This window comes from Cervus canadensis, chromosome 11 (assembly GCF_019320065.1).
Source record: "Cervus canadensis isolate Bull #8, Minnesota chromosome 11, ASM1932006v1, whole genome shotgun sequence".
Lineage (NCBI taxonomy): Eukaryota > Metazoa > Chordata > Mammalia > Artiodactyla > Cervidae > Cervus > Cervus canadensis.
Genome location: NC_057396.1, coordinates 22179352 through 22251440, shown reverse-complemented (window position 1 = coordinate 22251440; position 72089 = coordinate 22179352). Strand labels below are relative to the sequence as shown.

Here is a 72089-nt window from a genome sequence, read left to right as displayed (position 1 = left end):
AATGCTGAAATATCTATTTCAACATAAGACGAAATCTTGGGAGAACATAATGACTCATTAATTTTGCTGTCCTCTAACAGTTTCTTCTACTCAGACCATATTCCTGGATCAAGGACCAAGACTAGAACATCTGCCATTCTGGATCTAGCATCTGAAAGATGAGTCACCAGAGGGTCCACTGTCCTCAGGAAATGTCTAGACACAAGAATACGGTGCCCAGGAGGCAGGTGAAGCTCTGGGTAAGATGGGATGTCTTAAGACAAGCCTGTTAATACTGTAAAGATTACAACCTTGGGATCACTAGACCTTGAGATTCTTAAGAGCAACAATAGTGTTTTACACACTTATGGTTGCCAGGGTGAAAAGATGGAGGGATGTGACAATTAGGGAGTTTGGGATGGACATGTACACACTGATGCATTTAAAATGGATAACCAACAAAGTCTTATTGCACAGCCCAGGGAACTCTGCTCAATGTTATGTGGCAGCCTAGATGGGAAAGGAGTTTGGGGGAGAATGGATACATGTGTATATGTGGCTGAGTCCCTTTGCTGTCCACCCAAAACTATCACGACATTGTCACTCCAATATAAAACAAAAAGTTTTAAAATAAAAATACAAGAAAAAAGAATAGTGTTTTATTATTCATGCTTGAATCCCTAGCACCTAAAACATCATAGGTACTTAGTAAATGTTGGATGAATAAATGAGTGAATTGATTCATCACATAGTACAGTATAATAATTTAATTCTTGATTATCACTGTCAAATTCAATACAAAAATATTGCTGTGTTCTCTCTGTACCAAAGGCCTATGACTGGCAAAGGAATATAAGGTTATCAGAGCACCCAGATAAGCACTACCCTGGCTTCTCATGTCTGCACTTGTTCATACTTCCCATTTTTCTACTGTCGTCCCTTTCCTGAAATATATTTCTAACACCTCTTTTCTTACATAGCCTCTTCTCTACAGCAATGCTTCTCAAAGGATGTTCTACCAACACACACATACAGACCATGTGCCAGAGCATGGCCTACTTTCTACCGCTCCTCATCAAGATACATACAGAAATTGAGAGTAAGCATTTGAAACTTTCTAGACAGTTTCACACTGCTGTAACATTCATGCAGGTTTTTATTGTGTTTTTATAAGTCATGGAAGGGACTTCCCTGATGGTTCAGTGGTTAAGAGTCTGCCTTGCAATGTGAGGGATGTGAGTTTGATCCCTGCTTGGAGAACTAAGATTCTACATGCCATGAAGCAACTAAGCCTGTGGACCACAACCAGAGCCCACATGCCACAACTACTGAGCCGACACCCTCTGGAGCCCACGAGCCACAAGCAGAGAGTCCACGTGCCCCAACGGCAAGATCCCGCATGATGCAACAAAGATGTTGCCTGCTGCAACTAAGACCCAATGCAGCCTAATTAATTATAAACAAATAAATCTTTTTTTTTTAAGTCATAGTAGATGACAGTTCGGAAAGAAATAATTTGTCCTTCATCACAGGTAGTTTGAGAGGATTTACATCAAGGCTGTTTGCTAAATAAATGTCACTTGTGATCTTTGAAACCAAATCTTAAAAACTGGCTCGTGGTTTAGGCACCCAGGCATAGCAAGAGAGTTGAAGTAATAGTCACACGACAAAACTGAACATACTAAGGTGGGAGGGTCTGAAGCATGAGAGAGGGGCCTCCTCAGCAGAAAAGTGAACTACACTCCCCCTTTCACTAAGTTACAGAGCAAATAATCCTTCCCCTTTTATTCGGTCCTTCTCAAACTGGTAGAAATATCTCAGCCATCCATCAGTTTTCTGCATGGTGTCCACAGACAATATGTCCTCTTATTTGCAGTTGTCCTAAGACTCAGGTTTTCAGGGGACTTCCCTGGCAGTCTAGTGGTTAAAACCCCATACTTCCACTGCAGGGGCAGAGGTTCAATCCCTGGTTGGGGAGCTAAGCTCCTGCATGCCACGGCGCAGCCAAAGGGAAAAAAACATCCCAGATTTTCAGAGGAAAGTCTACTCACGCAGTAGAACCACTGGGAGTATTTTTACACTATGACCACAAGGACCTTAGCTGTCTTAGAACTAAGAGATTTCCATTCTCAAGGGTGTCTGGTCATATATGAGGAGAGAAACAGGAATCTCAAAGAATTTCTGGGAAAACACCCAGTTAGCAGAGGCTGTGGAATTATACTGCCATCTATGTGTGACATTGTCTGGGTGGAAAACATACGATTATGCCACAGAAATTCAGAATATGGGAGAGATCAATGTGGTCTTGGGTTATTCTGGAAAGGTTTTTGTGGAGATGGGTCCTAAGTTGGGACCGTGTGACTACAGAGTTTGGATGGGTGCAGGACAAGCCATCCCAGGTGGGAAGCTGGATACGTCATAAACCAAGTCAGAAAAGCAGGAAGTTTTTTTTTTTTATTGTCTGAATATGCATGTATCCTTACAAAGCATTTTGTGTGTATGTTTATCATTTATGTAAACAGTTTTATAATAAAGATTTGTAATATTTCTTATTTTTTTCACTTGGTACTGATTTTAAAAGACCCCATCTAATTTTGTAGAACTATACATACAGATATACAAGCAACTGAAAAAACTTCTGTGCATGATTCTTTGTAGACCTAAGAAGCCCTCTGCAATATGCCCAAACTGAATTGATTGAACTTAGGACACAGGTATACATAATTTCAAACAGAAACAAAAACTACTGTCACGTTGCCTTCAAATATGATTGTGCGCGTTTGTATTTTCATCAGCAGTATAACAGAGTTCCATATAAAAAGGCAATATATATTATGACCCAGCTGGGTGTAAGCCAGCAAGGTAGTGTGGTTTAACTTTAAATATATTTAAAGATGAAGGAGAAAAATTATATAACCTCAATAAATCATAAAAAGCCTTTGACAATTACTCAACTTCTATTAATGACAAAAAAAAAAAAAACCAGCAAACTGATTTTTAGAAGAGAGCTTCCTTAATCTAATAGAAGACATTTAAAACACAGCAAATATCAAACATCATACATTCAATCAGCACAGTGACATACTAAAATTAACAATGGGAACAAATCAAAGCCGCCCAATATGGTCACTTCTAATCGTCTTTGTTCTCAATATAGTGCTGACACAAAAACACTATAAAAGCGCTAAAGCACAGTAGGTGGCAGGGAGGGGACAGGTTGACTCAGAAGTGGTACTGGGTTCTTCTTACAACTGTGCAGGAGGCCGGGCATCCTTCATGGAAGCCCTGTCACCCTCTGCCTGTGTTCATAACGTGGGGTCGATGGGCCCTCAAATGGACCTATGGACAGAAATTAGGAAGTCTGTGAACCTGAATGGCAAAAAAGACACCTTTATGTTCACTACCTCCTACATGACGTTTACTCATCTCTTCAATTATGAATAGTGACAACAAATCACAGTAGCATTAACAGTTCCTGTGGCTCAATTAACACTACCTGCGGCTCAACAGTCAATGGAAATCATGAATTTTCATATCACAGTACAGTCATTACAGAATCTGCAAATGTCACTTAAAATTATTATAAAATATTAGACCTGGCTGCTGAGCGACTGAACAGCAACAGCAAAAGACCAACCTAAAAAAAAAAACCAAAAAACAAAAAACTATAGAATAAATTGTTGTTGCTGAGTGGCTAAGTCATATCCAAACTCTTCTTGATCCCATAGACAATAGCCTGCCAGGCTCCTCAGCCCGTGGGATTTCCCAGGCAAGTACACCAGAGTGGGTTGTCATTTCCTTCTCCAGGGGATCTTTGTGACCCAGGGATCAAACCCCCATCTCCTGCATTGGTAGGCAGATTCTTTACCACTTCACCACCTGGGAAGCCCCACAAAACAAATTATGTTATTTCAAATATTGATAACTATACTTTGACATAATTATTTTTTGTTTTAAATCTATATAAACTTAATTACATTTTCAGCTCTCCCAGAAATGAAATCTTAAACCAGTCAATCAGGAATCACCTGATTAGCACTAGTTAGGTAATATGCTTGGTAGACCCTGCCATCCCTAAAGAAAAGTAACCTTGCAATAACCAACCTAATTTTTTTGCCTAGTATAACTTCCCCTGTTCTCCCGTCTGTCTGAAAATTTCATTTGGTACAGCTCCTCAGAATTCCTATCTGCTAGATTGGGTGTTGCTCAACTCATAATTTTTGCTCAAATAAAATCTTAAAGTTTGTAATATGTCTCCTTTATCTTTCAACAGTTCTAGTTTCAGAAGAGGGAACCAAAGGAGACCCCCGATGGCCTCCAAGAGCAAGGAGCAGCTAGGGAAAGGCAGAGGTACCCACTGAGGCCCTGGGGTTCATTCCTTTCCTGCTGCCCCTGGAAGTGGAGGGTGACATACCAAAAACTAGCACCCTAGCTCCCCGGCTTCTGTATGATGAACTTCTAGGCTTCTTTGAGTGTTTCCTCTTCCAGACTGGGTTCAGAAACTGACAAGAATTAGACTAGGTCTGATTTAAAAACTGGACTAGGTATAGGGTCAGACTGGGTTCAACTTAAACTAGATCGAGCCCTGTGTGAAGCCTCAGATGAATGATATTTTGTTTTAAGGCTGATCAGGTTAACCCCACCAGGGATAATCTTGAATTACAGTGGCAACCATGGAAAACTTTTAATCTACATAAGTTTATTTATCAGGTACCCTAGATAAAAGGAGTCTCAGACAAGCAATAAGCATAAAAAGGTAGAGGTGAAATTAGTTTTCCTCCTCCACAGTTTCTGATGGCCAGGATGAGACCTGCTGGAACACCCCACTCACTCTTGAGACTGCAGACGGGATCCTAGGAAAACTAGCAGAAGCCAGCAAAGGATGAGAATTCTTCCCAAAGTTAGCTCTCCCAGATTTCTATCTGTGGTGCCTGGTCAAAAGAAACATAAATTTTCACACTGTTCCTTTCTTTCCAAATTCAGATTGGAGGCAAAAAAAAATTTGTAAGAATTAGATCTTTAGGGACTTCCCTTGTTGTCCAGTGGTTAGGACCTTGCCTTCCAACACAGGGGGTTGCAGGTTTGATCCCTGGTCAGGGAGCTAAGACCCCGCATGTCTTGCAGGCAAAAAACCAAAACATAAAAGAGAAGCAATACTGCAACAAATTCAATCAAGATTTTTTTAAAGGTCCACATAAAAAAAAGAAATCTTAAAAAAAAAAAAAGAATTAGATCTTTGGATTGTGGCTCATGAATTTAACTTCTAAAGGAAATCAGCCCTGAGTATTCACTGGAAGGACTGTTGCAAAAGCTGAAGCTCCAATACTTTGGCCACCTGATGTGAAGAACTGACTCACTTACAAAGCCAACTGGTGAAGACCCTGATAGTGGGGAAAACTGAAGGCAAAAGGAGAAGGGGGAAGCAGAAGATGAAATGGTTAGACAGCATCACAGACTCAATGGACATGAATTGGAGCAAACTCCGGGAGACAATGGAAGACAGAGGGGCCAGGCATGCCACAGTCCTTGGGGTCGCAAAGCACTGGACATGACTTAGCAACTGAACAATTTGTTCACTGTCTATCTTTCTCTCCCAGGCACAGCTTGAGCCTTCATATTTGCTTTGTGTCATAAGCACCTGTCCTGTCCCTTGTTTTGTGTCCTGAGAACCTGGCTTAGCAACTGTCTGATTGGGGCCAAAAAAATATGGCCAGACAGAATTGTGGCTCACTCTCCACTGAATAGATGTGACTGGACAGAAACATGGGTTTGCATTACAGCTAGGGTCCAACCAACTGCTGCCAGCTCTCAGGGCAGTTGTCTAAGTCTTTCTTTCTCTCAGTTATCTTTGGATATTGGGAAAGTAGTATCTTGCACCCTCTTTGGGGACATCTCTTACATTCGTGGAGTCGTTCAGTACTGTCAGGAGTATTTACTATTTGTCCTGACTGAAATCTGACAAGTTATTTGAAAGCATTTTTTAAAGTAGCTTTATGGTCAGAAGTTGGCCAAATTAAAGGCTGATATTCAGAACCTAAGAGGAACTTTCTGTTTAGGCCATGCCCCTAAGCTAAAATGAAACTACATGCCCAGAAAAAAAGAAAAACATTCTGAACCCTTGTGGGAGGAACTACTGAAATACTCCAAAGACAAACATCTCTAAATCTAGAACACAGGAATCTTTTCACTTCTCTCTTAGCACATTACTTGCCAAGGATTTTTGCAGAAACTAATCCCTGTGGCTAACAATTTGCTACATAGGCGAATATTGAAATGTCTCCGGTGAATAAGGTTCAGGTAACAAAAGGTGTGTTAACATGTCTTTGGTCAATAATGAGTTCATAAAGACCTCTGAGACATAAAGAAATAAACTGAATATAATGTACTTATATGGGTAGGTTACCACCTTGATATCACTCAGTTTTCAACCCAAATCTTTGAGGAACTTAAAACAAATCTCCAACAAATTGAGGACAACTTGTACAACTTGTCCTACAAATTGAGACTTTGCAAGAACAAAAAAGATCACCTATCCTTTTTACCAATCCCCAAACCTCCCCTACTCATCTCAAAAGGCTTGTAGGTATTGAAAAATCTCTGCCTTTAGGAAACCAAAGTCCTTCTAGGAGGAACTTGTTTTCTTTCTCTATTCCCTTGAGATATAAATATTATACTCTGTCTTCTCTAAGAACTGAGAGTCATCTCTTTAAAATGCAAACTTCAGGGGGTCATCCTTATCAGAAGGGGGAAAAAAGGGGGAAAAGGCTATTTGTAAGCTAAGTAAATGAAAAATCTTAAAAAATCTTCACTACAAATGTTAGCAAAAAGTCTAAGCCTCTTGAACAAGTAATCTGAATTATTCCATCTGCCAGATACACATTTGGGATCTGTCCTTTTATAAATTAAAGTTTATAAAAATTTTGCATTATCATATCTGTTTCATGGCTAAAATTTTAAAATGAAAGTGATATTGTGCAGGGCCCCTTGGGCCTCCTGGGCACAAAGGCTTTCTGTGTCCCCCCATTATAAGAAACAGCCTTCACTCAGCCTCCATGACCTTCCCTGATTTCCAATGGGCAGATTCAAGCAGTTGTTAACTAGCGAAGGGACGGGATACAAGACCAGGGAGAAACAGTCAAGAACAGCCTTGGGACAAGGTCCTATTTCCCCATCAATGTATACACACAATATCTTTGAGCTACTTTACAGAAACTAAAAGCCCCTCCAGGTGGGAGAAGCTAATGATTAATGATGGCATGCTGCCCAAAAGCATGTAGACCCCAGATCAGTTGACCTGAAAGCTGATGATACTGACTCCTACTTACCTCACCACCAACCCATTAGAAGAATGTCCAGGAGCTGATCATACCCTCTTTAAACAACTACTATTAACATAAACATTATAGCTCTCATAGCTCAGTTGGTAAAGAATCCATCTGAAATGCAGGAGACCCCTGTTCAATTCCTGGGTTGGGAAGATCTGCTGGAGAAGGGATAGGCTACTCACTCCAGTATTCTTGGGCTTCCCTTGTGGCTCAGCTGGTAAAGAATCTGCCTGCAATGTGGGTGACCTGGGTTTGACCCCTGGGTTGGGAAGATCCCCTCGAAAAGGGAAAGGCCCACCCCAGTATTCTGGCCTTGGACTATATAGTCCATGGGGTCACAAAGAATCGGACACAACTGAGCGACTTTCACTTTCACTTAAAACTCACTATCTTCCTTAAGTTGGGATGCATAGTTTTGAGGGCATTAGCCTGTTGTGTGCCCCTTTGCCTGGTCTCACATACCCCTTTCTCGCATACCATTTTCTACTCACCCAAAACTGTGTCTCTGAAATTTGATTCAGCACTAGTGTACAGAGAAGCTGAGCTTTTGGCATCAAAAGCTTTTGATACAGAATCTGTCTGTATGTTTATGTATGTCTATGTATAGATATGTGATATTGTTTCTACTCTGGGAGGTATTGCCAAACTTAATTTGTCAAGAGCTCTATTTAATTGACTTAAATTAAGTGTACTCTCAGGAATATAGAAACTAGAATGTTTTTCAAGTTCACATGATGTAGGATAATCTTTAGTAAATAAAAGCTAGTTTAAGTGTTGGTTCAATTAAAACAGGACTATCTTTAGAGTTCTCAGTGTTCAAATATAATGCAGACATATAACTTTTATTCTACTTAAGTTTACTGAAAGCTAAATAAGCTCACATTATCTCTGTTGCACAATTTACCAGCAAGAAAGATAACTTAAGCTGATAGTTAGCATTTAATGTCTCATAAGGCTTGTATGAGTAATCTAAACATCACTGTCAAGAATAAGTAAGTTAAAAAGATATAAGTAAGGGAAAACTTTATAAATGAACTTTTCAACAATAATTATGCTTTATGATAAGTCTACATAAGAATGGTTTCTAAATCATTTTTAAAACTTGAAATCTTAGAGTTATATTGACATAAATTAAATGATGGCTATTCACTGAATAGCTAGATCATTTTCAACTAAGATAAAACACTGAAATATTAATTACTGAACATAGTTTTATTCATTTTGGCTTCATTTTATAGAGGAACTAAAGATATTTGAGCTTATTAGCAAACAAGTTTTTGAGACATTAAAAAATTTACTATAAGGAAGAATGCACTTCTAGAAATTATTAAATGTATCTATAAATTAGGCAATCAATAGAGTGCCAGTGTAACAGACAGTCCACAGTTGCTAACTTCTTAGTTTCCAAGAGGACTTAAAGATGCTAAGGATTAAGAATTCTAATCAGGGGGAGATTAAGATGGCAGAATAGGAGGATGTGGGGTTCACCTCCCCGCCCCCCACAGACACATCAAAAAAAACACATGGAGCAGTTCTCACTGAAAACACACTGGAGACTGGCAGAAAGACTCTTGAACAGTCAAGGCTGTAAGGAAGATCCATGTGGAGTCAGGTAGGGAGGGAGGAGAAGCGATCAAGTTGGGACCAGCACCCCGGTAGAGGACACAGGTAAGGAGTGGGATTACACAAGTTGAAAGATCCTCCCTGGGGGTAAGCAGGTAGAGCCACATATTGGGCAACCCAAACCAAGGGTCTGACACCAGGAAGATGAGTCCCCTTCGCTGGTTTGAAAACCAGTGGGACAAACAGGAGGACTATAAGAAACCTAGACTCTGTTTGTAAAGAGCACACACGCATACACTTGCTTACTCCCAAAACTAGGCGGAGGAAGCAGGCTGAAACTGCCCAGGATTCCGGCCAACGTCCAACAAAGCCCAGTGTGAGCCCCAGCCTGAGATGAGCACCCGTTCTAGCCATTCTTGCCCTCTGGCAAATCTCCACAGTGGAGTGGGGCTGCCGCAGCTGAGAGTGTACAGTTGTGAAGAGCAGACCCAGCACAGACCCAGCATGCCATCTGAACGGGGTCGGGGTGGCCACTGCCGGCACTTGTGGAGGCAGCATAGATGGAGCTGGGCAGAGCTCTGGTGGGGCCAGGAGTTCCACAGCCCAGGCCCCTGCCTACACCAGCTGCCTGCAACATCCCCTCACCTCCAGGGGAAGGGTGCCGAGTGGGAAGCACACCCTTAGAGGGAATAGAGCCAGCTCACACACCCACCCCTGAAAGCTGCTGCTCCAGCATCTGCAGAGGAGACCACACACCCAGTAAGGAGGTGTTGGCATGGAGCAGAGGAGAAACCCTGACTCATGAGGGCTCTGACTCTGGACCTTCCGTCTCTGGCCCCGCCTCCTACCAAGGTGATAGCTGCCAGCAAACCCTGGGGGAAAACATGATTCATGCTTATGTCAGATCCAGCGCTCTGACCAAAGCCACTGGGAACACACAGACTGTATAAGGTTACTTCCACAAAAGGACACTGCTTCAAGATCAAAATAGCTAACTGGCTCACCTAATTTCATAGAGATAAAGAAAGATAAGGAAAATGAGAAGACAAGGAATTTGTTTCAAATGAAAGAACAAGAGAAACTACTTTTTAAAAAACTAATGAAACAGGGACTTCCCTGGTGATACAGTGGATAAGAATCCGCCTGCCAGTGTAGGAGACACAGGTTCAATCCCTGGTCCCGAAAGATTCCACCTGCTATGGGCATCTAAGCCTGGGTAAGACAACTACTGAGCCCAAATGCCACTCCTACTGAAGCCTGTGTGCCTAGAGCCTGTGCTCTGCAACACGAGAAGACGTCACATAGAGAAGCCTGTGCTCTGCAACCAGAGAGTATCTCCTCTCTCCACAATTAGAGAAAGCCCGTGTGCAGCAACAAAGATCCAGTGCAACTAAAAATGTTTTTAAAAGTAAATAAATATTTGTTTCCTTCTTAGTTTTAGCCACATCTCATCTCATACAATAATATTTAAAATTTTCATTATCTTAATCTTTGTAATAGACAGTTGAATAGGAAAGGAAATGATAGAAAGTATAGATAAGCACATTAAAGTTATAAAATTTATTAAGCAAAAAAAAAGTAAATAAACATTTTAAAAAATATTTTTTAAAAATATAGGGAATAATGAAAAAAACTAATGAAAACTAATGAAACAGAAATAAATAATTAACCAGATAAAGAAGCCAAAGAGTTAGTAATTAAAACACTAATATATAGAGAGTATATATGAGCACCAAACTGTGACAAGGAATTGGAAAATATTAAGAAAAAAGAACCAATCAAACTTGAAGAGTACAATAACTGAAATGAAAACACATGCACACACACACTACAAGCAATTAACAGCAGGTGATACAGAAGAATGCATAAGTGATCTGGAAGACAGGGTAATGGAAATTGCCCAATCAGAACAAGAAGAAAAGGACAAATTAAGAAAATGAGAACAGTTGTGCTACAACACCAAGAATGTTAGCATTGGTATTTTAAGGGGCCCAGAAAGAAGAGAGAGAAAAAAGGATCAAAACTGTATTTGGTGAAATTATAGCTGAAAACTTCCAAAATGTGAAGAAAGAAACATATCCAGGTACAGGAAGCACAGAGGGTCCCAAACAAGACAAACCCAAACAGACTCACAAAAAGGCATATAATTAAAACAGCAGGAGTTAAAAATAGAGAATTCTAAAGGCAATAAGAGAAAAGCATACAATCACATACAAACAAACTTATAGAGCTATCAGCTGATTTTTCTGTAGAAACATTGTAGGCCAAAAGGGAATGCCAGGATATATTCAAAGTACTAACAGGGGAAAACCTGCAACCTAAGATACTCTACCCAGGCATATTATTATTTAGAACTGAAAGAGATAAAGAACTTCTCAGACAAGCAAAAACTAAGAGTTCCTCAATACTAAAGCTATCCTCAGAGAAATGTTAAAGGGTCATCTCTAAGTGTGAAAGAAAAGGCTACAACTAGAAGTAAGAATGTATAGGAAAGAAAAATCCCACTAGTAAAGGCACATATATAGTAAAGGTTGTGGGTCAACCACTTAAATAAGCTAGTACAAAGATTAAAAGACAAAAATTTATAAAGTCAACTGTAACTACAAGAAAGAATTAGGGGGTAAACATGAAGATTAAAATATGACATCAAAAACACAAAACATGGTGGGAAGTAAAAATTGTAGATCTTCTACAATGTAGTCTTCTTAAATGACTACCAGTTTTAAATTAGTAGATAAAGCTATAGGTCAACATATATTAAACCCCATGGTAACCACAAATCAAAAATCTACAATAGGACATCCCTGGTGGTCCTGTGGTTAAGAATCTGCCTGCCAGTGCAGGGGACACAGGCTTGATCCCTGATTCAGGAAGATTTCACATGCCACAGAGCAACTAAGCCTGTATACCACAACTACTGAGCCCACAGTCTAGAGCCCATGCTCCACAACAAGAAGTCTGAGCACCACAACTAGAGAGAAGCCCAAGTACAGCAATGAAGACCCAGTGCAGCCAAAAATTAATTAATTATGTTTTTAAAAACCCATAATAAATACACAAATACTAGAGGGAAAGAAACACACTCATACCACTACAGAAAATCAGCAAACTACCAAGGAAGAAATTAAAAGAAGAAGAAAAGAACACAGAAGAACTACAAGAACAACCAGAAAAAAGTAACAAACCAGAAGTAAGTACATACCTATCAATAATCACTTTAAATGTCAATGGACTACAATCAAGAGAGATAAGGTGGCTGATTGGATAGAAAAAAAGAAAAACACAAGATCCAGCCATATTCTGCTTAGAAGAAACTCACTTCAGTGCTAAAGACACAGACTAAAAGCATGAGGATGGGGAAGGACATGTCATGCAAACAGAAACAACAAAGCAGGGGTAGCAATATTTGTATAGGACAAAATAGACTTTAAAAAGAAAGGCTATAAAAAAAGGCAAAGAGGGAATTATATAATGATAAAGGCATCAACATAAGAAGATACAACACTCATTAATATATATGCACCTAACATAGGATTACCTAAATATATAAAGCAAATATTAATAGACATAATGAAAAAATGACAAACAATAACAGTAGGGGACTTTAATGCCCCACTCACATCAATGGACAGATCATCCAAGAGAAAATCAATAAGGAAACAGCAGTCTTAAATGACACATTAGCCCATTGGATTCAACATGTATCTATAGGACATTCCATCCAAAAATAGCATATATGGCAAAAACAATACAATGTTGTAAAGTAAAATAAATAAATAATTTAAATTTTTTAAAAATAGCATAATACACCTTTTTAAGTGCACGTGGAACATTCTCCAGGACAGATCACATGATAGCCACAAAACAAGTCTCTATAAACTTTGGAGGACAGTAATTATATCAAGCATTTTCTTGCAACTATAGCAGTATGAAGCTAGAAATTAGTTATAGGAAGAAAAGTGGGGAAAACACAACATTGGGAGACTGAACAACATGCTACTTAAACCTAATGGATCAATGAAGAATCAAAATAGGAATCAGAAAATATCTTGAGACAAATGAAAATAAAAGCACAAGTTTTCAAATTCTGTGGGATGCAGCAAAAGCAGTTCAATGAGGGAAGTTTATAGTGATACAGGCCTACACCAAGAAACAAGAAATATCTCAAACAACCAAACCAAATCTAAAGTAATTCAAAAAAGGAAAACAAATGAAATCCAACAAAGGGAAAGAAATAATAAAGATAAGAGAGGAAATAAATAAAACAGAAACCAACACTACAAAAGAGAACATCAAAGAAACCAAGAGTTGATTTTTTGAAAACAAAAAACAGTGATAAACCTTTACTCAGGTTCATTAAGAAAAAAATAGAGAAGACCCCAAAATAACTAAAACAAGAAGAAAAAGAGAGAATAAACAACAACCAATATCACAGACATACAATCCTAAGAGAATACAAAGTTATTTGTCAATAAATTGGAAAACCTAGGAAAAATTGACAAGTTTCTACTTGTCAACATACGATAAACATACAATCTTCAAGACTGAATCAGGAAGAAATAGACAATCTGAACAGACTGATCACTAATAGTGAAATTGAATTTGTAAGTTTAAAAAAAAAAAAAAAAACACTGGGAAAACTGGTCAACCACTTGTAAAAGAATGAAACTAGAACACTTTCTAACACTATACGCAAAAATAAACTCAAAATGGATTAAGGATCTAAATGTAAAACCAACAACTATAAAATTCCTAGAGGAGAACATAGGCAAAACACTCTCCGACATAAATCACAGCAAGATCCTCTATGACCCACCTCCTAGAATATTGGAAATAAAAGCAAAACTAAACAAATGGGACCTAATTAAAATTAAAAGCTTTTGCACAACAAAGGAAACTACAAGCAAGGTGAAAAGACAGCCCTCAGATTGGGAGAAAATAATAGCAAATGAAGCAACAGACAAAGGATTCATCTCAAAAATATACAAGCAACTCCTGCAGCTCAATACCAAAAAAATAAATGACCCAATCAAAAAATAGGCCAAAAATCTAAACAGACATTTCTCCAAAGAAGACATATAGATGGCTAACAAACACATGAAAAGATGCTCAACATCACTCATTATCAGAGAAATGCAAATCAAAACCACAATGAGGTACCATTATATGCCAGTCAGGATGGCTGCTATCCAAAAGTCTACAAGCAATAAATGCTAGAGAGGGTGTGGAGAAAAGGGAACCCTCTTACACTATTGGTGGGAATGCAAACTAGTACAGCCGCTATGGAGAACAGTGTGGAGATTCCTTTAAAAACTGGAAATAGAACTGCCATATGACCCAGCAATCCCACTTCTGGGCATACACACTGAGGAAACCAGATCTGAAAGAGACACATGCACCCCAATGTTCCTCGCAGCACTGTTTATAATAGCCAGGACATGGAAGCAACCTAGATACCCATAGCAGACGAATGGATAGGAAAGCTGTGGTACATATACACAATGGAATATTACTCAGCCATTAAAAAGAATATATTTGAATCCATTCTAATGAGATAGATGAAACTGGAGCCCATTATACAGAGTGAAGTAAGCCAGAAAAATAAACACCAATACAGTATACTAACGCATATATATGGAATTTAGAAAGATGGTAACGATAACCCTATATGCAAAACAGAAAAAGAGACACAGATGTATAGAACAGACTTTTGGACTCTGTGGGAGAAGGCGAGGGTGAGATGATCGAGAGAATAGCATCGAAACATGTATATTATCAAGTGTGAAACAGATCACCAGTCCAGGTTGGATGCATGAGACAAATGCTCAGGGCTAGTGCACTGGGATGACCCAGAGGGATGGGATGAGGAGGGAGGTGGGAGGGGGGTTCAGGATGGGGAACACATGTAAATCCATGGCTGATTCATGTCAATGTATGGCCAAAACCACTACAATATTGTAAAGTAATTAGCCTCAAACTAATAAAAAATAAAGGAAAAAAATAAACAAAAATAAAAAACACCTTCCAGAAAACAAAAGTTCAGGACCAGACAGCTTCACAGGGGAATTTTACCAAACATATAAACGAAAGATCATACCCACACTTCTCAAACAATTACATAAACTTGAAGGGGAAGGAAACACTCCCAATACATTCAATGAAGCCACCATTACCCTGATGCCAAAACCAGGAAAAGACCTTACAAAAAAGAAAATTACAGGCCAACATCTTTGATGCCTAATGGATGCAAAAATCCTCATCAAAATATTAACAAACCAAATTCAACAATATATAAAAAGATAATATACCATGATCAAATGGGATATATTCCAAGGATTCAAGGAATAATAAATCAGTGTAAAATACCATATTAACAAATGGAAGCATAAAAATTCTATGATCATCTCAAAAGATGCAGAAAAAGCATTAGACAAAATTCAACATCCATTCATGATAAAAACTCTCACCATAGTTGGCATAGAAGGAACATATCTCACCATAATAAAGGTCATTTATGACAAACCCACAACTAACATTATATTCAGTGGTGAAAAGCTTCAACATGTCCTGTAAATGAGGAATAAGATAAAAATGCTTCCCACCTATATTTAACAGAATATTGAAAGTCCTAACCAGAATAATCAGACAAGAAAAGGAAATAAAAGACATTGGGAAGGGAAGAAGTAAAACTACCACTTGCAGATGACATAATACAACATACAGAAAACATAAAGTCTCTATCAAGAAACTATTAGAACTGATAAATGAATTCAGTAAAATTGTAGGATACAAGGTTAGTTAATATACAGAAATCTGTATGCAGGAATACTGAACTACAGAAAGAAAAATCAATAAAACAATCCAATTTACAATTGCACTGAAAAAACTAAAATCCTTAGGAATAAACTTAACCAAGGAGGTGAAAGACCTACATTCTGAAAAACTATGACATGGATGAGCGAAATTGAAGACAATACAAATAAATGGAAATATATCCCATGGATTAGAAACGGAAATATATCTTCATGGATTAGAAGAATTAACATCATTAAAATGGCCATACTACCCAAAACAATCTACAGATTTAACGCAACCCCTATCGAAATACAGGCTTCCCTTGTGGCACAGCTGGTAAAAATCTGCCTGCAATGAGGGAGACCTGTGTTCAATCTCTGGGTTGGGAAGATCTCCTGGAGAAGAGACAGGCTACCCACTCCAGAATTCTGACCTGGAGAATTCCATTAACTGTATAGTCCATGGGGGTCACAAAGAGTCAGACACAACTGAGTGACTTTCACTATCAAAACACCCAGATATTTTTCACAGAACTAGAACAAATAGTCCTAAAATTTATATGTAACCCCAAAAGACCCAGAATTGCCAAAGCAATCTTGAGAAAAAAGAACAAAACTGGAGTTATCACACTGGCTTCAGATTATACTACAAAGCTACAGTCATCGAAACAGTATGGTACTGGCACAAAAGCAGACATATAGATCAATGGAACAAAATAGAGAGCCCATAAATAAACCCACACAGCAATGACCAGATAGTCTAAAATAAAGCAGGAAAGAATATATAATGGAGAAAAGACAGTCTCTTCAATAAGTAGTGCTGGAAAAACTGGACAGCCATGTGAAAAAGAATAAAATTAGAACATTTCTCACACCATATACAAAAATAAACTCAAAATGGATTAAAGATCTAAATACAAGACAAGAAACCAAAAAATTCCTAGAAGAAAACATGGGCAGAACACTCTTTGACATAAGAACAGTACTTTTTGGATCTGTCCCCTATGGCAAAGGAAACAAAAGCAAACATAAACAAACAGAACTAATCAAACTTAAAAGCAAAGTAAACCATCGACAAAGCCAAAAAACAATCTACTGCATGGGAGAAAATATTTACAAAGATATGAGTGATAAGGGGTTAATATCCAAAATATATTAAGAGCTAATACAACTCAATATTTTAAAAAAAAAAAAACAAAAACTTTTTTTAAATGGACACAAGACATGAATAGATATTATTCCAAAGAAGACTCAGATGGCCAACAGACACATGAAAAGATGTTCAGTACCACTAATCAATCAAAGAAGTGGAGATCAAAACCATGATGAAATATCTCCTCACACATATCAGAATGGCTATCGTAAAAATGTCTACAAATAACAAATGTTGGTGAGGATTTAAGAAATGAGAACTTTAGTACACTGTTAGTGGGAATGTAAATTGGTGCATCCAGTATGAAAAACAGTATGGAGGTTCCTTAAAAAACTAATATAGAGTTACCATACAATCCAGCAACTCCACTCTTGGGCATATATCTTGAGAACATTCTAATTAGAAAATGTTCATAGCAACACTATTTACAATAGCCAAAACACAAGCACCCATCAACAAATGAATGGGTTAAGAAGAGGTGGAATGTAAGTACACAATAGAGTATCACTCAGCCATAAAAAAAAGAAGGTAATATTGCCACTTGCAGCAACATGGATGGACCTAGAGATTATTATACTTAGTGAGCTAAGTCAGATAAAGACAAATTTATATGATCTCACTTATCTGTGGTATCTAAAAAATAATACAAGCAAATCTATACACAAAACAGAAACAGACTTACAGACATATTATAGAATGCAAACTTTGGTTACCAAAAGGGAAAGAGGGATGGGGGAGGGATAAACTAGAAATATGGTGTTAACAGATATAGATCAAGTAGATAAGCCACAAAGGTTTATTGCACGTGCCATGTGCTCAGTTGTGTCTGACTCTTTGCGGCTCCATGGATTATTTATAGCCTTCCAGGCTCCTCTGGCCATGGGATTTCTTGTGCAAGAAAAACCCATTTTCTCCTCCAAGGGTCTTCCCAGTCCAGGGATTGAACCCATCTCTCCTGTGTCTCCTGCATTGCTGGTGGATTCTTTACCCACTAAGGCACTGGGGAAGCCCCATTGTATAGCATAGGGAACGTTATTCAGTGTAATGTAATAACCTATAGTGAAAAATAACCAGAAATATATGTATATGGATATAACCTAATCATTTAACTGTATACCTGAAACTAATACGATATTGTAAGTCAATTATAATTCAATTAAAAAGAAATACATAGAATTTTAAATTATTTGTGGGAAAATTAACAAATTTTTAACATTAAGCTCTAATATTTTTTAAAATGTTAAAGTTTTTCACTCAAGGTCTTTAAAAGTGTTCTTCAAAAGAGTTTTCAAAATGCCTTCATCACAGTCAGAGATTATCTTCTATTGTAGTTTCTGATGATTATCACTGTTACAGATAAATGCTATTTTTACAAGTTTATTTTGTATCCAGCTCCTTGTTGACTCTTTTAATACTAATAATTTGCTAACTCTGGTGGGGATATTTTTGGTGGACAATAACATCTGCAAAAAAATAAAATGAAAAAGAGAAGAAAAATGAAAAATAAGATAGTTTGCTTCTTTCCATACAATTCTCATACACTTAATTATTTGTCTGTTTCATTTTGTTTTATTGTTCAGGACTTCTAATGTAACAAACATGTTTGTCTTATTCCTGACCTTGAAAGGAACTTGGGCTCTATTAATCTTTATTTTTAATCATATCTCATTTTCTTGTTTCTTGTCCCTTTTGCTTTACTCTATTGCTTTGTACAAACCACAGGGGCTTTATTGATTGATGCTGGGGTGCAGTGGACCTATTTTTTTTGTTTGTTTGTTTAAGCTTTATGTGTGTTCCAAAGTACAAGAGGGTTGACAACCACCAGTCTATAACCATTGTTCTCATACTTATCGGACTTGACTGCAAGTGAGACTTTTGAAAAAAAAAAAAAATAAACTCCTGGACAAGGCATTTAGTAACTATGATTCAGTTTATCTGGGCTGCAGCTTGAGAATCCATATTTTTGGAAAAGTTTGCAGGCATCTCTGACCATCAGCAGGATTTAGATATCACTGAATTTGAGTACCTATAAAAAGATGGTCTAGTGTGAAAAGGATAAAAAGGAACCTCTAAGGTTCTAATGATTTCTCAGTAAGAAGTTGACAGATGTTTAGGTGGCTTGGGGGAAAATCTGTAGATGGTAAGTCATCTCAGAAGAGGAAATCACATTAGTAGAAGCCAAGAGCTGAAGGAAAGGAAGGTCACTTCCTGAAAAATACAAACAGTTACTCATGAAAATGTAAAATGAAGAAAAGGAGTGGCAGGAACAAGAGAGTTAAAACAGAGGCCATAGAATAAAGCCATATTAAGACTGAACTTTACCCCCAAGAGTAATGAGAAGCCATTGAAAGGGTTTCAGCAGGGAAGGACATGAGTAGAGTCTTACTTGAGGACTGATTAGTAACAATGGAGAAAACTAATTGGAGAGAAAGCAGGATGGAAGCCCTGACCCTTGGGATGAGCACTACAATCAGGCAATCAACGATGGTAACTTGAACTGTACTATAGTTACAGATAGGCAAAAGATGTATATAAGTAGAACTAACATAGAGTAATGATGACTGGTGATAAGATGTCTAAGAAGAGTAAGAGCAAATGCACTGGAATCAATTTATTATTCATAAGAATTCTCTGAGCTCTGTGTTTTGGATTTAATATGTTTATCTAAAACTGTTGAGGCATTCTCTAAAACAATGCCGCTGCTGTTGCTGCTAAGTCGCTTCAGTCATGTCCGACTCTGTGATCCCATAAACGGCAGCTCACCAGGCTCCCTCTTCCCCGGGATTCTCCAGGCAAGAACACTGGAGTGGGTCACCATTTCCTTCTCCAATGCATGAGTGAAAAGTGAAAGTGAAGTCGCTCAGTCGTGTCCAACTCTTCATGACCCCATGGACTGCAGCCCACCAGGCTCCTCCGTCCATGGGATTTTCCAGGCAAGAGTACTGGAGTGGGTTGCCATTGCCTTCTCTGCTAAAACAATGAGGTTAAAGATAAATATTTACATCTTATTCAAAATTGCCAGAGTTTAAATAAAATTGATGATAATATGTACATAAATATTCAAATGCATAATAAGTAAAAATGATTTGGACAGGTTCATTTCAGAGTATGTCACATTCCTTGCCATTCCAGTTTTGGTCCACTCTAACTTAGCCATTTCCCTCCACCACTGGAGTCAAAGTGTGAAAGTGTGAGTTGCTCCGTCATGTCCGACTTTTTGAGACTCCATGGACTTCGCCCATCATGCTCCTTTGACCAGGGAATTCTCCAGGCAAGAATATTGGAGTGGATTTCCATGCCCTTCTTCAGGGGATCTTCCCAACCCAGGGATCGAACCCATTGGAGACAGATTCTTTACCATCTGAACCACCAGGGAAGTCCTGGAACAGCTCCACAAAGTCCCCAGGCCCTAAAATACCACCAAGCCTGTTAAAGTCACCAGTCAGCTCAGAGACTGAGCCGAGGATAAAGAGGATCGTGGAGAAACTAGACCAGCTGATCCCACCCAGACCCTTCACCAACGTGAGCTCCACCACCAGCGCCACACACAGCAGAGCCACCCTCCTCAGCCCTCGAGACACACACTGCAGGGGGGACCGGCTGGACGTCCTGCTGGAGGTGAGGGACCACTTGGGACGCAGGAAGGAATATGGTGGGGATTTCCTCAGGGCCAGGATGTCCTCCCCAGCTCTGAAGGCGGGTGCTTCTGGAAAGGTGACAGACTTCAACAACGGCACCTACCTCGTGAGCTTCACCCTGTTCTGGGAGGGCCGGGTGTCCCTGTCTGTCCTGCTCATCCACCCCAGTGAGGGGTGTCGGCTCTCTGGAGGGCCAGGAACCAAGACTGTGACAGGGTGATTTTCAAAGGCAGGACTGTTAATAGCTGCACCCATAACTTCCTTGAATGTGACCTAACTCTAAGCCCAAGTGCTGAATTATGACACTTGAGAGAAGCTTTCTACTGTCTGAGGTCTTAACATGTATGCTGTGAGGTGCTGACTGGTATGACCACCAGTAATTGAGAAATTTCTTACCTTACTGTCAACGAAGAAAGCCCTTTTTTCACAGGTAAGTATACCTTTGGATACCTGAGAGGTGACAACAGACACTGCTACATACAGTTCAGTTCAGTCGCTCAGTCATGTCCGACTCTTTGCGACCCCATGGACTGCAGCACGCCAGGCTTTCCTGTCCTTCACCAACTGCTGGAGCTTGCTCAAACTCATGTCCATAGAGTCAGTGATGCCATCTGACCATCTCATCCTCTGTCATCCCCTTCTCCACCTGCCTTCAATCTTTCCCAGCATCAGGGTCTTTTCCAATGAGTCAGTTCTTCGCATCAGGTGGCCAAAGTATTGGAGTTTCAGCTTCAGCATCAGTCCTTCCGATGAATATTCAGGACTGATTTCCTTTAGGATTGACTGGTTTGATCTCCTTGCAGTCCAAGTTACTCTCAAGAGTCTTCTCCAACACCACAGCTCGAAAGCATCATTTCTTTGGTGCTCAGATTTCATTGTAGTCCAACTCTCACATCCATACATGACTACTAGAAAAACTATAGCTTTGACTAGATGACCTTTGTCAATATAGTAATGTCTCTGCTTTTTAACATGCTGTCTAGGTTGGTCATAGCTTTTCTTCCAAGAAGAAAACTACATTGCCCACCTCAATTAATAATGGGCATGACCCACTCAGATACCTCTGCTACTCAAGGTCTGACTAGGTATGTGGTGTCTTCCTGAGCCCCCCTACTCTTGACTCCCACCACCAAGATTGCCATTCTCACTCAGATGTTCAATAAAAAAGGACTCCCCGAGGTGGAATTGTGTATTATATATGTCCTTTTCCATCATGCCCGATGATAATCTCAGATCTAGTCATGTCTTTTACTGTAGACCTAGGTTTTACAAAATATGTTCAGTGGAGAAGCATTCTGCTATGTGTTAATAGATTTTATACTGGAAAAGTTCTCCTTGATAAGTACATGACAACATCTATGCTTCTTCATCTCTCATATCATTTTCTGTAGACTGCCTCTTAAGTATCTCTTGCATTTACCCATTTCTCTCCATGTCTAGTGTTCTTACCCCTGTTCAGGTCATCATTATCTCATCTAGATTACTTGTCACAGCTTCCTTTCTGCCTCTCTTATCCTCTCTAATCCACTGTTTACATTACAGCTTGAGTCATGTTTCCAAAAATTCAACTTCTTCCTACTATGTGTGTACTCACTCAGTAGAAGTCAACTCTTTTTTGACCCCATGGGCTGTAGCCCACCAGGCTCTGCTGTCTATGGGATTCTCTAGGCAAGAATAATGGTGTGGGTTGCCAGTTCTTTCTCTAGGGGATCTTCCTAACCCAGGGATCAAATCTGCATCTCCTGAATCTCCTGCATTGGCAGGTAGATTCTTAACCACTGGGCCCACCTGGGAAGCCCATCTCAAACTGATCTCAAGATCAAGTATTCTCAACTATTCTCAGGTCTCTGGTTGGAGGAGTCCTTCATACTCCCTGGGTTGTGATCTAGCAATTCTCGGAAACCACAAGTTGAGCAGGCCTCCACAGACTGGGGTGTACGCGGGTTTCTCGTATCAATCGTTGAAGCCAAGGCTCTCTCCCCTTGTTCACAAACAGATGTTCACTTCCTGGTCTGCCAGCTTTACACTCAGCTGCAAAACACGTCCTGAGCCACTTTGGAATTTGCAAAGGGTAACTTAAATGCCACCACAAACCCCAGAACCTGGGGGCCAATCCCTGAGACCACCTATCAGTTTCAAACTCTTTTGCTCCTTTGCTAATTTACTGTTAAGTCTTGGGGACTCAATCCATTTCCTTTTCCCTTTCCACTCCTTTTTTCCCCTAGGGATCCATTTTTTTCCCATGGATTCGCTTTCTCTAAGCTTGGCCACAGAGTGGAATGCTAGATTCCCTTTCTAAGCAGTTTTCTTTTTTTAATTTTTTAAATTTTGTTGGAGTACAGTTGATCTACAATGTTGTGTTAATTTCAAATGTACAGCAAAGTGAATCATATATATATATGTATATATTCTTATATACATATATATACTCTTTTTTTAGATTCTTGTCACATATAGATCATTACAGAGTATTGAGTAGAATCATAGCAGTTTTCAAAGTCAAGCTTAGAGTTCTTTTCCCTTAAGTTTCCAAAAAATATGCCAAGAGGAAGTAAAGTGTGGATAGCAAACATGGAAAAAAAACATGCATTCCAGATCCTACATAGTTATCCAAATGTTGGTTCCTGATCCATAGTCCTTGATTCTCTTCTGAAACAAGTAAAAGCACAGTTGGGTTTCTGCTCTTTCCCTTTGATCTGTGATGGTACACCTCACCAGATCTCCTCCTGTCCACTAATTACCCTTATGCCTGAGTCCCAGTAAGGATGAAAATGTGCTGATCCCTTCATTTCTCTGCAATGAACCTGAAGAGACACCCATAGCACAGAATCAAGTACCACTTATATCTGCTGGACTCCTGGGTCCCCATTCACCCATGTTCCCTTTCTGCCTGCTACCACTTACCTACACAGGATTGGAACAAAGAGTGAATCAAAGGGAAGATAAGAGCTTTGAAGCAGGAAGTCAGGAAGCTTTTCATCAACTGGAGGAAAGAAATGCAATATATATTTATTCATGCATCAGACTGAGCAGGGTTTCCCAGGTGGCATTAGTGGTAAAGAACCTGCTTGTCAATGAAGGAGACATAAGAGACGTGGGGTTGGGAAGATGCCCTGGAGAAGGGAGTGACAACACACTCCAGTATTCTTGCCTGGAGAATCCCATGGACAGAGGAGCCTGGTGGGCTACAGACCACAGGGTTGCAATGAGTCGGACAAGACTGAAGTGACTTAGCAGGCACACACAGACTAAGCAGGACTTTCTGCCAGCTCTTTGAGAGGTATTAGGGACACAGCAGTGGATCAAGCAAATGTATTACTTTCCTTGAGGAAGCTCACAATCCTCAGAAAGCAAGTTTCTAGAAAAAATGAAAGGTAAACATAAAAAATAACATATATAAAGAGGGAACCCTGTGATAAGAGGTCTTCATGCCCTGTTGGGGAGCCTGAACTCCATCCTGAGGGGAATTTTAAATAAAGGACTTTAAAATAAAGGATGTTAAGCAGTAATGAAGTTGCGTTTGCAATTCAAAAGAATACTCTGGCGGTTGTGTTGAAGAATTTAGATGGAATAAAACAGAGGCAATCTGGCTAGTGGCTTATAGTGATCTAAGAAAAATATTATATGAACTTGAATAAATGATGCAAAGGTAGCAAAAGAGAAGAGAACTTGCAGGTTAGATAAATACTTTGAATCTAAAATTCCAGACACGGTGAATGCACATGACAGAAGAACAGAGCTGCCCTGAACTCAAGGCTCTCTTAGAAAGGTATTTTTCCTAAAGCATATACAGTGGATACACACACATAAATACAAAATCCCAATTCATACACACACACACAAACGCCCAATAGATACAAAATTTATAATGGCAATACTTCGCAGTTATAGGAAATTTTAAATTATCCTTCACTCACAAGCAAGTAGCTTCCATTACCTATATTGTGTGAACAATCATTTTTGTCTTGTGAAGGCCCAGTATGGAGCAGAAATGATGATGCATCTTAACCACATTGATCTCTCCTGATGTGACAGTAAGTTTGCTTTGTTCTGTGGTAGGTGGTATGTAGCATACATCTTCTAAGAGACATTCTGATGCAGAGGAAACTTCATCAGCATCAACCCTAGCAATCAGGATTTTCCAAGGGCACAATTCCTAGCAGGGGTCTCTGAGGTCGATCACCTTGAATTTTAAAGAGAAAAATCAATTCAAGGAAATTATTTCAAGCTCCTTTGATAACAGATTTCATCTCAATTTTTTCCAGAGGGGAGAGGATTCAAATCCTGTCTCCAGATTTAAACCCAGGAGTGTATCTCCTAGAGTCAATGATTCTATATGGGGAACATTCTGGGCAAATCTTTGATGGATACCCACAGCTTTAGAGTAGGAACATTTTGATTTAGTTAGCCTAATTCTCTGTAGGCATAACTTCCTAACCTTTAGTGGATGCACTTAAAAGTTTTATATTGTGTTTTCCATTTCATTAAATGTGTTTTAGCGGCAAACACAAAGCCACGCTACTTAGGAAAGAACAATGTTTATACTTAGCTTTAATAGAACTTTCTTTAAAGCCTATGAGTTTACCAATAACAATCATTTTGAGATTTACTTCAACTGATTTATTGCCTAATATTTATTCATTTATTCAGCAAATGTTTATTGAGATTCTAACAGATATGAGGCATTAAGGGCAAATGGAGAAAAATAAATGTTCAGCACGGTTGCAATCTGAAAGACATTTAACCTACCAATTCTATGAAGGAAGTAAAAACGCAGAAGGGCTTATGATAAGGTGGTATTTGACTTAGCCCCTAAGGATATCTGTAGACAGGGAATGGAGTGAAAGAGAAAACTCATAAAGATCATGAATAAGTTTGCCAGGTTTAGCAAACAATAGTACAATGTATCAGTTCAATTTCGATAATTTCTAATTGCCTATGCATATTACATGAGATAAAGGGAAAATATTGCATGGGAACTACTGACACTAAAAAATTATTGCTCATTAGAAATAATTCAAGTTTAATTTATTCTGTATTTTTATCTAATAACTCTAATCAGGAACAAAATTATCATGAACTTTGTTCAACAGTCCAAAGGATTGAGAGCAATTGGTGGAATGTAGGGAAGAATGAGGCTAAAAAGAGGAAGAAACTAAATTATGGAGGCTCTCAAGTATGAAACTGAGGATTTTAGTGTTTATTCAATAAGTTTTTGAAAGCTACAAAAGCCAATTAAAGGAAGAGAGTGATGCAATCCACTTTATGCTCCAAAGAGCAAATTCACAATTTAACAAGATGTGCATGACCTATAGAAAGACAATTTAAAATGTTACTATGTGATATAAAATAAAATTTATATAAACAGAAGAAAAAAAATACTATTGTTTCTAGGTGGGATGATTTAATATTGAAAAAATGCCAACCATCTCTTTAATATTTTCTTATTGTTGCTGTAACAAAGTGGTTTGAACAATAAGTGGATCATCTTGCAGTTCTGTGGTTCAGTAACTCAACCTCTGTCTCAATAAGCTAAAACCAACATGTGGCAGGGGCCAAATTCCTTTCTGAAGGCTCTGGAGTATCATCTGTTTCTTTGTCTTTTCAGGCTTCTAGAACTGTCCACATTCCTCAAAGCCCCCTTCCTCCTGTTTTCAAAGCTGCAATGGTGGGTCAAGTCCTCACACCACATCTTTCTGAACCATTCTTCTGCCTCCCTCTTCCACTTTTGAGAACTAAGGAGATTTAGATTGGTCCCACCCAGATAATCCAGGATATCTCCCATCTCAATATCTGGAAAGCCCCTTTGTCATGGAAGGTAACAGATTCACAGGCCCCAGGGATTATAAAGAAGAAATCTTTGGGGAATCATTGCCTGCAGCAATCTCTAAACTAATCAATAAATACAGTGGAATCTTAGTAACATTATTAACATACTGTTTAAAATACTCAAGCCTAGGACTTCCCTGGCAGTCCGTCCGTCCAGTGGTTAGGGCTCTGAGCTTCTGGTGCAGAAAGCATTGGTTCAATCTCTGCTGGGGAAGCTAAGATCCCACAATCTGTGTAGTGCAACCAAAATTGTTTAATTTTTAAATAAAAATTAAAATTATGACTTCCCTGGTGACTCAGATGGTAAAGAATCTGCCTGCAATGCAAGAGACCCGGGTTCAATCCCTAGGTTGGGACGATCCCCTGGAGAAGGGAATGGCAACCCACTCCAGTATTCTTGCCTGGAGAATCTCATGGACAGAGAGGCCTGGCGGGCTACAGCCCATGGGGTCACAAAACATCAGACATGATTGAGCAACTAACACTTTCACTATTCTAAAATGATCAAGTAAAATAAACATGTAAGACCGATCATAAGAGATTTTTTATATATTCGAAATGTTCCTGCAGAGCACTTCCTCTGACACTTAGCAAAATGAATATCCTGACACATTACTATTATACAAGATATTGTTTATAATAATAATAAATTGAAAGACTGTATCCTCACCAAAGGATAGCAGTGCATTATTAGGATGGGGGTAGGAATGTTAAGTTTCCAGGGTCAGAATATTCAACCATCCAGAATGTGATGCTGTCAAACATCATAGAAGGCCAACCCTGTCACATGGAAATTCCAACATAATTATAGGATTATGAAAACTCTCTTTAGCAGACCAAAATGACCAGGACTTAACAACTCTTCCAGGTCATCATGGAAGAGCTATTCCAGAATTTTTTTCAATTCTGCTATCAGTGCCATTTTGCACTGTTTTTATTGGTTACACGCAGAGAACAACCATGCTGATGAACTCTTCTGTGGACACAGACAACCAGAGGCTAAGCGTGGAGAGTGAAGCAGAGACTGTGGGTGGCCTCCTAAAATCCATTCCCCTCTCCCTCTTTAGTAATTGAACCCCATAATTTTAGCTGGGTCCAGTGTCACCAAGCTAAAGGCCACAGCCTTCCTGCAGCTGGTTATGGCCATGACGCAATTTCTGCCAGGATTGTGGGTGGAAGTCATATGGGAAACTTGTGGGCATGCCTTTAAAAGTGAAACAACTTGCTCCCCCCTTCCTATTGGCTGAACTGAAATACAATGATGAGAGATGAAAAAGCCATGTTAGGCTGTGGGATTGAAGTCATATATTAAGAATGCACCTTAATTGTGGTGAAGACATCAGGGGTTTATGCTCAGTCATTCAGTCATGTCCAACTCTTTGCAACCCCATAGACTGTAGCCCACCAGGTTCCTCTGTGCATGGGATTTCCCAGGCAAGAATACTGGAGTGGGCTGCCATTTCTTATTCCAGGGATCTTTCCGACCCAGGGTTTGAACCTGCATCTTTTGCATTGGCAGGTGGATTCTTTACCACTGTGCCACCTGGGAAGCCCAGGGGTTTATGCATAATGCTCAAACTCATCAAACTGTACACATTAAGTATATGGGGTTTTATACACCAATTAAATCCCAGCAAAGCTGTAAAAGAAACAACAAAATTAAGAGCATCACGCTAGCCTCTCTTTAAAAAAAAAGAACAGCTGAACAAGCACATAGAAGGAACTGGAGTCCCTGACACCATGTAACATCATATTAGCCCTGGCTTGCTCACCCTATGACTGTTATGGGAGGGATAAATACATTTGCATTTTTTGGTCATTATTATTTTCTTCCCACCTAATACAGAATGTGATATTAGTACAGAAGTGCTAATGTAACCAAATCAAAATACAATGCATTGGTCTAATGGTAGGTGAGTGACACAGTGAGTGACAAGGAGGCTTGACAGGTGAGGAATTTGATGATTAAAGTTACCTCAAAGCAAAGATCATGGTGCCTGCTACCTGAGATACCTTGGAAGGAAGACCTTGTGCCAAGAGAGCTTGTAATTCTAGTGGAACTCACTGAAAAAACATCTCAGAATATTGGCATGTCACTTTTAGCAAAATCTCATTTAAAAACATGAATTCAAGTTAGATTTTAAACTTTTTCAAGTTTTTAAAATGTAGATGTGCTATTTTTAAGCTATTTTTTAAATTTAAAAAAATTCCTATAAAAAGGCTCATAGAAAAAATAAAATTACTGCTTAATTAATAAAACAAGGGTAAGTGATTTGATACAAGGACACCAACTGTCAGACCAGTGATACTCAGGTTAGAAACCAAGGCCTATGTCAGCACAGCATCAGCAGAGATGCCAAAGAAATGACAGAACCTCAGGACTCAGCTAATAACCCGATTTGGGAGAAAATGACCAGGAAGGAGTCAAGATGACTCAGAATCTCTTAAAAGAAAAACAGAGGAGAAGGGTCTAAAACAAATCAAATGATCAAAGAATAGTACTTGGAAGGGAGGAATTAGGAAGTAGGAGTCAGCAGAAGAAAGAAGCTGTATATTTAACTTATATTTAACTTATCCCAATGGATAAACCTACCACCAGTTTATCTGTTACCAGAGAGTGAAAGGTGAAAGAGAAATGCCAAAAAAAATAAAAAAGAAAGAAAGAGAAATGCCAAGTTGGAATGAAGACTCCTGTCCCTGGTGGTTATACTTTAGAAGGAAGTAGATTACATTTCACAACCAGAATTCAGTTAATACAATTAAGATAAATGACTGTTTGAAAGGAAAACTCATTTATCTCCTGGGAGACTCTATACTGGGGCAATAACTGCACTACTTAACTCCAAGTTGTAAAAAAGCATGCAATTATTTTATATTCTTATAGAAATTTAGGCTGCTTTTAAAATATCTTTAATGAGGCCTCTATTCTCACCTTTTGACTGTTTTCTTTTCAACTTCACTTATCTTTCTAGATTTGAGCCTTTTAATTTAAAATATATCGTATTCCCTCTTTCACGAGAAATGCTGTTCTTATTTATAAATCCCAATGAAAACTTTACATTTTGATTGATACTTCACACATACAAACAGGTACTCTACCCTAGACCCTAGGGAAGATCCAGTCAGAAATAATCTTGATGGTTGAGCCTTTTAAATGATAGGATATACTTTTTAGAATACGAAATGCAAGAAGGCAAAATGGTTGTCTGAGGAGCTTACAAATAGCTGAGAAGAGAAGAGAAGTGAAAGGCAAAGGAAAAAAGGAAAGATAAACCCATCTGAATGCAGAGTTCCAAAGAATAGCAAGGAGAGATAAGAAAGCCTTCCTCAATGATCAATGCAAAGAAATAGAGGAAAACAATAGAATGGGAAAGACTAGAGATCTCTTCAAGAAAATTAGAGATACCAAGGGCATTTCATGCAAAGATGAGCACAATAAAGGACAGAAATGATATGGACCTAACAGAAGCAGAATATATTAAGAGGAGGTGGCAAGAATACACAGAAGAACTATACAAAAAAGATCTTCATGACCCAGATAATCACGATGGTATGATCACTCATCTAGAGCCAGACATCCTGGAATGTGAAGTCAAGTGGGCCTTAGAAAGCATCACTACAAACAAAGCTAGTGGAGGTGATGGAATGCCAGTTGAGCTATTTCAAATCCTAAAAGATGATGCTGTGAAAGTGCTGCAGTCAATATGCCAGCAAATCTGCAAAACTCAGCAGTGGTCACAGGACTGGAAAAGATCAGTTTTCATTCCAATCCCAAAGAAAGGCAATGCCAAAGAATGTTCAAAGTACCACATGATTGCACTCATCTCACACACTAGCAAAGTAATGCTCAAAATTCTCCAAGCCAGATTTCAACAGTACATGAACCGTGAACTTCCAGATGTTCAAGCTGGATTTAGAAAAGGCAGAGGAACCAGAGATCATATTGCCAACATCTGCTGGACCATTGAAAAAACAAGATAATTAAAAAAATAACATCTATTTCTGCTTCATTGACTATGGTAAATGCTTCAACTGTGGGGATCAAAACAAACTGGAAAATTCTTAAAGAGATGGGAATACCAGCCCATCTAACCTGCCTCCTGAGAAATCTCTATGCAGAACAAGAAGCAACAGTTTGAACCAGACATGGAAAAATGGACTGGTTCAAAATTGGTAAAGGAGTACGTCAAGGCTGTATATTGTCACCCTGCTTATTTAGCTTCTATGCAGAGTGCATCATGCTAAATGCCAGACTGGATGAAGCTCAAGCTGGAATCAAGATAGCTGGGAGAAATATCAATAATCTCTGATATGCAAATAACACCACCCTGGGCAGAAAATGAAGAGGAACTAAAGAGCCTCTTGATGAAGGTGAAAGAGAAGAGTGAAAAAGCTGGCTTAAAACTCAACATTCAGAAAACTAAGATCATGGCATCCAGTCCCATCACTTCATGGCAATTAGATGGGCAAACAATGGAAACAGTGACAGATTTTAGTTTGGGGGCTCCAAAATCACTGCAGATGGTGACTGCAGCCATGAAAGTAAAAGACACTTGCTCCTTGGAAAAAAAAACTATGACCAACCTAGACAGCATATTAAAAAGTAGAGATACTACTTTGCCGACAAAGGTCCATCTACCCCAAGCTATGGTTTTTCCAGTAGTCATGTATGGATGTGAGAGTTAGACCATAACAAAAGTTGAGCAATGAAGAATTGATGCTTTCGAGCTGTGGTGTTGGAGAAGATTCTTGAGATTTCCTTGGACTGCAAGGAGATCAAACCAGTCAATCCTAAATGTAATCAGTCCTCAATATTCACTGATGCTGAAGCTGAAGCTCCAATACTTTGGCCACCTGATGCAAAGAACTGACTCATTGGAAAAGACCCTGATGCTGGGCAAGACTGAAGGTAGGAGAAGGGGATGACAGAGATGGTTGGATGGCATCACTGACTCGATTGACATGAGTTTGAGCAAGCTCTGGGAGTGGTGATAGACAGGGAAGCCTGGCGTGCTGCAGTATATGGAGTCAAAGAGTCGGACACGACTGAGTGACTGAACTGAACTGCTTCTTTTTAGAAATATTCATCATTTCCTTCTAGTTAAAAGGTTTATTTATTTTTTAATTTTTATTTATTTAACTGCACCAGGTCTTAGTTTCCACATGTGGGATCCAGTTCTCTGACCAGAGATCAAACCCGGGCACCCTGCATTGGGAACATGTAGTCTCAGCCACCAGACCACCAGGGAAGTCTCAAGGTTTATATATTTTTTATCAGCACTAAAATTTTTTATCTTCATGGAACTAAAATTGTTAAGAAACAATTCCTTCTGGATGCAGGAAGACTAGGCATTAGTGGGGAAACTTCAGGTCTTCTTTTATGACTTTCCTACTCTGTCATAGATGTAGATTATATCCCCCAGGCAATTGACCAAACGTCAGCCATCACCATCATACTTGGCTAGCATTTCAGACCCTTCCCCTCTGACATTTTCATTCTCAGGTCATCAGGATCAGAAAGGCTACAGAATGACAACTCCTAAGAGGCCCAGTCACTAAAATGACTCTTTAAGATAGAAAACATCAGGGAGATACACGTTGACACAGAGAGGTTTGGAGACTTCCACAGTTACATTCAGCATCTTACCATGAAGGACATTTTTAAGTCTCAGTGTAGGTATCATTGATACCTGAGCCATGATCTTTGCATATGGCACCCATAGTAACCACACACATGACCATGTGATTGAAAAGCAGATTAACATATGTTCAAATTATATTTGCTAAAGCAGTTTACAAAATCCCTACAGACGAGTCTCTACAAATCATCCTAGTTGTACTGTCAGCGAAGTTTTACTTATTTTAGGGACTAAGAAAATCAAATTTAAAAGATTTCATCTGGGCAGGCAGGACACTTAAGAACAAAGACAACCAATATAAGATACAAGAGAATCAGATGTGAAGAATGATTATACTGTGTCTAGAGCTTGTCTACGTGTGAACACTTTGACTCTTTAGTTAAGTTTGGTTTGGGACTTCCATGGTGGTCCAGTGGCTAAAACTACCTGTTTCCAATGGAGGGGGGTGGGTTTGATCCCTATTCAGGGAACTAGATCCCACATGCTACAACAAAAGAGTTCGCATGCTGTAACGAAAATGGAAGATTCCACAATGCTACAACTAAGATCTGGGGCAGCCAAATAAATTAACAAATAAGTTTTTTTTTTTTTTTTAAATAAGCCCTTTGAGTCACGATTTCTATTGCTTGTGGCTGAAAGCATCCTTTTTGATATTTCGAGAGGGCAAAAGAGAATAAACGTGATCATAATGATGGGCTAAAACAGGAGTCATCAAAACTTTTTGAAAGTGCGATGGGCTAGATGACAAATGCTTTAGGCTTTGCTGGCCATTTTCCTCTGTCACAGCTGCTCAGTTCTCCCATGGTAGCCTGAAAACGGTCAAGACAACACATGAATGAAAGATATGGCTGTGTTCCAATAAAACTTCATTTATGGACATGAAATTTTGAATTTCATATAGTTTCACTCTTCTTTTGACTTTTTTGGCCAATGATTAAAAAGTGCAAAGTCCACTTTTAGCTGATGGGCCCCAAAAAGGGTGGTGGGGTGGGGTGGTGAACTACATTTGACCTCTAGACCACAGTTTGCCAACACCTCGTTTAAAACAAAAATCTTGATAGATATGAACACAACTTCTTTGGAGAAGAAAAGAAACAAAATTGGAAGGGAAGAAAGCTCTCATAACTTTAGAAAGCTTATCTATCAGAAGACTATAACAAATATCACTTAATGAGTGAAATATAATAAACATTTCTTACTAATATCAGGAAGAAAACCTGAATGCCTATCCCTACCTCTGTTCAACAGTGTAGAGGGAGTTTGTGTCAGAAAGAACAGAAGTAATTGTTCTGGTTATTTTGTCTTTCACTTTAAGAAACATGAAAGCTGCAGTACAACCACCAGCGCTGCAGCTGGGGCCTCGGGCAGGGCGAGGCATCCAGAGGCCCCTGAGTGCTGCATGCTGCCCTGGCACCAACTTCTCTTCTGCCCAAGATGCCTTCTCCCCCATTTCCCTCTCCCCAACCCCTGGGTTATGTGTTCCCCACCCTCCACAGAGATGCCAGCCACGACCCCAGTGCCTCCTTGGAACTCATCCCTAGTTTATCAAACAGGACCAGGCGCATAGTAGCATCCAAACCGTATTTGCCAAATGAAGGGTGCTACATCCCTAAATACACACACGTGACACAGAACAGGACCTAACTAGTCATGTACACAGAAAAGGGACATAGCACATTTTAAAAACTAATCAACACTTGCGGCAACATGGATGGCCTAGGAACGTTATGCCTAGTGAAATAAGTCATACAGAGAAAGACAAGTATTGTATGATATCACTTATATGTGGAATCTAAAAAATAATACAAATGAATATATATGTAAAGCAGAAACAGACTCACAGATATAGAAAACAAACTTGCAGTTACTAAAAGGGAGAAGGAAGGTGGGGAGGGACAAATTAAGAGTATAGGACTAACAGATACAAACTACTATATATAAAGCTGATAAGAAATAAGGAATTATACCCACTGTCTTATCTTGTAATAACCTATAGTGGAATATAATATGCAAAAATACTGAATCAATACACTGTACACTGGAAACTAACATAATATTGTAAATCAACTATACTTCAATTAAAACTAAAGCTACAGATCAATCCCACATTAAAAAATATAAAATAAAATTATAGGAAGAATATAAAAAAATTAAAAAGACAATCAATAAGAAATCTTCTACGAGCCTAGAAGAGGAAGAAACAAGATAAAACAAAGCGCCATGATCATCTATGAAGAAGAGTGTCTGTGTGTGTATGTGTATGTGCTCAGTCATGTCCAACTCTTTGCAACCCCATGGACTGTAGCTTGGCTCCTCTGTCCAGAGAATTTTCCAGGCAAGAATACTGGAGTGGGTTGCCGTTTCCTACTCCAGGGGATCTTCCCAACCCAGGGATTGAAACTGCCTCTGTTGCATCTCTTGCATTGGCAGGCAGATTCTTTACCATTAGCACCACCTGGAAAGCCTGAAGAAGGGGGTGAGGGTCAAAATTCTGTGTTTACAATGAGAATAATTGCTGACACTTCTTTACACCTGTTTTCTGGGTGAGGGAGGAGGGACATGGAGCTGACATTATAATGTAGAGTGTATAAAGAAGAAACAATAGAAGAAGGAGGAAGCCTGGGTCTCCAAAAAATTGCATGCAGTCACTAACCACCTTATTTTTTCTTTCCTTCCTTTTTGTTTATGCTAATGACACATACTGAGAACCTCAAAGATCCCCACGGAGAAGATATTAAAGCAATTATAAAGAAGAAGACTCTGTTCTGAGAATCATTCATTAAACAACACTTGTTCACTCAACAACTATTATATGGTGACCTCAGGATGGGAACACAACATTAAACAAGAGAGAATACCAATCAGTATCAAACTACTGCAATACTCTGTGATACCTGCCACGAAAGGATGCTGGGGGAAACCCCCCAGCATCGCATCCAGAGAAAACTTCTGAAGGAAGTGATATCTGAAACAAGACAGAGAAAAATGAGTAGGATTCAAGGACACAACAGAGGAAGTACAAAGGGAGCAACCTAGAGGTAAAGCCTTCTGGAAGGCACAGCATATACAAAAGGGCCAATTTTCCGTGTGACGAAATGGTAACCCACTCCAGTACTCTTGCCTGGAAAATCCCATGGATGGAGGAGCCTGTTAGGCTACAGTCCATGGGGTCGAGAAGAGTCGGACACGACTGAGCAACTTCACTTCACTTCACTTTAGCAAGCAGACCCTCCCGAGTCTGCTCTCTTGTTTTCAAATAAGTTCATAACTGCAAGTGTTCCACAATTTTTTTTTAAATTTCAGTTCTCCACTTATTCAATAAAACCTCTCTCAGAATTCAGTCTATCCCAGGTCAGACTAAGAACATAGCATTAAATTACCTGGTGATGTACTGAGGGTGGGAATTTTTAATTGGGAAATTTTTTCCCAATTTTTAATTGGGAAAGATTTAATATTTCCTCAGTATAGCCATAACTTTATAACCCAAGAAACACAAGCAAATGCGATGGATAGAGTTAAACTCGCTTTGTCTTGTGTCCCCAACTACATTTTATATTACTCTCGAGTAGAGATCTTGATTTGAATGCCCCTTACTCTGCCTAGAGGGGTCCCAGGCGGCTCAGTAGTAAAGAATCCGCTTGCCAATTCAGGAGGCACAGGAAGACCCAGGTTCAATCCCTCGGTCGGGAAGGTCCCCTGGAAAAGGAAATGACAACCTGCTCCAGTATTCTCACCTGGAAAATCCCATGGACAATAAAGCCAGATGGGCTACAGTCCATGTGGTCTCAAAGAGTCAGACACAAACACATACTCTGCCTAGTACAAGACAGATACTAAAGTGTGTGTTGAACAAATGCATAAATTGCTCAGTGTATTTTAAAGAAATATCATAGTTTCTGAAGTGCTTAAAAGGTTTGCTCTTTTTTTTCTTTTAATTAAGTCTCTTCTCCTTGGGAACTACCTCAGTCTTGGAGAATGAGGGTAACCATGGAATAAGAATGGAAAATTCCCCTTCCACTCCACAATGCATTCCATTCCATTCTCTTATAGATGGAAAATAGACTCCAGAGCTCCCTGAGCTGCCCCATAGGACAGGTTCTGAGTCCTGCTCAGCCTCTGTACCATCCCCAAGGGTTGTAGTCACATAAACTAACAACCCAGCCCCACCACACACACATATGTGTATATGTACACACATAAACCCTCCCCACCCAGACACCTGGAGGTGGGGCTACAGAACGATCAGATGACAAGCTTGAGAGTCAGACTGGCTGGACTTGAATCTTGACTCTGGCAGTTACTCATTCTATGGCGATAGGAAAATTATTTAATATCGATTAAGTAAAATTAGTAATATTGATATTACTTAATACACTTCATTTCCTAATCTATGGAATAAATATAAGATAGGACCTCCTTATAAAGTTGTTTCCCCATATTCACAAAATAATTATGTAGCTGGTTAAGTCTTCATCTTCTCCCCAAAATCCTTCCATTGCCCAGAAACCACTTAGATCTCACATTCAAACCAATTCAAATTTCAAGCCTTCTGGCAATTTTTTCTAAGTACCAGGAAATTTCATGTCTAATATATTTTGACAACCCACTTTAAAAGTCACACCTTGAACCTTGTTACCACCCGACATCTCACACTTTTTAACCACAGCCACACTTCTTCCACATTTCTTCCACATTCCACAAATCTTCCACATTTCTTACACAGGCATATCTTGTTTTATTGAACTTTGCTTTATCGTACTTTTTTAGACATTGCAAATATTGCATCTTGTAACAAACTGAAGGTTTGTGGCAACCCTGAGTTGAGCAAATCTATTGCTCAAATCTATTGCCATTTCTCCAAAAGCATTTGCTCACTTTGTATCTCTGTGTCATATCCTGGTAATTCTTGCAATATTTCAAACGTTTACATATTATTTTAGTGGTTATGGTAATCTGTGACCAGTGATCTTTATATTACTCTTATAATTGTTTGGGGGCACCACAAGCTGCACTCATATAAGACAATGAACTTAACTGATAAATGTGTGTGTTCTGACTGCTACACCGACCAGCTGTTTCCCTCTCTTCCTCCCCTTAGACTGCTCTGTTCTGAGACACAACAATATTGAAATTAGGACAATTAATAAGTCCACCTTGGGGATTCTCTGGTGGCTCAGTGGTGATCCTCCTGCCAATGAAGGAGACACAGTTTCAATCCCTGATCCAGGAGGATCCCACATACCTCAGGGCAACTCAGCCCGAGTGCCGCAACTATTGAGCCTGTGCTCCAGAGCCCAGAAGCCACAACTACTGAGCCTGTGTGTCACAACTACTGAAGCCCAAGTGCCCTAGATCCTGTGCTCTGCAACAAGAAGCCACCGCAATCAGAAGCCCTCACACCAAAACTAGAGGGTAGCTCCCGCTCTCTGCAACTAGGGGAAAGTCCATGCTGCAATGAAGACCCAGTACAGCCAAAAAAAAATAAGCCCACCCTCGTTAGTCCACAGATATCAATATCGAGGCAAAACCCTCCACCAGCAAAAAGATAACTCTCTGAAGGCTCAGATGATGGTTAGCAATTTCCAGCAATAAAGTATCTTTTAATTAAGGTATGGTCATTGGTGTTTTTAGACATAATGCTATTGCACAATTAATAGACTACACTAAAGTGTAAAGATAACTTTATATGCACTGGGAAAACAAAAAATTTCGTGTGGCTCACTTTAACTTGAAATTTGCTTATTGTGGTGATCTGGAATCAAACCCACAGTATCTCCAAAGTATGCAACATGCTTGTACTCAGGGCTTCCCTGGCGGCTCAGACGGTAAAGAGTCTGCCTGCAACACCGGAGACGCTGGTTCGATCCCTGGGTCAGGAAGATCACCCACAGAAGGACCTAGTAACCCACTCCAATATTCTTGCCTAGGAAATCCCAAGGAGAGAGGAGCCTGGCAGGCTATAGTCCATGGGTCACAAAGAGCCAGACATGACTTAGCAGCTAAACAACAACAACGTTTGTTCTCACTCTCATTCCACCTCCCCAAAACCTTGAAATCACACAAATGCAGCAAACAGAAGTGTTTTGAATGCCTTTTATGTCCCAGGCACTGCTTCCTTGATTTTTTCATTTTCTTTCAACTCATAAGACCCTATCTGGCCCCAATTTCCTTTTCTTCCCAACACAGGTTCTGTAGCTAATTACTTGAACTGTTTTCTTCCCTAAATCCTCAAAATCATTGAACACATGTTTTGCTGTTTGAAGTCTCAGTTTCCTAGAAGGAAAGCATATTTAAATTTTTCATTTGTCCCTTGGACAGTTTCATCTTTCTGAAGGTTACAGAAGTAATAAGCAAAATGATTCACTAGATATCATCCTGGAGGTTACAAGTTAATTTGTATTCTCACCTTATATCACATATCAAATGAATCTCCAGTTATTTATAGATTCAAACTTTTTTTCAATCCAACCATTACAACAAACACAGGGGATTTATTCTCTATAAACCCTTCTCTTTAAAATGTAGAAGACCAACTTAAAAAAGAGACACACAATAAAATCACTCACAAAAAGGACAATTACTGATTCCACTAAACTATAGTACCTGCCAAAAAAAGAAAAAAAAAAAAAACAACTATAGAAATAATGGTTGGGAAACCATAAATGTTGTGTGTGTTCTGACATACAAATATTATAAATAAATTGCAATAACACAGAAATGTTATAAAAAGCAAAAGATGGAAGAGGAGAGATTTCCTTATCGTTTTTTAGCCTGTTATTTAAAGATACTTTTTATTTATTTATTTTTGTTGTTGTTGTTGTTTAATTTTTTTCATTTTTTTATTAGTTGGAGGCTAATTACTTTACAATATTGTAGTGGTTTTTGTCATACATTCACATGAATCAGCCATGGATTTACATGTATTCCCCATCCCGATCCCCTCTTCCACCTCCCTCTCTACCCGATCCCTCTGGGTCTTCCCAGTGCACCAGGCCCGAGCACTTGTCTCATGCATCCAGCCTGGGCTGGTGAAGCAACCTAGATGCCCATCAGCAGACGAATGGATAAGGAAGCTGTGGTACATATACACGATGGAATATTACTCAGCCATTAAAAAGAATTCATTTAAAGATACTTTTTAAAGCTAATAAGTACATACACACACACATACACATACATTAAAAATGTTTTAATAAACAAGTTATACATAATACATCTGTATTTATTTATTACATATACTACTTATATATATTATACTACATATTATATATGACAATACATAGTATATACTACATTATACTACAGTATAGACTTGGATTACCATGATATTGAATGGTTTTCCTTGGAAATGAACAGAGATCATTCTGTCGTTAAGATTGCACCCAAGTACTGAATTTAGAAATCTTTTGTTGACTATGATAGCTACTCCATTTCTTCTAAAGGATTCTTGCCCACAATAGTAGATATAATGGTCTTCTGAGTTAAATTCACCCATTCCAGTCCATTTTAGTTCACTGATTCTGAAAATGTTGATGCTCACTCTTAACCATCTCCTGTTTGACCACTTACAATTTGCCTTGATTCATGGACCTAACATTCCAGGTTCCTATTCAATATTGCTCTTTACAGTATCAGACTTTACTTCCATCACCTATCACATCCTCAACAGGGTGTTGTTTTGCTTTGGCTCCATCTCTTCATTCTTTCTGGAGTTATTTCTCCACTCTTCTCCAGTAGCATATTGGGCACATACCGACCTCGGGAATTCATCTTTCAGTGTCACACCTTTTTGCCTTTTCATACTGTTCATGGGTTCTCAAGGCAAGAATACTGAAGTGGTTTGCCAGTCCCTTCTCCAGTGGCCATGTTTTGCCACCGTCCGTCTTGGGTGGCCCTACACAGCATGACTCATAGCTTCATTGAGCTAAGGCTGTGGTTCATGTGATCAGTTTGGTTAGTTTTCTGTGATTGTGGTTTTCATTCTGTCTGCCCTCGATGGATAAGGATAAGATGTCCTATTCATTATAGGGGACTGGAATGCAAAAGTAGAAAGTCAAGAGATACATAGAGTAACAGGCAAATTTGCCCTCAGAATACAAAATGAAGAAGGGCAAAGGCTAACAGAGTTTTGCCAAAAGAACCCACTGGTCATAGCAAACACCCTCTTCCAACAACACAAGAGAAGACTCTACACATGGACATCACCAGATGGTCGATAACAAAATCAGATTGATTATATTCTTCGCAGTCAAAGATGGAGAAGCTCTATACAGTCAGCAAAAATAAGACCGGGAGCTGATTGTGGCTCAGATCATAATTCCTTATTGCCAAATTCAGCCTTATATTGAAGAAAGCAGGGAAAACCACTAGACTACTCAGGTACGACCTAAATCAAATCCCTTACAATTATACAGTGGAAGTGACAAATAGATTCAAGGGATTAGATCTGATAGACAGAGTGCCTGACAAACTATGGATGGAGGTTCATGACACTGTACAGGAGGCAGGAATCAAGACCATCCCCAAGAAAAAGTAATGCAAAAAGGCAAAATGGTTGTCTAACACGGCCTTACAAATAGCTGAGAAAAGAAGAAAAGCTAAAGGCAAAGGAGAAAAGGAAAGATATACCCATTTGAATGCAGAGTTCCAAAGAATGGCAAGGAGAGATAAGAAAGCCTTCCTCAGTGATCAATGCAAAGAAATATAGGAAAACAATGGAATGGGAAAGACTAGAGATCTCTTCAAGAAAATTAGAGATACCAAGGGAATATTTCATGCAAAGACGGGCACAATAAAGGACAGAAATGGCATGGACCTAACAAAAGCAGAAGATATTAAGAAGAGGTGGCAAGAATACACAGAAGAACTGTACAAAAAAGATCTTCATGACCCAGATAACCATGATGGTGTGATCACTCACCTAGAGCCAGACATTCTGGAATGTGAACTCAAGTGGGCCTTAGGAAGTATCACCACAAACAACGCTGTGAAGGTGATGGAATTCCAGTTGAGCCATTTCAAATCCTAAAAGGTGATTCAGTTAAAGTGCTGCACTCAATATGCCAGCAAATTTTTAAAACTCAGCAGTGGCCACGGGACTGGAAAAGGTCAGTTTTCATTACAATCCCAAAGAAAGGCAATGCCAAAAATGTTCAAACTACTGCACAATTGCACTCATCTCACACGCTAGCAAAGTAATGCTCAAAATTCTCCAAGCCAGGCTTCAACAGCATGTGAACCATGAACATCAGATGTTCAAGATGAATTTAGAAAAGGCAGAGGAACCAGAGATCATATTGCAAACATCCATGGGATCATCGAAAAAGCAAGACAGTTCCAGAAAAACATTTATATCTGCTTTTTTTTACTATGCCAAAACCTTTGTGTGGATCACAACAAACTGTGGAAAATTCTTCAAGAGATGGGAATACCAGACTATCTGACTTGCCTCCTAAGAAATCTGCATGCAGGTCAAGAAGCAACAGTTAGAACCAGACATGGAACAACAGTTCCAAGTTGGGAAAGGAGTACATCAAGGTTGTACATTGTCACCCTGCTCATTTGACTTGTATACGAAGTACACCATGTGAAATGCTGGGCTGGATGAAGCACAAGCTGGAATCAAGATTGCTAGGAGAAATATCAATAACCTCAGATAAGCAGATGCACCATTATGGCAGAAAGAGAAGAAAAACTAAAGAGCCTCTTGATGAAAGTGAAAGAGGAGAGTGAAAAAGTTGGCTTAAAACTCAACATTCAGAAAACTAATATCATGGCATCTGGTCCAATCACATCATGGCAAATAGATGGGAAAACAATGGAAACAGTGACAGACTTTATTTTGTGGGGCTCCAAAATCACTGCAGATGGTGACTGCAACCATGAAATTAGAAAATACTTGCTCCTTGGAAGAAAAGCTATGACCAACCTAGACAGCATATTAAAAAACAGAGACATTACTTTACTGACAAAGGTCCATCTAGTCAAAGCTATGATTTTTCCAGTAGTTATGTATGGATGTGAGAGTTAGACTATAAAGAAAGCTGAGTGCTGAAGAATTGATGCTTCTGAACTGTGGTGTTTGAGATGGCCCTCGAGAGTAACTTGGACTGCCAGAAGATCCAACCTGTCAATCCTCAAGTAAATCAGTCCTGAGTATTCATTGGAGGGACAGATGCTGAAGCTGAAACTCCAATACTTTGGCCACCTGATTAAAAAAACATTCACTGGAAAAGACCCTGATGCTGGGAAGGATTGAAGGAGGGAGGAGAAGGGGACGACAGAGGATGAGATGGTTGGACGGCATCACCGACGCAATGGACATGAGTTTGAGTAGGCTCCAGGAGGTGGTGATGGACAGGGAAGCCTGGAGTGCTACAGTCCACGGGGTCTCAAAGAGTCAGACACGACTGAGTGACTGAACTGAACTAAACTATAGTATGATATGCTACCCATTAGAGATAATATATAGACTTCCCAGGTGGCACAGTGGTAAAGAATCCGCTTGCCAATGCAGGAGATACAAGAGACTTGAGTTCAATCCCTGGGTCAGGCAGATTCCCTGGAGTAGGAAATGGTAACTCACTCCAGTATTCCTGCCTAGAAAATTCCATGGACAGAGGAGCCTGGGAGGCTACAATTTTGGGGGTCACAAATCAAGAGATACTGTTGAAGAAGATTAAATGCCTTACATAAATCTCCTGCACATATTTGTTAAAGACAATACTAGAACAAAAGCATAAATGTTTCCATTTTTTAGTACATATAAAAATGCCCTACACTGTTGGTGGGAATGCAAACTAGTAGAGCCACTATGGAAAACAGTGTGGAGATTTCTTAAAAAACTGGAAATAGAACTGCCATATGACCCAGCAATACCACTTCTGGGCATACACACTGAGGAAACCAGATCTGAAAGAGACACGTGCACCCCAATGTTCCTTGCAGCACTGTTTATAATAGCCAGGACATGGAAGCAACCTAGATGCCCATCAGCAGATGAATGGATAAGGAAGCTGTGGTACATATACACCATGGAATATTACTCAGCCATTAAAAAGAATTCATTTGAATCAGTCCTAATGAGATGGATGAAACTGGAGCCCATTATACAGAGTGAAGTAAGCCAGAAAGATAAAGAACATTACAGCATACTAACACATATATATGGAATTTAGAAAGATGGTAACGATAACCCTATATGCAAAACAGAAAAAGAGACACAGATGTACAGAACAGACTTTTGAACTCTGTGGGAGAAGGTGAGGGTGGGATGTTTCAAAAGAACAGCATGTATACTATCTATGGTGAAACAGATCACCAGCCCAGGTGGGATGCATGAGACAAGTGCTCGGGCCTGGTGCACTGGGAAGACCCAGAGGAATCGGGTGGAGAGGGAGGTGGGAGGGGGAATCGGGATGGGGAATACGTGTAAATCTATGGCTGATTCATATCAATGTATGACAAGACCCACTGAAATGTTGTGAAGTAATTAGCCTCCAACTAATAAAAAAAATAAATAAATAAATAGAAAAAAAAATGCCCTTAAATTTCAACCCAGTAACTCCATTTCCAGAATATATGTGCAAGATTATTAATTTCAACACTATATTAGCAGAATTTGGGGAAATCTATATGTCCACCAACAGGCAACTGGTTAAAGAATGATACATCCATTCAATGAAATATTTTGTGTCCATCATCCATTCAATGAAAGATATTGTGGCCATCTTAATGAATGAATGAAATATTTTGCATCCATCTTAATGAACATAGCTCAATATGTTCTGAAATGAAGATTCAAAATACATCCTGACATTAAAGCAAGGCACAGAACAATGTATATAATACTATCATTTATTTAAAAAGAGAATATATGTAGTGTGCTTGCATGTGCACACATGTGTATATATACATAGGCTCTGGAAAGATATTTATAAGAGTGACTAATGCTGGGTGTGAAACTGTGTGACAGGAGACAGGAATGAAAGAGGAAGGCTTCTTTCATACCTCTTTCCACTTTGTATCTTTTCAATTTTGTACCATGTTTGGTGATGGGTTAGTCACTAAGTTGTGTCCAACTCTTGCGACCCCATGGACTGTAGCCTGCCAGGTTCCTTGGTCCATAGGATTTTCCAGGCAAGAACACTGGAGTGGGTTGCCATTTCCTTCACCAGCGGATCTTCCTGACCCAGGGATTGAACCCAGGTCTCTTGCACTGCAGGCAGATTCTTTACCAACTCTGCTACCATGGTTACATGGTACCTAGTTAAAAATTAGTAAATTTTTACAAAAGCTTGATATTTCACTGTTAAAAATATTTATTGTAAGAAAAAAAATTTTTTTAATTTATTGCTTATTATGATTTTTCCTTTCATTTTATTAGGACTTGGACATAGTGAAATATTCCTTAATATTTACTTCTTTCAATATACAGTTGTAACCACTTCTTAATCAAAATGTCTTAGTCATACATATTTTAGGATCATTATTTTTTAAATTTATTTATTTTTAATTAAAGGATAACAGCTTTACAATACTGTGTTGGTTTCTGCCACACAGCAGCATGAATCAGCCATAGGCATACCTATGTCCCCTCCCTCTTGACCCTGCTTCCTATCTCCCACCCCATCCCACCCTTCTAGGTTGTTAGAGAGTCCTGGTTTGAGTTCCCTGAGTCATATAGCAAATTCCCAAATGGCTATCTATTTTATATATGGTAGCGTGTATGTTTCCATGTTACTTTCTCCATTCGTCCCACCCTCTCCTTCCCCCTTGCCCTGCCCCATGTCCATAAGTCTGTTCTCTATATCTGCAGCTCCACGGCTGCTCTGCAAATAGGTTCGTCAGTGCCGTCTTTCTAGATTCCATATATATGTGTTAATATATTTGTTTTTCTCTTTCTGACTTACTTCACTCTGTATAATAGGCTCTAGGTTCATCCACCTCTTTAGAACTGACTCGAGTGTGTTCCTTTTTATGGTTGAGTAATATTCCATTGTGTATATGTACCTAGGATCATTAATTTTTAATGCGCATTAATATCCTATGGGTAGAAGTGACAGAAGTTAAAAATGGAATAATTGACACATATGTTTTACCAAAAGCTTTCTGCACTTTGATTATGGAAGTTCCTGGATTTGACTCTTTGGTGACACTATATTAATAAAGATATAAATCCATCCTTAAGGTTAACAGAGACAAGTTCAGTTGTGTACTGCCGTTGTCATTTCAATTTTGGTGTGAATAAGAGCTGCCTACCTTTGTGCAGCACAGAAATACATTCAAAATGGTCTGACACCATGAAGCACCACTGAATCCAATAGTTTCACCAGCAGAGACTGAGCTGAGGATAAAGAGGATCGTGGAGAAACTAGACCAGCTGATCCCACCCAGGCCCTTCACCAACGTGAGCTCCACCACCAGCGCCACACACAGCAGAGCCACCCTCCTCAGCCCTCGAGACACACACTGCAGGGGGGCCCGGCTGGACGTCCTGCTGGAGATGAGGGACCACTTGGGACGCAGGAAGGAATACGGTGGGGATTTCCTCAGGGCCAGGATGTCCTCCCCAGCCCTGAAGGCGGGTGCTTCAGGAAAGGTGACAGACTTCAACAACGGCACCTACCTCGTGAGCTTCACCCTGTTCTGGGAGGGCCGGGTGTCTGTCCTGCTCATCCACCCCAGTGAAGGAGTGTCGGCTCTCTGGAGGGCCAGGAACCAAGGCTACGACAGGGTGAACTTCACAGGCCACTTTAACAGAGGCCCCTCCCCAGTCAGTACTGACTGTGCATGAATGCTCAGTTGCTTCAGTCGCGTCTGACTCTTTGTGACGCTATAGGCTTTAGCCCACCAGGCTCCTCTGTCCATGGGATTCTCCAGGCAAAATTACTGAAGTAGGTTGCCATTTCCTCCTCCAGGGGATCTTTCTGACCCAGGGATCAAACCTGCGTCTCCTGCACTGCACGCGAATTCTTTACCCACTAAATCACCTGTGTCTTGGTTTTAAATACAAAATTTAATCGTGTGACTACCTGGATACCCGAGACCAAGAAGCTTTCTACTAAAGTCTACAAATAAGAAATGTTGGAGAGACTGTGGAGTTAGGGAGCCCTCTTATACTATTGGTGGGAATGTAAGTTGGTGTGGCCACTATGGAAAACAATCAAGGAGTTGGCTCAAAAAACTAAAAATAGAGTTGCCATACGATTTGGCAATCCCACTCCTGGGCACATACCCAGATAAAGTCATAATTTTAAAAGATACATGCACCTCAATGTTCATAGCAGCACTATTTACAATAGCCAAGACACATGTGTAAATGTATACACACACACACACACATACATACACAGCACAATGGGATATTACTCAGTCATAAAAAAGAACAAAATAATGTCATTTGCAGCAATATGGATGGACATAGAAATTATCATACTGAGCAAAGTAAGTCAGAAAGAGAAAGACAAATACCATATGATATCATTTATATGAGAGATATAAAATATGACACAAATGAACTTATCTACAAAGCAGAAACAGACTCACAGACATAGAAAACAGAGCTGTGGTTGATTGGGTGGGGGATGAGGGGCATAGAGGAAAGGATTGGGAGTTGGAATTAGCAGATGCAAACTATTAAAATTAGGATGGAAAAACAACAAAGTCCTACTATATAGCACAGGGAGCTATATTCAATACCCTGTGATAAACCATAACGAAAAAGAATATATAACTGAATCATCTTGCTAGACAGCACAAATTAACACAACACTGTAAATCAACTATACTTCAATAACATTTTTTTTTTAAAAAAGAAATCTTTTACTATATGAGGCCTCATCACATGCTCTGTGAGGTCCTGACCACAAGATCAACAGTGACTCTGAAGAGGGGTAGATTTTTACATAAGGCAAGCAAGCCTTCAGGCTAATGTGCAATGACACATTTCCCTATACTAACCACTCCAGTCATCCTAACGAATAGGGAGCACTGCACTCTCAGTGTCCACATACCTACTACCATCTTTGACCTCCAAAGGCCACGGTTCTATCAGTAACTGTCTCCACACAGGTCCTGTGGGCCCAGAAATGGGTGGCTCCCTGCAGCATGCCTGGTTGGCTCCCTTAAATCTCACCCTTTATTAAACTATCATGGATCACCAAGTTTGCACCTGCCATGTTTTCTCCTGGGCTCTTGATGGAACCAGAGGATACTCCATGGGCAAATTTACCAAAAGGGTGTCCACAAAATGGAAAGAAGATAATGTGGTTAGGGGTTAGACAAGGAGGAAGGGGATGAAAGCTGAAGAGAGAAGGTGGCCAGTGCCAGCCATATCACAAAGAATCTGCTAAAAGAGGTTTTTATGTATTTATTATTTTTGGCTACACAGCGTCTTCACTGCTGCATGCAGGCTTTCTCTAGTTGCAGCGAGCAGGGGCTACTCTTCACTGCAGTGTGAGGCTTCTCACTGTGGTGGCTTCTCTTTTTGCGGGGTACAGGCCTGAGGCACACAGGCTTCAGTAATTGTGGCTTGTGGGTTCTACAACACAGGCTCAGTACTCATGATGCTTGGGCTTAGTTGCTCCATGGCATGTGGAATCTTCCTGGACCAGGGATCAAACCCCTGTCCCCTTCCATGGACAGGCAGATTCTTAACCACTGGACCACAGGGAAGCCCTAAGATGGATTTTATCTTAAGTAAAATGGGAAGCTATCAAGGTGTTCCATGCAAGAAGACACTTGTCTTTTTTATCAATCTGTATTTTATCATTGACTATGCTAAAGCCTTTGAGTGTGTGGATCACAACAAACTGTGGAAAATTCTTAAAGAGATGGGAATACCAGACCACCTGACATGCCTTCTGAGAAACCTGTATGCAGGTCAACAAGCAACAGTTAGAACCAGACGTGGAACAATGGACTGGTTCAAAATTGGGAAAGGAGTTCATAAAGGTTGTATGTTGTCACCCTGTTTATTTAACTTATGTGCAAAGTACATCATATGAAATGCTGGACTGGATGAAGCACAAGTTGGAATCAAGATTGCCAGAAGAAATATCAATAACCTTAGATATGCAGATGATACCACCCTAATGACAGAAAGTGAAGAGGAAATAAAGCCTCTTGATGAAGGTGAAAGAAGAGAGTAAAAATGCTAGCTTAAAACTCACCATTAAAAAAGTAAGATAAAAAAAAAAACAAAACTAAGATCATAGCATCCAGTCCCATCACTTCATGGCAAATAGATGGGGAAACAATGGAAACAGTGGCAGACCTTATCTTCTTGGGTTCCAAAATCACTGTGGACAGTGAGTGCAGCCATGAAATTAAAAGACACTTGTTCCTTGGAAGAAAGCTATGACCAACCTAGACAGCATATTAAAAAGCAGAGACATCATTTTGCCAACAAAGGTTCACATAGTTCAAAGCTATGGTTTTTCCAGAGGTCATGTATGCATGTGAGAGCTGGACCATAAGGAAGGCTGAGGGCCAGAGAATTTATGCTTTCAAACTGTGTTGCTGGAAAAGACCCGTGAGTCCCTTGAACAGAAAGGAGATCAAACCAGTCAATCCTAAAGGAAATGAACTCTGAATATTCATGGGAAAGACTGATGCTGAAGCTGAAGTTCCAATATTTTGGCCACCTGATGCAAACAGCCAACTTATTGGAAAAGACCCTGATGCTAGAAAAGACCCTGATGCTGAGAAAGATTGAGGGCAGGAGGAGAAGGAAATGACAGAGGATGAGATAGTTGGGTGGCATCACCGACTCAATGGACATGAGTTTGAGCAAACTCTGGGACATAGTGAAGGACAGGGAAGCCTGGCGTGCTGTAGTCCATGGGTTCGCAAAGAGTTGGACACAACTGAGCAACTGAACAATGAAAAAGCTTATTAAACTATGCATATGCACTGTCCAAAACATCAGATTGAGCTCACTACAGTATCAAGCATACCAAAATCCAGAAATTTCTATGACATTCCCCACCACCCCCAGAAACAATCACTCCAAATTTTTTAACTGTTTTAAACTCTACTTACCACCATATTTTAAAAATACTATGCTTGTGCATTTTCAGAACAAACAAGGGATCTATTTTTCTCAGGTAGAAGAAGCCCAGAGGCAAAGCCAGGCTATCACATGACCCAGTATGCCAGCAAAGACCCATCTGAGATCTTTCTGCTCTGCCTTCCCTCATTAGCATGTGACTATCTCTCTCATCCTTGTCACCTCAGTGTCTCAAGATGGATGCTGCATCTCCAGCAACTCAACTGTATTCCAGACAAGAAAAAAAGGGCAAAGAACACATTTCGGCTGCATCTGCCACCCTATGACTTCTAATCGTGTATCACTGGCCAGAATGGTATAAAATGGCCACTCTTACTGACAAGAAAGGTAAGGTAATAAAATTTTTTTGCTAAGCATGTTGCTATCCTATGTTTTGTTAGGAAGGAAAGGAGAAGAAAGGGCCCCAGTAGGTCTCTAGCAGTGTTTGCAGCACTGCTATGCCTCGCTTTTTCCATTTTGGCATTTTATACTAATTCCTTGAGTTGGCTGTAAAAGATTTTGTTCTCTTACATCACAGCTCATTCTTTACTATCTTGTCTAACTACACACAAGGGCATTTTAAGTTAACTTGGTAGTGCTTGGTATGGCTAATTAAATTCTGCTATCTGCTCAGCCAAGTAGTACACCTTCCCTTCCTCCTTAAAAAAAAGAAAGAAAGAAAGAAAGAAAACAATTCTTTTTGGTTTAGCTGAAATTTCATTTGTTTAGTTTTCTAGGTATTTATCTTTAATTCGTCCACATCCTCCATAATAACTGTCAAAGTTCTTCCATTCTTATTTTCAAAACACTGACAGAAGCAAATAAGGTTTCAAGTCCATCTTTATCCCTGCAGAATTCTTGCACAGAGCCCATTGTCCATGTACTCTGGTCAGAAATGACTTTTCCACCTGCTGTACGGGGAAGAAAATGACCTAGGAAGCTCCTCACCACTTCCTGTACTGCATCTTCTGTCTCCTGAATTTACTGCTCATTTGGCTCTAGCCTATCTTTCAAAAACTTTCTTGGAAAAGAAAAAGAAAATTTAAGTTTTACTTCCTGCATATCTAAAATAGCTTTCTTCTACCTTGGCATTAGTTGGATAGTTTGGCTGGATTTAGAATTCTGAGCTAACACTGATTCTCCTTTAGAATTTTAAAGTCCATTATTTTCCCATTTTCTCTAACTACAGAGTTTGGTGCCATTGTGATTCATAACATTTGCTGTGTCATCTGTTTCTCTCTTCTCATCCCTTTTCTTCAAATCATCTCTATACCCTGGTGTTATGATTATTCGATTTTAGGTGGGTAGGAGTAGGGAATTTTTTTCATTTATTGTGTCAGACACACCCTGGATCTTTTCAAATTGGAGACAAGTGCTCTTTAATTTCAGAAATATTGTATTTCCCTGCTATTTTCTTTATATTCCTTCTAAAATTCCTAGTAGCCTAATATTACATCTCAAGGATTTATGTTCTAAACTTCTTAAATTTTCTATTTTATGCCACTATATCTGTTGCCATATTTTTTGCAAGATTTTCCTGATTTTATCTTTTGGCACACCTATTGTTGATTTTTCCTTCAGTCATATTTTCTTTTTCCTTTTAGAGTTCCTAATTGTTCTCTCTGGAGATGAGTTTTCACAGCATCCCATTGTTTCCTGGGTGCCATGTTTTCTCTTATATGATGGAAACATTCAGATTATTATTATGTGATAATTTTTTTTCAAGTTTAATTCATTCTTTACACTGTCTCTGTTTATTCTGCGTTTCTCTTACCTGTGCAATTATTCAGTCTCTCTTTCAAGTAGGGAGTATTCATCACATGCCTGACATTCTTAGATGTCTGATCATATCTTTTCTTCGTGCACTTTAAAAACCGACATGGATGCTCGAGATGCATGGACGGGGCTGGTCAACAAGGCAATCTCACTGTGCAGCGATAAGGTAGCAAACAGGCCGATTCAATGAAATACACACACAGACAAATACCAGTATCTGAAAGTTTTTCTCTTGGCCTGTTCAGTTTCTCAAGAGAAAAACATTCTCTAATCTCTGAGGGATCCAGCTCCTGTCCAAAATCCTACGTGTGATCTTTCAGGCCCAACCATAGGTAATTACAAAGACTTTATCTAACAGGTCTCACGGGGAAAGCTACCCTCCTTCCCACACCAGACTTGATGCACAGCCCGTGTTTTGCAGTTTCTGGAAGTAGTTACAGTCAAGGACTCGGACTTCCAGCCATGCTCTTTTGCATGTCTTTACTTAGAAGGATGCCTGACAAATAGTGGGCACCCAATAATACCAGCTGAATAAATGAAATGTCTGAAAAATGGCATCATGCGAGGCAATGCAGATACAGTAGTGAGCCAGCACCTGGCCTCATGGAGCCTATATTCCAAAGGAGGAATCCAAGGCAAACAGAGGGACCCTAAGCTCATCGGGGTATGTGGGGGTAGGGGGAGGGGAAGGATTCATGGGAGCCTTTATTTGAGCTGAGATAGAAAAGTTTGGTAGATGATAGAGACGGGACTGGAGCAGAGAAAAAGCAAAGCATGTAAAAACTCATGAAAATGGAAGAGCATGGTTGTGGTTATAACATAGTGCCATATTACAGGAGTGATATGAAATGAAGATACAGAGATCTGGGGCGGAGGGGTGTGGAATCAAAGCCACATCAAAGATTTTGGTAAAGCGTCTACCTACAATGCAGGAGACCCGGGTTCGATCCCTGGGTCAGGAAGATCCCCTGGAGAAGGAAATGGTAACCCACTCCAGTACTCTTGCCCGGAAAACCCCATGGACTGAGAAGCCGGGTAGGCTACAGTCCATGGGGTCGCAAAGAGTCTGACATGACTGAGCGACTTCACTTTCACTTTTCAAGGAGATAGTAGACCACTGACGCTTTTATGTTGGACAATGGGGAAAGGGAACATAATCAGATAAGATTTTTTTTAAAAAAAGATCAATCTAGCTATAAATTGGATAACAGGATAGAAGGGGTCAAGAGTATTCGTGATTTGGGGCAGAAGAAAAATGTTCTACAGTTAGATTGTAGTGGTGGTTGCACATATTAAAAACCATTCAATTGTACACGTTTCTGTTTTGTTTGGTGTTTTTTTTTTTTTTTTTTTTTTTTTTGGCCACAACTCTCAGTTCCGCAACCAGGGACTGAACTGAACCTGGGCCCTGCCAGTGAAAGCCCAGAATCTTAACCAGCAGGCCCCCAGGGAACTCCTGAATTGTACACCTTAAATGGGTAAGTTAATGGTATGTGAATTATACCACAATATAACTGCTTGCTTTTTTTCTTAAGTACATGTGAGGAAACAAGTTTTTAGGCTATTCTTACAACCTGAATGGCAATATAAGCCAGGGTGACAGTGACAGAAATAAAAAGAAGCAGACAGATTCATAAGGTATTTAGGAGACAAAATAGAGCAAATGTAGTTAATGGAGAGTCAGTGAGATGGAGGGATCAAGAATATACTTCTAATCCTCACATATATAGTCAAATAATTTTTGACAGGGGTGCCAAGACAATTTAATGGATAAAGGGCAGTCTTTTCAACAAAAAATGTTGAAAAAACTGGATATTCATATGCAAAAAGAATGAAGTTATCTTACACCATGAAAAAAATTAACTCAAAATCAATCTAAGCCCTAAATATAAGATCTAAAATTATAAAACTCTTAGGAGAAAACAAGGAAAGTTTTATGCCATTGGATTCGGCAATGACATCTTGGATATAACACCCAAAGCTCAGGCAACAAAAACAATAATAGGTGAATCTGACTATTTCAAAATTTAAAACTTCTATGCATCAAAAGATACAATCAACAGAATAAAAAGGCAACCTTATGGAACTGGAGAAAATAATTGCAAATCAAATATCTGTTAATATCTAGAATATATAAAGAATTCCTATAGCTCAGTAACAACATAAATCCAAAGAACCTAATTTTTAAAATGAACAAAGGACTTGAAAAGACATTCCTCTGAAAAAGATATACAAACAGCCAGCAAGCATATAAAAGATGCTCAATATCACTAAACATTAGAGAAATGCAAATCAAAACCACAATGATATCACCCATTAGGAATGGCTGCTATAGAAAAAAAAATTTTTTAAGAAAATAACACGTGTTCACAAGGCTGTGGAAAAATTTGAATCCTTGTACACAACAGACAGGAATGTAAAATAACGTAGCCATGATAGAAAACAGTATAGTGGTTCCTCAAAAAATTAAAACTAAAATCACCAAATGACCTAGCAATACCTCTTTTACATTTATATATCCAAAAGAACTGACAACACCTTCAAACCATACCCAGAATTTTACCATTTCTGACCATAATCACCCAAGTGCACACCATCATCACCTCTCACCCACAATACCACAGTTGTCTTCAACTTTGTCTCCCTACTTTCATCCTTGGACCCCATAGTTTATTTTCCAACTGCCACCAGACAAACCCATTTAAATTATGAATCACATTCATATGAGTCACATTCTTGAATGTCATACCTTTGCTCAAAACCCTCCAAAGATTTTTCATCTCACTGAGAGTATAAGCCAAATATCGTGCCATGATTCACGAAGTTTTACAAGTTCCTGCCTCTCATTACCTCTCCGGTATCATGTTCTACCATCACTGCCCCTCATTCATTACCCTCCAGCCTCACTAGTTTCTTATTTTCCTTCAAACAGGAGACAAGGGGCCTGAAATTCCTGCATAAGCCTAGCCTTCAAAGGGCTACTTCCAGAGAAATGGAGAACTATATATATATATAGTTCTGATGACAAAAGATGACAGGAAGCTTGTCTGTTTTGTCCTAGACTAATAAAGAAGGTGAAATCTCCCCTTAAGAGTTAGTAAGCACAGACCTGCCTTGATAAAGATCTTAAATCCTAATCCATAATGCCTGCTCAATTCAGGAAATTTTCATCCAATAATTAAGTAAATAAATAAACAAGCAAGCTGGAGCTAATTCCCTGGGGGAACTTGACAGAAACAAATGCAAGCTCTTTCTGAGTTCACAAACTCAAACTAAACCACACAGAATTCCCACTGTAAAGTCCCCATTCATAATGATTCACCATTCAGAATTACACAACAACACAAGAAAACCATGTAACATTAGGAAGAAATCATAGGATTAGACCTTCAAGAACTTCAGATGAGAGTTACCTTTAAAGGCTATAAGCAGTTAAAATTATTAAAGGTGCACAAAATAGAATCAAATACATGAAAAAGGAAGAAGTCACCAACAAAAACATCACACTGATTTGTAAAAGAGGTAAACAATACCTCTAGATGTGAAAAATATAAATACAGTCATTAAAATTGAAATTCTGTGGATAAGTTAAACAGGAAATTAGAGATAAAGACTGTAGCTGTGAAATAGGATATAGATCTGAAGATATTACCCAGGACACAGTAGAGAGAAGGGTAGAAATATGAGACAGAAAGTTAAGAGACATGAAATACATAATGAAAAAATAGTATGAGGGTTGTTTGTTTTTTTTCCTTTGGGGGGTAGAATTTGAAAAGATAATGGTTAAGAACTTCCTAGAAGAAGTGAAAGGTAACACTCCTCAGATTAAGATCCCCAGTATATCCCATGCAGCATATATAAAACTAGGTCTTCCCTGGTGGCTCAGTGGTGAAGAATCTGCCTGCCAATGCAGAAGATGCGAGTTGGATCCCTGATATGTCAAGGAGCAACTAGGCCCACATGCCTCAACTGTTGAGCCTGTGCCCTGGAAACCATGCTCTGCATCAAGGGAGGTCACCTCTATGCATACTGCAGTTAGAGAGTGGTCCCCACCCCTCACAACTAAAGAAAAGGCTGGGGGAGGCACTCCTAAGGTAGTGGAGGAATAGGATGGGGAGACCACTTTCTCCCCCACAAATTCATCGAAGGAACATTGAACGCTGAGCAAATTCCACAGAACAACTTCTGAATGCTGGCAGAGAACATCAGGCACCCAGAAAGGCAGCCCATTGTCTTCAAAAGGAGGTAGGACAAAATATGAAAGATAAAAAAGAGAGACAAAAGAGGTAGGGACAGAGATCCGTCCCAGGAAGGGAGTGTTAACAAAGAGAGAAGTTTCCAGGCACCAGGAAACACTCTCTCCAGCGGGTCTGTGGCAAGCCTTGGACTCTCAAAGGGCAACATAACCAGGACGAAGAATAAATAAATAATTAAAACCCACAGATTACGTGACTAACAGCAACTCCCAGCAGAGCAGCAGCCCAGACGCTCACATCCCCCACTAGCAAGCGGGGGAGGGACAGAGAGGCGCAGGCTGCATTGCTTAGGGTAAGGACCAGGCCTGAATGCCCTGAGGGCAATCTGAGGGAACTAGCTTGAGATAGCAATCCAGACTGTGGGACAGCTATCCTGCGGGGGCAAACCCAGTGCAGCTGAATCACTGTGAGCAAATGCCAGTGATATCTGTTCGCAGTGTTCCTCCCTCCCCAAAGCACGACTGAACAAGTGAGCCTATAAAAAAGTGACCACCACCACGCCCCTTGTGTCAGGGCAGAAATTAGACACTGAAGAGACCAGCAAACAGAAGCTAAAATAAACAGAGGGAACTGCTTTGGAAGTGACAGGTGCAATAGATTAAAACCCTAGAGTTAGCACCAACTACATAGGAAGGGAGCTATAGACCTTAAGAAGTACAAGCCAGACCAAGGAACTATTTGCAAATGAACTGACCCCACACTGTCCACAACAGCTCCAGAGAAAGTCTTAGATATATTTTTACTATTATCATTTTTTAAATTAAAAAATTTTTAAATTTTATTTTATTTTTTAAATTTTTAAGTCCCCATTACTCCTTTGATTTTCATTTTTATAACCTATTACCTTGCAAAAGAAAGAAAGAAAGACCCTATTTTTAAAGCAAACTTCATATATATAATTTTTATAATTTCTGTGACTGCTCTTTTTTTGTTTCTTTCTTTCTTTCTTTTCTTTTTTTCTATTTTTCAATATTGCATTTTTGAGAACCTAACCTCTACTCGAGATTTTTAATCTTTGCTTTTTGGTATTTGTTATCAACTTTGTACCTTTAGGAACCCAATCTTCAGTACCCATTTTTACTTGGGAGCAAGAGCACTGGCCCGATTGCTCTCTCCCCCTTTTGACTCTCCTTTTTCTCCACCAGGTCGCCTCTATCTACCCCCTCCCCCTTTTCTTCTCTACCCAACTCTGTGAATCTCTTTGTGTGTTCCAGGCTGTGGAGAACACTTAGGGAACTGATTACTGGCTGGGTCTGTCTCTCTCCTTTTGATTCCCCCTTTTCTCCTCCTGGCCACCTCTGTCTCCTTCCTCCCTCTTCTCTTCTCTGTGTAACTCCATGAACATCTCTGAGGGATCCAGACTGTGGAGAGCACATAGGGAAGTGATTACTGGCTAGCTTGCTCTCTCCCCTTTTGATTCCCCCTTTGCTGCTCCTGGTCACCTCTATCTCCCTCCTCTCTCTTCTCTTCTCCATGTAACTCTGTGTACCTCTCCGGGTGTCCCTCACTGTAGAGAAACTTTTCATCATTAACCGAGATGTTTTATCATTGGTGCTGTATAGATGGAGAAATCTTGAAGCTACTGTAAGAATAAGACTGAAAACCAGAGGCAGGAGGCTTAAGTCCAAATCCTGAGAACACCAGAGAACTCCTGAATCCCAGGAACATTAATTGATAGGAGCTTATCAAACGCCTCCATACCTGCACTGAAACCTAGAACCACCCAAGGGCCAACAAGCTCCAGAGCAAGACATACCACGCAAATTCTCCAGCAAAACAGGAACATAACCCTGAGCCTCAATATACAGGCTGACCAAAGTCACACCAAACCCAATGACATCTCAAAACTTATTACTGGACACGTCATTGCACTCCAGAGAGAAGAAATCCAGCTCCACCCACCAGAACACTGACACACGCTTCCCTAACCAGAAAACCTTGACAAGGCACCCGTCCAACCCCACCCACAGCAAGGAACCTCCACAATAAAGTGGAACCACCAACTGCCAGAATACAGAAATATACACAATATAAACAAGATGAAAAGGCAGAGAAATACCCAGCAGGTAAAGGAACAGGATAAATGCCCACCAAACCAAACCAAAGAGGGAGAGATCGGGAATCTACCTGATAAAGAATTCCAAATAATGACAGTGAAAATGATCCAAAATTTTGAAAACAAAGTGGAGTTACAGATAAATAGCCTGTAGACAAGGATCAAGGAAATGCAAGAAAGTTTTAACAAGGACCTAGAAGGAATAAAAAAGAGTCAATATATAATGAATAATGCAATAAATGAGATCAAAAACACTCTGGAGGGAACCAACAGTAGAATAACGGAGGCAGAAGATAGGATAAGTGAGTAGAAGACAGAATGGTAGAAATAAATGAAGCAGAGAGGAAAAAAGAAAAAAGAATTAAAAGAAATGAGGACAATCTCAGAGACCTATGGGGCAATGTTAAACGATCCAACATTCGAATCATAGGAGTCCCAGCAGAAGAGGACAAAAAGAAAGACCATGAGAAAATACTTGAGGAGATAATAGTTGAAAACTTCCCTAAAGTGGGGAAGGAAATAATCACCCAAGTCCAAGAAATCCAGAGAGTCCCAAACAGAATTAACCCAAGACGAAACACTCCAAGACACATATTAATCAAATTAACAAAGATCAAACATCAAGAACAAATATTAAAAGCAGCAAGGGAGAAACAACAAATAACACACAAGGGGATTCCCATAAGGATAACAGCTGACCTTTCAATAGAAACTCTTCAGGCCAGAAGGGAATGGCAGGACATACTTAAAGTGATGAAAGAAAATAACCTACAGCCCAGATTACTGAAACCAGCAAGGATCTCATTCAAATATGAAGGAGAAATCAAAAGCTTTACAGACAAGCAAAAGCTGAGAGAATTCAGCACCACCAAACCAGCTCTCCAACAAATGCTAGAGGATCTTCTCTAGACAGGAAACACAGAAGGATGTATAAACCAAAACAATTAAGTAAATGGCAATGGGATCATACTTATCAATAATTACCTTCAATGTAAATGGGTTGAATACCCCAACCAAAAGACAAAGACTGGCTGAATGGATATAAAACCAAGACCCCTATATATATTGTCTACAAGAGACCCACCTCGAAACAAGGGACACATACGGACTGAAAGTGAAGGGCTGGAAAAAGATATTCCATGCAAATAGAGACCAAAAGAAAGCAGAAGTAGCAATACTCATATCAGATAAAACAGACTTTAAAACAAAGGCTGTGAAAAGAGACAAAGATGGACACTACATAATGATTAAAGGATCAATCCAAGAAGAAGATATAACAATCATAAATATATATGCACCCAACATAGGAGCACCACAATATGTAAGACAAATGCTAACAAGTATGAAAGGGGAAATTAACAATAACACAATAATAATGGGAGACTTTAATACCCCACTCACACCTATGGATAGATCAACTAAACAGAAAATTAACAAGGAAACACAAACTTTAAATGATACAATAGACCAACTAGACCTAATTGATATCTATAGGACATTTTACCCCCAAACAATGAATTTCACCTTTTTCTCAAACGTACATGGAACCTTCTCCAGGATAGATCACATCCTGGGCCATAAATCTAGCCTTCGTAAATTCAAAAAAATTGAAGTCATTCCAAGCATCTTTTCTGACCACAACACAATAAGATTAGATATTAATTACAGGAGAAAAACTATTAAAAATTCCAACATATGGAGGCTGAACAACACTCTGCTGAATAACCAACAAGTCACAGAAGAAATCAAAAAAGAAATCAAAATATGCATAGAAACGAATGAAAATGAAAACACAACAACCCAAAACCTATGGGACACTGTAAAAGCAGTGCTAAGCAGAAGGTTCATAGCAATACAAGCTTAACTCAAGAAACAAGAAAAAAGTCAAATAAATAACCTAACTCTACACCTAAAGCAACTTGAAAAGGAAGAAATTATGAACCCCAGGGTTAGTAGAAGGAAAGAAATCTCAAAAATTAGGGCAGAAATAAATGCAAAAGAAACAAAAGAGACCATAGCAAAAATCAACAAAACCAAAAGCTGGTTCTTTGAGAAGATAAATAAAATTGACAAACCATTAGCCAGATTCATCAAGAAACAAAGGGAGAAAAATCAAATCAACAAAATTAGAAATGAAAATGGAGAGATCACAACAGACAACACTGAAATACAAAGAATCATAAGAGACTATTATCAGCAACTATATGCCAATAAAATGGACAACTTGGAAGAAATGGACAAATTCTTAGAAAAGTACAACTTTCCAAAACTGAACCAGGAAGAAATAGAAAATCCTAACAGACCCATCACAAGCACAGAAATTGAAACTGTAATCAGAAATCTTCCAACAAACAAAAGCCCAGGATCAGATGGCTTCACAGCTGAATTCTACCAACAATTTAGAGAAGAACTAACACCTATCCTACTCAAACTCTTCCAGAAAATTGCAGAGGAAGGTAAACTTCCAAACTCATTCTATGAGGCCACCATCACCCTAATACCAAAACCTGACAAAGATGCCACAAAAAAAGAAAACTACAGGCCACTATCACTGATGAACATAGATGCAAAAATCCTTAACAAAATTCTAGCAAACAGAATCCAACAGCATATTAAAAAGATCATACATCATGACCAAGTGGGCTTTATCCCAGGGATGCAAGGATTCTTCAATATCCACAAATCAATCAATGTAATACACCACATTAACAAATTGAAAAATAAAAACCATATGATTATCCCAATAGATGCAGAAAAAGTCTTTGACAAAATTCAACATCCATTTATGATTTAAAAAAAAAAAAAAAACCCTCCAGAAAGCAAGAATAGAAGGAACATACCTCAACATAATAAAAGCTATATATGACAAACCCTCAGCAAACATTATCCTCAATGGTGAAAAATTGAAAGCATTTCCCCTAAAGTCAGGAACAAGACAAGGGTACCCATTCTCACCACTACTATTCAATACAGTTTTGGAAGTTTTGGCTACAGCAATCAGAGCAGAAAAAGATTGGAAAAGAAGAAGCAAAACTCTCACTGTTTGCAGATGACATGATCCTCTACATAGAAAACCCTAAAGACTCCATCAGAAAATTACTAGAGCTAATCAATGAATATAGTAAAGTTGCAGGATGTAAAATTAACACACAGAAATCCCTTGCATTCCTATACACTAACAATGAGAAAACAGAAAGAGAAATTAAGGGAACAATTCCATTCACCATTGCAATGAAAAGAATAAAATACTTATGAATATATCTACCTAAAGAAACAAAAGATCTATATATAGAAAACTATAAAACACTGGTGAAAGAAATCAAAGAGGACACATAGATGGAGAAATACACCGTGTTCATGAATCAGAAGAATCAATATTGTGAAAATGAGTACACTACCCAAAGCAATCTATAGATTCAATGCAATCCCTATCAAGCTGCCAACAGTATTTTTCACAGAATTAGAACAAATAATTTCACAATTTGTATGGAAATACAAAAAAACTCAAATAGCCAAAGCAATCTTGAGGAAGAAAAATGGAACTGGAGGAATCAACCTGCCTGACTTCAGGCTCTACTACAAAGCCACAGTCATCAAGACAGTATGGTACTGGCACAAAGACAGAAATATAGATCAATGGAACAAAATAGAAAGCCCAGAGACAAATCCACGCACCTATGGACACCTTATCTTTGACAAAAGAGGTAAGAATATACAATGGAGAAAAAACTATCTCTTTAACAAATGGTGCTGAGAAAACTGGTCAACCACTTATAAAAGAATGAAACTAGAACACTTTCTAACACCATACACAAAAATAAACTCAAAATGGATTAAGGATCTAAACGTAAACCAGAAACTATTAAACTCCTAGAGGAAAACATAGGCAAAACACTCTCCGATATAAATCACAGCAGGATCCTCTATGACCCACCTCCCAGAATATTGGAAATAAAAGCAAAAATAAACAAATGGGACCTAATTAAAATTAAAAGCTTCTGCACAACAAAGGAAACTAAGCAAGGTGAAAAGACAGCCTTCAGATTGGGAGAAAATAATAGCAAACGAAGCAATGGACAAAGGATTAATCTCAAAAATATACAAGCAACTCCTGCAGCTCAATTCCAGAAAAATAAATGACCCAATCAAAAACTGGGCCAAAGAACTAAACAGACATTTCTCCAAAGAAGACATACAGATGGCTAACAAACACATGAAAAGATGCTCAACATCACTCATTATTAGAGAAATGCAAATCAAAACCACAATGAGGTACCATTACACACCAGTCAGGATGGCTGCTATCCAAAAGTCTACAAGCAATAAATGCTGGAGAGGGTGTGGAGAAAAGGGAACCCTCTTACACTGTTGGTGGGAATGCAAACTAGTACAGCCGCTATGGAGAACAGTGTGGAGATTCCTTAAAAACTGAAAATAGAACTGCCATATGACCCAGCAATCCCACTGCTGGGCATACACATCAAGGAAACAAGAATTGAAAGAGACACATGTACCCCAATGTTCATCACAGTACTGTTTATAATAGCCAGGACATGGAAGTAACCTAGATGTCCATTGGCAGACTAATGGATAGGAAAGCTGTGGTACATATACACAATGGAATATTACTCAGCCATTAAAAAGAATACATATGAATCAGTTCTAATGAGGTGGATGAAATTGGAGCCTACTATACAGAGTGAAGTAAGCCAGAAAGAAAAACACCAATACAGTATACTAATGCATATATGTGGAATTTAGAAAGATGGTAATGATAACCCTGTATGCAAGACAGCAAAAGAGACACAGATGTATTGAACAGTCTTTTGGAAACTCTGTGGGAGAGAGCGAGGACGGGATGATATGGGAGAATGGCACTGAAACATGTAAATTATATGTGAAACGAATCACCAGTCCAGGGTCGATGCATGATACAGGGTGCTCGGGGCTGGTGCACTGGGATGACCCAGAGGGATGGAATGCAGATGGAGGTGGGAGGGGGGTTCAGGATGGGGAACACATGTACACCCATGGCAGATTCAAGTAAATGTATGGCAAAACCAATACAATGTTATAAAGTAAAATAAATTAATTAATTAATTTTAAAAAATATTTTAAAATTTAAAGTTTAAAAAATAAATTTAAAAAATTTAAAAAAAAAGGCTGCACAGCAACAAAGATCCAACAGAGCCAAAGTTGGATAAATAAATAAATAAAACTTTAAAACATATATATAAATAATGCAAATCTTGACTTAAATAAATAAAAGTAAATCCACATCTCCATAGCTATGACAGAACACCAAAGAGGTATAAAGTGTTAGACCTAGATTTTTGGTTTGCACAATAGAATGAATTCTGGTAACATTTCCTGAGATAAAGAACACTGAAAGAAGCCCAAAATTTGGTGGAAAAAGACATGAATTGGATTTTGGACATGTTGGGTTGAGAAATCTTCGGACCATCAACATTAGCAGCCAAGTAGTCACTTGTAGAAAAACCTTCTTTCTCATTGTCTAAGACAGGGTTTCTCAATTATAGCACTACTGACATTTTGGACTGCATAATTCTTTGCTGTGGAATGCTGTCCTGTGCACTATAGAGTGTTTAGAAGCATCCCTGGGGGACTTCCCTGGAGGTCCTGTAGTTAAGAGTCCTCCTGCCAATGCAGGGGACACAGGTTCAATACCTAGTCTGGGAAGTAAGATCCTACATGCCACGGAGCAACTAAGCCCATGAACCACAACTACTGAAGCCTAATTGTCCTAGAGCCTGCACATCACAACAAGAGAGTAGCCCCCATTTTCTACAACCAGAGAAAGCCCACACACAGCACTGAAGAGCCCATGCACCACAATGAAAACTGCCAAAAATAAAATAAGTAAATAAACAAACAAATAAAAGAAGCATCCCTGGCCTTTACTCATTAAATGCCAATAGCACCCATTCCAGTTTTGACAACAAAAAATGTCACTAGATACTACCAGAAGTCCCCTAGAACAAAATACCATGCCCAGTTGAGAAGCACCTATCTAAAGTAAGACTGTCATTTTTAAAATATATCATCTACTGAGAAACTTTTTTTTTAATATTCTCAACAATATATTGAGATTGTAAGTCTCTCCAAAAGTGCTCCCTCTGGTCCTGAACGTAGTGCACTTCATCTGACAGTTCTCTCAGCTTTCTTGGAGCTTTCTTGATCCACTCGCTCTTGAGTAAATAAGACACTTGTCTCCATGCACCGGAGATTCCTCCCTAAAATTTTAAGTTCCCATACTTGAACAGCAAAACAGTCATCCAGAATCCAATAGTTTTTAACATAAAAAATATTTTAAGTATACAGCAATGATAATAGATATTGCATACTTACAAATTTAAAAAAAGGTCATTGAAAGATGATCTGAAGTTCATGCTCATTTCAACGTCTGAAGAAATAACAGGCTAGTTTTCTATTTCCCTTTTTTTGGAAGGTTGAGTCTATGCACTGAAATAATGGAACACTTTGAACCCTCTGAGGTCTCAGTGTGTTACCATAAATCTGCTCTTTGCTGTTAAGAGGCAATGCTTAGGGCAATGGTTCTCAAATTGACTGAATGTCTTAGAACCACCTGGAGGGCTTTTTAAAGACAGAAATTTCCCAGTTTTTACACTGAAAATTAGGCCCGAGATAGAGTCCCAAAAACTGTTCTTGTTTGTGAACTCCCTGTGTAATGCTACTAAATTTGAAAACCGTGGTGTTATAGGATAAACAAACAATCTTAGGATTATAACCATTTGAGCCTCAGTCCTGACCTGGCCCCAGTGAAATGGTCTTCCAGGTCACAATTAGAGTTGTTGCTAAAGATGGCAGCATATTCCTAAGCAACTCATGGGTCAAAGAGGATATCAAAATTGCAATTACAGAAACAGACTAGAAAGACTAAAAGTAGACCTACAAAATGCATTCAACTGATTTTCAGCAAAGGCACCAAGATAATTCAATAGGAAGTGCAGAGTTTTTCTACAAATGGTATGGAAACAATCTAATATTGAATAGCTAATGAGAAAAAAATAATGAATCCTGACCTCTACGCTTCATCCAAATGATAACTTGGGATGAATAATAAGATCAAAAAAAGTTAAAACTGTAAAGCTTGTAGATGAAAATATAGAATATATTTGCAATATTTCAGTATGTAAAGATTGCTTAAATGAAATAAGAAAGCAATAACCATAAAAGAAGAAATTACAAAAATGGACTTCATTAAAACTAAAGCCTCCTACTCTTCAGAAGACACTGCAAAAAAGAAAAAAAAAGATAAACCACAGACTAGAAGAAAATATTTATAATACATAAATCTGGCAAAGACCTTATATCCAGAATAGATAAATAATTCCTATAACTCAATAATAAAAAGACAACTCAGTTTAAAAACAGACAAAAGGCTTGAACAAACCTTAACAAAAAGTTATATAAATGGCCAAGAAGAAGTACACCTAATAGTCATTGGCCATCAGATAAATAAAGATTAAAATCACATGAGATTCTATTTTATAATCCCCCAAAAATGACAAAAATTAAAGACTGACAATGCCAATCATTAGCAAGGATGTAAAACAATGAAGTCTGGTGCATTTTCAGATGGAGTCTGTAATTGTACAACCACCAGAAAAACTGTTTAGAACTTTCTTTAAAATTATTCACACATCTACCCTTGAGCGGCTTCCCCAGAGGCTCAGTGGTAAAGAATCCACCCACAACGTGGGAGATGCAGGAGAGGTGGGTTTGATTCCTGGGCTGGGAAGATGACCTGGAGGAAGAAATGGCAAACTGCTCTAGTGTTTTCACCTGGGAAATCCCATGGACAGAGGAGCCTGGTGGGCTGTAGCCCATGGGGTTGCAAGGAGTTAGGGGACATGACTGAGATTCTGAGCATGCACGAACACTAGCCCTTGATCCTCTGACTCTATTAAGTAGTTACCCAGAGGAAACAAAAACAGCTTTATTCATAATAGCTCAACATTGGAAACACCCCAAAAACCCCTCCAGAGCAGATAGGATAACCAAATTGTGGTACAATCATGGGGTCGCACAGAGTCGGACACGACTGAAGCGACTTAGCAGCAGCAGCAGCATATGATACAAGTTCTGAAATTCAGCAATTTTAAAACTCAGCAGTTTAAAAAGAAAAGTGTACGTTGATACCAGCAACAATATGAATTAATCTAAAAATCATCATACTGAGGCCAGACACAGTATGCACAACAGAGAGCACTACTGTATGATTTCATTCATATGAAATTCAAGCATCAACAAAATGACTCTGGTGACAGGACTCTGAACAGTGGTTGCCTGGTGGGGGACTGACTGGAAGGGGACAGAAGGAACATTCAGGGGACAGGGAAGTTCTGCGTCTTACTTGCTGTATTGGTTACACAGACTTATGAAAATTCATCAACTAAGAAATGCATTTCACTGTACGTAAAATTTGGGCTTCCCTAGTAGCTCAACTAGAAAAGAATCCACCTGTAATTCAGGAGACCCTAGTTTGATTCCTGGGTCGGGAAGATCCCCTGGAGAAGGCATAGGCTACCCACTCCAGTATTCATGGGCTTCTCTGGTGGCTCAGATGGTGAAGGATCCGCCAGCAATGCGGGAGACCTGAGTTCAATCCCAGGGTTGGGAAAATCCCCTGACGGAGGGCAAGGCTACCTACTGCAGTATTCTGGCCTGGAGAATCCCCATGGACAGAGGAGCCTCGAGGGCTACAGTCCATGGGGTCACAAAGAGTTGGAAAGAACTGAATGACTAGGCACAGCAGAGCATGTGAAAAATATACTTCAATAAAAAAATTACCAAATTGTACTCTTCAAATATGTGCATTTCTCTCTCTCTTTTTTTTTTTTTTGCGCCCCCCCCCCCGCTGCCCCCCCCCCATGCCCTATGAGTACTTCTCCAACCAGGGATAGATCCCATGCCACCTGCAATGGAAGCATGGAGTCTTAACCACTGGACCACCAGGGAAGTCTCAAATATGTGCATTTTAATGTTTGTAAATTATACTCAAAGTTTACAAAAGCTAAAAAAAAAGAAAGAAAGAAAAGAAAAAACAAAAAACAGTGCATCCATAGAACATTAAACATATAAAAGTAACAAAATCTACAAATCAAAATTGATATGACGGGGAGAATGGATACACGGTACATGGATGGATGAGTCCCTATGCTCTGCACCTGAAACTATCACAGCATTGTTAACCAGCCACACTGCAATACAAAATAAAAAGATTTTTAAAATTGATACGATGAGGACAACTTCAGAAGAAACCTCACAGCCTTAAATATTTATTCTTAAAATCAGAAAATGAAAATAAACTTGAAAAAATGTCAAAAAAAAAAAAAAAAAGAAGAGAGACCTAAGAGGTAAGTAGAAATGAATTGATAATAATATAAAAGTAAAAATTATTAGAAAACAAAAACAGATTTGATAAATAACTCCTAGAAATAATTTCTTTAAATATACCAACAAAATAGGCAAAGCTCTTACAGATTTAGACAACAGAAAATATATTCTAATCATTAAAACTGAGAATCAGGCTTTATTTACAGATATTACAAGTACTTTGTAATGCCATGAGAAATTTAAATGCATCACTCTAAGCTAAACATTCTGAAAACAAAGATGAAACATGTGATTTTCTAAAAAACACATTAACTTCCAGAGATTATTTGAGAAAATAGTTCATCTGGGCACTAATAAGCATGGAAGAAATGGAAATATTGGCCTAGAAATAACTCCAAATGCTGTACTATGTCTGGACAATTTTACTACTGAGTTCTAGCAGAGCTTCAAGGAAAAATAATTCACATATAATTTAAATGGTTCCAGAGCACAGAAAAAGATGGCATACTTCCCAATTCATTTTCCCAAGCCAGCAGAACTCTAATCCCCAAATCCAACAAATAGAGCACAAAAAAGGAAATCACAAACTAACCTCCCTATTAATATAAATAACATGCTAACCCAGTAGCATCTTAAATATACCAATCAATTAGTCACTTCAATACCTCAGAAGATTAAAAAGTAATTCTTTTAATAAATGCAAAGACCAAAAGTAATTAAAATAAGTGAAATATTAAAATAAATACAAAAGCTTCCTGATAATAGAAGAAAACCTTAATCTATTAGAGAATAGTTATTGCACAAGGATAGCCAGTATTAGCGATAATGATGAAATACTAGAGCCCATTCCCATTAAATTTATCAACAAGAACAGTGTGCTGCTTATTATTTAGCACTTTTCTGGAAGTTCTAGTCAATGTAATAAAGAACAGAAGAATTTTTTTAGTTGGTAAATTTTAGAAACATGGGTCCAAATTAATCTCTATTTTCAGATCATGCTTCTCTAAATGGAAAACCAAAGTAAATCAAAGGAAAACTGATTAGTAGAACTCAGTAAGATAATTAATTTTAAAATATACAAAAAGTCCACAATATTTTTTTATATACCACCAGTAAACAGTTAAGAAATTTAATAGGAAAAAAGTCCCATTTTCAGCAACAATCAGAAACATAAAAGGCCTAGGAAATGTCTTAATAAGAAATGTGAAACAACTTATATGATGAAAACTACCAAATTTTATTTACCGAGGTCCAGAAAAGAAAACCTGCTTATATGAATGATTAATATCATAAATATAAAGGGAATCTCAATGAAAATACATGTTTGATGCAATAGACATGAACTTGGGCAAACTTTGGGAGATGATGAGGGACAGACAGACCTGGCCTGCTGCAGTCCATGGGGTTGCAAAGAGTCAGACACGACTGGGCAACTGAACAACAACAACAAATGAAAATACTAAAAGGTGCTTAAGAAGCTAACACAATAATTCCAATGTTCATTTTGAAAGAAGGAACAAGTTTTAATTGCAAAAACTATTTTAAAAGATATGTAATAGGACAGTAGTAAAAGATGTATAATACTTGTTTCACCAACTATTAAAATATACTATGAAAGTGAAAGTGAAGTCACTCGGTTGTGTCCGGCTCTTTGCAACCCCGTGGACTGTAGTCTACCAGGCTCCTCCATCCATGGGATTCTCCAGGCAAGAATACTGGAGTGGGTTGCCATTTCCTTCTCCAAGGGATCTTCCCAACCCAGGGATTGAACCCAGGTCTCCCACATTGCGGGCATACACTTTAACCTCTGAGCCACCAGGGAAGCCCAAAATATACTATAAAGACACAGAAATTAGAATAATAGAGCATTACAACAGGAAAAGACAGAAAGAATCAGAACCAATTATATATAATCATTTTCCTCTATGGTAAAAATGCCATCTTGAATCAAAACAATCCTCCATGGGAGGAAAATAAGGAATTAATCCCATTTTAGCAGAGGAGGAAACTGAGGATCAGAAAGTAAAGTTACTGCTCTAAGTCACCCATTAAGTTTATGGCAGAAAGTGAAGAAAAACTAAAGAGCCTCTTGATGACAGTGAAAGAAGAGAGTGAAAAAGTTGGCTTAAAGCTCAACATTCAGAAAACTAAGACCATGGCATCCAGTCCCATCACTTCATGGCAAATAGATGGGGAATCAGTGGAAACAGTGGCTGACTTTATTTTTCTGGGCTCCAAAATCACTGCAGATGGTGACTGCAGCCATGAAACTAAAAGACTTACTCCTTGGAAGGAAAGTTATAACCAACCTGGACAGCATATTAAAAAGCAGAGACATTACTTTGTCAACAAAGGTCTGTCTAGGCAAGGCTATGGTTTTTCCAGTGGTCATGTATGGATGTGAGAGTTGGACTATAAAGAAAGCTGAGCGCAGAAGGATTAATGCTTTTGAACTGTGGTGTTGGAGAAGACTCTTGAGAGTCCCTTGGACTGCAAGAAGATACAACCAGTCCGTTCTAAAGGAGATCAGTCCTGGGTGTTAATTGGAAGGACTGATGTTGAAGCTGAAACTTCAATACTTTGGCCACCTGATGTGAAGAGCTGACTCATTTGAAAAGACCCTGATGCTGGGAAAGATTGAGGGCAGCAGGAGAAGAGGACGACAGAGGATGAGATGGTTGGATGGCATCACTGACTCGATGGACATGGGTTTGGGTGGACTCGGGAGTTGGTGACAGACAGGGAGGCCTGATGTGCTGCGGTTCATAGGGTTTCAAAGAGTTGGACACGACTGAACAACTGAACTGAAAGGAACCCATTAAGCACCCAGCTAAAAACATAACTAATTGCTATTGTTTTCTGGAGATGAGATTACAAATGATTATTTTTTTTCCTACTTTGTGATGATCCCTTTCTCTAATGCAATAATAAAGACGATATGTTTTAAATGTTAAACTAATGTAAATTTCATTTCCCATTTGTTGTGTTACCCTGGCTAGTCAACAGCATTCATCATTCTGGGGAGAAAAAGAAGTATTGCTCAGTTTTGATCTTCAAACCAGAATTCTAACATACTAACAAGAAGACCTGAAAGCTAGGTTTGGTTCGTTGTTTTTTGAGTGGACTCACAAAAGGATATTTAATATCTTTCATATTTTAAGAGACTCAAGTCTAGCCAACTTGATCGGATTCTTACAAAATCCATAGAATAGGCAAGAAAGAAGATACAGCATTCCTATCACCTAGAGAGGAAAAGTAGAAAGCCCTTTGGCCACTGGGAAAAGCAGCTGGGAGAGAAGAGAGAGAGAAGTTATCAAGGAGAGAAATCAGTTCTGCCCCCATACCTCCCACAGTCAAACCCTGGATAAGGTTTGCAATAAAAATACTCCAGATAGTTTGAGGTCATGCCAAAAGCAAAGGTCAGGGTGGGGGGGACTCAAAATTCCCTTTCCATTTGGAACTCTGATAAAAGGATAGCTTGCAGGTACACTGTGCCAACATATAGTAGAATGAAAATGATGACACAGGCAAACACCACCAAGGGATGAGGGAGGGAGAGGGGACCAATGTTGTGGGGTCACATAGGGCATCAACATCAATAGAAGTCAAGTAGGGGCTCAGGTATCAGTGAGACAAAATGCAGAACTTTCCCAAGAGCAACCATCTTGCATCTCCCTTGATAGAAAACAAGGTACACTGGCCACAAAGTCATCAACAGCAGCTGCAGAAAGGAGAGAAGCAGACACCCAGAGCTGATGTGGCATCTAGTTGTTTAACTCAGTTTGTTAAATCACAATTTTGACAAGGCCAGTGTCACAAGTGTGCAGGTCTGTTAACTGCCTTGTTTCAGAGCTAAAGGATGCTTTCCTAACCTCAGAGTCAGTGGTGAAGAGTTTGGACAGTATTGTGTTTCACATTTGGAGTTACCCTAGGCTTTGGTCTACTTAAAGGCAGGAGATACTTTTTTTATCTCTATGTTCATAGTCTTGCAGAGCGATGGGGCAGTCACTTGATAAATGGGTGAGGAAAAAAGCAGGCTTGCAACCACTACTTGCCAGTGAGCACAAATGGACATGTTCTTTAATGTGTCTTTCAGCTGAAATCTGTGCATAAATATTCTTAAAACAGTAGCTGTGCTACATTCCTCTACATGCCAAGGTAGGAGAAACACATCATTGATTTTTCTGATACTTACAAGTGTACAGGAAGGTCTGTAACAAAAACAGCGGTGCTGAATATGATGGGTGTTTGTTTTACCAGAGAGTGAAAAGATGGGAGCAAGGAGACTGAGGTAAGCTACCAGCTCCCAGTGGTGGCTCTGTGGAAGGGAGGACAGATTTCAGAAGTCTGCAAACAGATTGAATCAAATGCCATCAACAACCCTCTGAAAGAAAAATCAATTCATACCTCATGTGAGATTCTACCCCAGGGGACTGACTACTTCCCAAGAGTTTTTGAAAGTACATTTCTTCTATCTTAACTTTAAAATTCAAGCATTTTAAAAAAATTTCTTAAAATGTGATCTTTCTATGCTATTTGTCTTATTTGGGCTCATCCACCCTTTCAACTTGTGAATTATTTTTATCGCTTCTCCTGTCACAAGAAATATTAAATATATTCTTCCTCTTCAAGTGTTCTAATAAACATATCTGTCATTGCAGTTTTAATTCTTCAGAGCTAGGGTTCTGCCCTTTTTAGGCAACATGCTCAAAATTTGATTATCTTATCATGTGTTTTAAAACCTTACCAAAATCTGAGATGAGTTCCTTTTTGGTGCTGGGTTTACTTTGAAATTTGTTAAGCAATGAGGCAGAAATTTCAGGACACCAATCAAAGGTCAATGTTCATTCATTTCCAAGGCAGGACTAGGCAATAGTAAATATTACTTCAAAGTTTTCAGCTGTCTGCCACAGTGATACCTCTCCCCCACCCCCACAGTAAGCTGGGAACTCACTTGGTACCAAGGGTCAGATACCCAAGGTCTGTGCACACTATAAGGTAAAGGTTCTGACTTTTTTGCTCACCCCCTTGAACACAAATAAATGGTCCTTGGCAAATCCAATCATACCTCTAGAATCTCATGTGAGGCAAGTTCAGTGGGCAGAGTTCTCTTTCTGATCTCTACTTAAACATTAAAACAGCGAGCAAGCATCATTTCTAGAGAGAGATTTCTCAAAATAATTAGCAAATATTGTATATTCTCTTATTGTAATAAATATCATTTATTTTTCTGAAAAGAAGCATACTGTTCTTCAGTTCAGTTCAGTTCAGTTCAGTCGCTCAGTCGTGTCCGACTCTTTGCAACCCCATGAATCACAGCACGCCAGGCCTCCCTGTCCATCACCAACTCCCGGAGTTTAGTCAAACTCATGCCCATCGAGTCAGTGATGCCATCCAGCCATCTCATCCTCTGTCGTCCCCTTCTCCTCCTGCACCCAATCCCTCCCAGCATCAGGGTCTTTTCCAATGAGTCAACTCTTCGCATGAGGTGGCCAAAGTACTGGCGTTTCAGCTTCATCATCAGTCCTTCCAATGAACACCCAGGACTGATCTCCTTTAGGATGGACTGGTTGGATCTCCTTAAGTGACTTAAAATTAAGCTGTAATTTGATAATCCCTTTTTTGTTGTTGTTAAGTATAGGGGAATAGA

At 39.1% G+C, this 72089-nt stretch overlaps 1 pseudogene; it reads left to right on the top strand.

Annotated features, from left to right (window-relative positions):
* The first annotated feature begins 19895 nt into the window (after positions 1-19895).
* Positions 19896-45715, top strand: LOC122450086 (annotated as a pseudogene).
* Positions 45716-72089: the final 26374 nt, after the last annotated feature.